Here is a 72,089-nt window from a genome sequence, read left to right on the forward strand (position 1 = left end):
GAAGTGTGCCAGAGGAGGCAATGAACTATGGTTTCCAGGGACAGTGGTAACAGTTTGATGATAAATCAAATGCAAAACATTTTAAATTAAATTAAAATCTGAACAGTTATGTGAAAAATATCAACACAGGGCATGAGAATTTAACGTTTTTCAATTATTTCTGTTGCATAATGCCTAATGGGAGTTTTTTTCCTTTTTAATTAAAACTTTTAAAGATCTTGAGGAAAGAATTAACATTTATTGCACCAATGAGCTCTAGCTATAGTTTTTTGTATAATTTTGAAATAAAATTTCTTAAAATGTTAGCAGTAAAATACAAAGACTCCCAAAGTTATTGAAGAAAAGTAATAGGAATTCTACATGTTTGCTTTGAACCAGAGTGAACTTTGAAATACTAACTAAATTAATATTTACAATATTATGAAGGAAGCAAGCAAAACATACACAGATGAATTGTTCCCCACAGCAAAGAAATAGTCTTTGATGCAAATCATGTAACTGCTTTAAAGGGAAAGTCAGCAGGTATGTGGACAAATATTAAGAAGCAATGCAAAGAGGCTCTGCTTCATAGACAAAACTCCTTGGACGTTTATAAGGCTTCATTACATCAACCCCAATACTTTTGAATGCAGGACTATCTAACAAGTGTAGGTAGAATTGTGACACCATACTCATAGGAGAGAAGTTATATTGTTAGAACTTCTCCTTTCCTGGAGGAATAGTTGTTGCATCAAATTATAATATTCTATCAATTCTTGTGTTCACATTTCTACCTCATTACACGTATTCCCAACTCATTTATTTTTCAGGACAACCATCTTGCAAGTAAACGTTTCCAAAGGGCAGAGGGAAATAAAATAACTTGAAAGCTTACAAGTGGTTAATATTTAATTACTTCTTTTTTATTTATTTACAGATTGTTGGTATTGATGTCAATGACAGCTTTTATGACCCACTTCTGTCTTTGAGAAAATGATCGCTAGTTTCCTCCTTGAGTCATTGCAGCCTGGACCTTTTGTCTCTGTACAAAAAAAAAACAGACATGAATATCATGGATTTCATTTATCATGAAAACGATCGGCATTAACGTTCACTGGAGTTATGTGTTGCACTCTCAGCAAATTGCTTCCAATTATTTTGGATCTATAAGCATCCAATATGATATCTGCATGTATATTGCAAATAAAAATCAACAATATAAATGACAGTTTTATGCTGTGCAGAGAGAACTTTGGTAAATAGAGCCATTAATCCTAATTATGTATCAAACTTGTTAAATAACTTGTAAACATAGTTAAACAACTCAATAAAAAGCTATTCCTTTTTAAATGTTATTTTCAGTCTGTAGTGCACTTGGCTTTTATAGCATTGCTTTTTTTGAAAAATATTCTAGAACACTTCATTTACTGTTTTATATATAATGAAATAACCTTTTTAAACATTACTGCAAGTATGTAATATCTCTAAAGAGTACCTAATTCTGTGGATAGGAAGGCAATTCTTCAATTTGAGCTCTTGAAAAACTACATTTACATGCATGGGATAAGTCAAGGTTACTTCGAGATTGAAATATTTTTTATGTTCACAGTCCACCTTCTGCAGCAAATTGATCATATTTTGTTAATTCAGTAGAGACAAGGTTAGATGCCTTTTTAAGTGTTTGGTGTCTGTTTTTTCCAAGACACCAAAAGAACACCATTTGAGTTTTTAAAATTGCAGGAAAAGGATAAACAAATAAGGAGAACCACAAATACAAGAACATCTGCAGATGCTGGAGATCTAAAGAAGGGTCTTGGCCCAAAATGTCGACTGTTTACTCTTTTCCATTGATGATTTCCAGAAGGAGTTCAATAAGATGCCGCATTAAAGATTTATCCATAAGATAAGGATGCATAGAGTTGGGGGTGATGTATTATCATGGATAGAGGATTGGTTAATTAATAAAAAGCAGAGAGTTAGGATACATGGTTGTTACTCTGGTTGGCAATCAGTAGTGACCGCCATGCTGCAGGGGTCGGTGCTGAGACTGCAATTGTTCACAATATACATTAACGATTTGGAAGAGGGGACCATGTGTAGTGTATCTAAGTTTGCTGATGATACTGAATTGAGTGGAAAAGCAAATTGTGCAGCAGAGTCTGCAGACAGGTATAGATAGGTTAAGTGAGTGGCAAGGGTCTGGCAGATGGAGTGCAATGTTGGTAAATGCAAGGTTATCCATTTTGGAAAGTAAAATGAAAGAGAAGATAATCATTTAATTGGCAAAAAAAATGCAGCATGCTGCTGTGCAGAGGGACTTGGGAGTGTTTGTGCATAAATCACAAAAGATTGGTCTGTAGGGGCAGCAGGCTATCAAGAAGGATTGTTGGTCTTCATTGCTAAGGGGATTGAATTTAAGAGCAGGGAGGTTATGTTGTAACTGTAAAGGGTACTGCTGAGGACACATCTGGAGTACTGCATTTCTGCTCTCCTTACTTGAGGAAGATTATACTGCCTTTGGAGATAGTGCAGAGGTGATTCACCAGATTGATTCCAGAGATGACGGGTTTAGACTATGAGGCGAGACTGAGTCACCTGGGACTGTACTCACTGGAGTTCAGCAGAATGAGAGGAGATCTTTTAAAAAATCATATAAAATTATGAAAAGGATAGATAAGGCAGGAAAGTTGTTTTCACTGGTAGGTGAGACTAGAACAAGGGGACATAGCCTCAAGATTCAAGAGAGTATTTTAGGAAGGAGATGAGGAGGAACTGCTTTTCCCAGAGAGTGGTGAATCCGTAGAATTCTCCGCTCAATGAAGTGGTGGAGGCTACCTTAGTAAATATATTTAAGACAAGGTTGGATAGATTTTTGCATAGTAGGGAAATTAAGGGTTATGGGGAAAAGGCAGGTTGATGGAGATGAGCCCTTGGCCAGGTCAGCCTTGATCTTATTGAATGGTGGAGCAGGCTTGATGAGCCAGATGGCCTACTCCTGCTCCTATTTCTTATGTTCTTATATTCTTTATTCTCCCCACAGAATTTTGTGTGTGTTGCAAATAAGAAGAACAACATTTCTGCAAACATTGCCATGGAAAGCTCTTTAAAGTAGCTCTCCAATGTTTTAAATACATACAATGTGGATAGTAATGAAAGAAGTGACCATATTCACTTAAACAGAGTCATGCAGCATGAAATTATGCCATTTGTCCATTGTGCCTGCACCATCCAACAGTCACCTTACACAAGATAACACCTATTCCTTTCTTTTCTTGTTTAGATTTTTTCCTGTAAATCTCTTTCGACTTACAACTGTTGACAGACATGGTCACGAGGATCATCTGGAGAAGATGTTGACATCTAGCCAGGACTGTAGTATCTGTCTTGATCCAGGTCATAATAATCCCATTACCTAGGACTTCTTCACCCAGCCTTCCAGCTAATGACATTACTACCATTTAAGGATAGAAATTTTAGGGGAATTGCATTTCCTTTCATATATTCCTTCAGTTTAATATTGTCATTGTTGCACTCATTGGAAGTGTTCAGATTATTCGGCAGAAAGAATTGAAAAGAACAGATGGTCATGTACTAAAGTTGTTATCACAAGCACATTTGCTGTGATGACCTGCAGATTCATAAAGCAAACCTGGATCAAGACAGATAATACTGTCCGACCTAGATGTCAACATCCTCTCTAGATGACCCTTGTGGCCATGTCTGCTGACAGTCGTAACTATTTTAAACAAGCAAAGTATGGAATAGGCATTTCTATGTTGACTTATTGTTCAATATTCAAGACTCAGATTCATTCTTCACGTGTATGTTGAAATGTACAGTGAATTACATTGTTTGTATTAACAACTAACACACCCAAATGTCACTACAAGTGTCACCACACATTCTGGTGCCAACATAACATGCTCGGCAGAACATAACAGAGCACAACAGCAAAACAAATCCCTTTCCTCCCTCCCGTCCCTGCACAAGCACAGTCAAGTCAAGTCAAGTCAACTTTTATTGTCATTTTGACCATAACTGCTGGTACAATGCATAGTAAAAATGAGACAACATTTTTCAGGACCATGGTTTACATGACACAGTACAAAAACTAGACTGAACTACGTAAATTAAAAAAAACACAGAGAAATCTATACTAGACTACAGACCTACACTGGACTGCATAAAGTGCAGAAAAACAGTACCGGCATTACAATAAATAATAAACAGGACAGTAGGGCAAGGTGTCAGTCCAGGCTTCGGGTATTGAGGAGTCTGATAGCTTGGGGGAAGAAACTGTTATATAGTCTGGTCGTAAGAGCCCGAATGCTTTGGAGCCTTTTCCCAGACGGCAGGAGGGAGAAGAGATTGTATGACGGGTGCATGGGGTCCTTCATAATGCTGTTTCCTTTGCAGATGCAGCGTGTAGTGTAAATGTCCGTGATGGCGGAAAGAGAGAGCCCGATGATCTTCTCAGCTGACCTCACTATCCGCTGCAGGGTCTTGCGATCCGAGATGGTACAATTTCCGAACCAGGTAGTGCTGCAGTTGCTCAGGATGCTCTCAATACAACCCCTGTAGAATGTGATGAGGATGGGGGGTGGGAGATGGACTTTCCTCAGCCTTCACAAAAAGTAGAAACACTGCTGGGCTTTCTTTGCTATGGAGCTGGTGTTGAGGGACCAGGTGAGATTCTCCGTCAGGTGGACACCAAGAAATTTGGTGCTCTTTACGATCTCTACCGAGGAGCTGTCGATGTTCAGCGGTGAGTGGTCGCTACGTGCCCTCCTGAAGTCAACAACCATCTCTTTTGTTTTGTTCACATTAAGAGACAGGTTGTTGGCTCTGCACCAGTCCATTAGCCGCTGCACCTCCTCTCTGTAAGCTGACTCATCATTCTTGCTGATGAGACCCACCACGGTGGTGTCATCGGTGAACTTGATGATATGGTTCAAGCTGTGTGTTGCAGCACAGGCGTGGGTCAGCAGAGTGAACAGCAGTGGACTGAGCACGCAATGCTGGGGAGTCCCCGTGCTCAGTCTGATGGTGTTGGAGATGCTGCTCCCAATCCGGACTGACTGTGATTTCCCAGTCATGAAGTCTAGGATCCAGTTGCAGAGGGAGGTGTTCAGGCCCAATAGGCTCAGCTTTCCAATCAGTTTCTGAGGCATGATTGTGTTGAATGCTGAACTAAAGTCTATGAACAGCACTCGAACGTATGTGTCTTTTTTGTCCAGGTGGAGGGTGGTGGCAATGGCGTCATCTGTTGAGCGGTTGAGACAGTATGCAAACTGCAGGGGGTCCAGTGAGGGGGGGGCAGCAGAGTCTTGATATGCCTCATGACGAGCCTCTCGAAACACTTCATGATGATGGATGTAAGTGCAACGGGACGATAGTCATTCAGGCAGGACACTGAAGACTTCTTCGGCACGGGGATGATGGTGGCGGCCTTGAAGCTCATTGGAATGGTGGCGCTGCTCAGGGAGATGTTGAAGATGTCAGTGAGAACATCTGCTAGCTGGTCTGCACATCCTCTGAGCACTCTACCAGGGATGTTGTCTGGTCCAGCAGCCTTCCGTGGGTTGACCCTGCACAGGGTTCTTCTCACATCGGCCACAGAGAGACACAGCACCTGGTCATTTGTAGGAGGGGTGGACTTCCTCACCACCACATCATTTTCCACCTCAAACTAGGCGTAGAAGTTAGTCAGCGCATTTTGGAGGGAGGCATCACCAGCACAGTCAGGTGATGTTGTCCTGTAGTTGGTGATGTCCTGGATGCCCTTCCACATGCACCGCGTGTCGCCGCTGTCCTGGAAGTAACTGTGGATTAGCTGGGCATGTGCACGCTTCACCTCCACCCTCCAGGAGACTCAGACTCAAACTCAGGCTTGCATACATTGGGTTTTGACTTTCCCAGTGGACTCTAGGATATTTTCAGACTTGACTACAGCCAATGGGTTCAACTTCCGAACTACCTATTAGACCCTCAGGCCTAGATCCTCAGATCCCAGGAGACATTGATTACCAAACACTAGGCCTTGAACTACAGGCTCCCTGACAATGGGACCCCAAACACTAGGCTTTGAACTCTGATCTCACTGATTCCTGAACCCGGGGGATGGGTGGGGGAGGGTGGTCATTGAAACTCGTGCCTCTTGCCCAGATGGAACTCCGACTCTGGCGGGGGTGATCTTGCCCACTTTCTGCCGGCCCAACATCCAGCATCCAACCACAGATGTCCCACATTCGGGTCCCTGGAATTGTTCTGAACACAGTGATTGCAGACTACCGCTAGATCTGCCAGCAGTGCGGTGCAGAATGAGTAGTTGGTTTTGACTCACTGGCCATAACGTGTCAGTCACAGCATTACTTTTATTTTGTTGGTGCAGTTGAGTGGTTTGGAAATAACTTTGCAAAATGTCAGGATTATAAATTATATATGAATTACAAGTATTCAGTCTAAATCTTTGATCAAATTTTCCACCACTTGGATGAATGGATTATCATTCAGCATTTATTGTCCTGGAAATAAGGTTTGAGAAGCTTCATCAATAATCTCACTCCTATAAGCGACTAAAGATAATTTGCCTGAAAGGGGAAAATGAAAACTTGTTCTAACAGAGATGAGAATAATGTATTGATTTTTGATTTATAGAGTCATAATGCAGAAACAGATTCAGTCCAACTGAAACAGGTCCATGCCAAGCAACGACACATCTAAGCTAGTCCCAATTGCTCATGTTTTGCCCATATCTCTCTAAGCCTTTTCTATTTTTGTACCTGCACAAAAGCCTTTTAAATGTTGTTAACCCTTCAACCATTTACTGTTGCAGTTCATTCCAAAAATGTACCACCATCTATATTAAGAAGTTGCCGCTAGTGAATCTCGTCTGCACCTTCTCCAGTGCAATGACATCAATATATCATAGCAGACTATGCAATAAAATCAGTCACATCTACAAAAATTTGAGAAATCATAAGATGAGAATGACAAGCAGTATTATAAACAGTAGAAAATGACATCTTCTTCAAGCTAGTTCAATAAATTTAAACACCATTGAGTGATTGGTTTATGGACTTTTTGAGTATGACAATAATTGAGAAGGAGAATGGCACTAAATATTCTGTCAAAAACAGTGAGGCTAATGGTGTTTTCTATTATTTATGCGTAAATGCCACCACAAACTCAGACAAGACCAGATGTACGATTGCGCAGAAAATGAAACAATATTGTTGGAGGCAACCCGCTCAGAAACAGCATGTCACATCTGGGTTCACTGTTCAGATTCTTTGCCTGGTGTGAAGTCCCATCCATACATGGAAATTAGGAAAGAAACATGGTGGGAAAGGTTAAATTGGTTAGTTCTAGTCTCAGTATGTGTTTAATCATGTGATAACATTGGTAAATTGGTTCATTAATGTCACATGAATTGAGGTACAGTGACAAAACGTGTTGTACACATTGTCTATTACAATAGTGCATTGAGGTAGTACAAGGTAAAACTATAACACTGTGCAGAATAAGGTATTACAGTTACAGAGGAAGTGCAGTATAGGTAGACAGTAAGAGTCAAGGTCATAATGCATTGATATCAACATAATATCAACAGTCTATCTTAGACTAGGGAAACATTCATCAGTGGAATGCAAGCTGTCATTGAGCTTGGGGGATGTACTTTCATGTATTTTCACTTGGGCGAGGGGAAAAGAGAGAAAGTCTAGGGTGAGTTGGGTCTTTGATTATCCTGCTGCTTTATGTTAAGTACAGAGTCAATGAAGGGGAGGCTATGGTTCGTGATGTATTGAGCTGTGTCCACACTCCCTGCTGTTTCCTAAGGAATTAGGGGCACAAACGTGCTTTTTTTTTGGGGTGTGGCAACAATGTGTTTGGACCAGGACAAATTATTGATGATGTTTATTCCTAGAAATTTGAAACTATCAACCCTCGTAATTTCAGTGCTGTTGATGTAAAGTGGAGCATATATATCATTCCCTCCCACCGCAACACCACTCGCTGAGGTCAATAAGCAGTTCTTATTGAGAGAAGTATGTTGTCATGACACCATGTCACTAAGCTTTCTACATCTTCCTGTACTACGACCCAATGTTATTTGAAATATGGCCTGCTATAGTGGCATCATCTGCAAACTTGGAGACATTGTGACAGCAGAACCTGGCTATGCAATCATGAGTGTCCAAGGAGTAGAGATGGGAGCTGAGGACAAAAGCTGTGTGGGCTGCTGGTGTAGAGGATAATAATGGCAGAAGTTTTGCTGCTATCCTTACTGATCGTGCTCTGTTGGTCAAGAAGTCAAGGATGCAGTTGCAGAAAGAGGACTTGAGTTCCAGGTTTCGGAGTTTGATCAAGAGTTTGCTTAGAATTATGGTTTTGAAGGTGGTGCTGTAATCAGTGAACTTAATAAGCTGGTAAGGAAGGCGGGCTCTGTCGTGGGCAAAGTACTGGAGAGTTTAACATCGGTAGCTGAGCGAAGGGCGCTGAGTAGGCTACAGTCAATTATGGAAAACTCTGAACATCCTCTACATAGCACCATCCAGAGACAGAGAAGCAGTTTCAGCGACAGGTTACTATCAATGCAATGCTCCTCAGACAGGATGAAGAGGTCAATACTCCCCAATGCCATTAGGCTTTACAATTCAACCGCCAGGGCTTAAGAACTTTTTAAAAGCTATTATTAATGCTTTTTGAGATAGTGATTTAGATGCATATCATATTTTTTTACTGAGTTAAGTATTGTATGTTATTAGTTTTGCTACAACAAGTGTATGGGACATTGGAAAAAAAGTTGAATTTCCCCATGGGGATGAATAAAGTATCTATCTATCTATCTATCTATCTATCTATCTATCTATCTATCTATCTATCTATCTATCTATCTATCTATCTATCTATCTATCTATCTATCTATCTAGTCTACGTAGGTGCATTTACTGGCTAGATGCTCCAAAGGTGAGTGTAGGGCCAGGGAGATGGCATTTCTAACTGTTAACCTATTTCACCAGTAGATGAACTGCAGTGGGTTGAGGTTGTCTGGGAGCTGGAATTAATGTGCGCCATGACCAGTCTTTCGAAGCACGTCATGATCACATCTCAAAGCATATCAGAGCCACTGGGCATTAGTCATTAAGTCACCTTACATCTCTTTTCCAGGATGATAGTGGTCTTCTCAAAGCAGGTGAGAACGGCAGTCACAGTAGTGAGAGGTTAAACATGTCTGCCAATTTCCCTTCCAGCTGATCTGCGCAGGATGTAAGAGCAGAGCCAGGGTTACCATCCAGACCCGTTGCTTTCCTGGGATTCACTCTCCAGAGGATTGTTCTTATGTCTGCAGTGCTAACTGTAGGTTCAGTTGCATTGAAGGTTGTAGGGGTGGGTGATGACCTACCAATCACTTTCTGCTCACAACATGCTGAGAATGGGTTAAGTTCATCAGGAAGGACTGCCATTTATCTCTCTGGAAGTAAATTGTTACCCATGTAGTTTCTAATTCCTTCATATTTTAATTGTTGGAAGTTTCTTTTAAAGACACTAAAATTTATATTTTTCTTCCTTCCCTTGTTTCTATTTTAATCAAACCTTTCTTTGTATTTCTATACACCACTGGAATTGATTTGACATTGAATTCATTCATTTTACCTTACACTTTCTTGTTCAGGCCTTGAAGCATTAATTTCTGAAGCAATAGCTTCAGTATTGATTCATTAAGAAGATACACAATTAGCTGCTTTTTCATTCATATTGCAGATGACCTGCACACATCCCACACTCCGAGCAACTTGCATTGCAAAATATCATCACTACTATACTGCACATTAAAAGGCAAACCCAGGTCATTGTGATGACCTGCCACAGGGATATTTGGAAGGAGAGAAAGTGATATGGGACAAAGAAGAGGAGAGTTTAAGTGTGCACTTACAATACAAGAAAGAATAAGTGAGCAACACACACAAAATGCTGGAGGAACTCTTCAGGTCAGGCAGTATGTATGGAGAGGAATCAACAGTCGAGAAGCCGAGCCGAGACCATCTAATCAGGGCAGGAAAGGAAGGGTGATAAAGCCAGAAAAAGTAATAATACACACAAAGCGGTGTGATAACTTAGTGGTTAGCACAGTACTTTAGAGTACCAGCAACCCGGGTTCAATTACCACTGCTGCCTGTAAGGAGTTTGCTTGCTCTCCTTGTGACCGTATGGGTTTCCTTTGGGTGCTCCAGTTTCCTCTCACAGTCCAAAGCTGTACCGATCTGTAGGTTAATTGGTCATTGTAAATCATCCTCTGATTAGGCTAGGGTTAGATCGGGGGTTTGCTGGGCAGCACAGCTCGAAGGGTCCGCGGTGTATCTTGATAAGTAAATCAACTTTAAAAATGCTGGAGGAACTCAGCAAATCAGGCAGCATCTATGGAGATGAATAAAGAGTCAATGTTTCAGGCCAAAACCCTCTATCAGAACTAGAAAGAAAGGGGGAATAAGCCAGAATAAGAAGATGGGTGAGGGGAAACAGTACCAAGCTGAAAGGTGATGGATAAAGCCAGGAGAAGGGAAGCATACGTGGGTGGGGAGGGAGGTGAAGTGTAAAGGTGGGAGGTGTTAGGTAGAAAAGATAAAGGGCTGAAAAGGAAGGAACCTGACAGGAGAGGAGAGTGGATCATGGCAGAAAGGGAAGGAGGATGGGCATATGAGGAGAAGAGAAGTGGTAAAAGGGAATAGGGAATGGGGGAATGAAATGAGAGAAAGAGGAGGGAGAACATGTAACCAGAAGCTAGAGAAATCAATTTTTATGACATCTCTTTGGAGGATACCCAGACAGAATATGAGGCATTTCTTGTCCAACCTGAATGTGATCTCATCGTAGCAGTAGAGGATGTCATGAACTGACATTTTGGAGTGGGAATGAGAAGACAAACTGTAATGGGTGGCCACCGGGAAATCACACCTATTTTGGCAGATGGACCAAAGGTGCTTGATGAAGTGGTCCTCCAACCTACTGTATTCCAAGTCACCCAATAGAAAGGAGGCCACAAGAATGATCCCAAGCAGACTCGTATGTGAAGTGTCACCTCACCTGAAGGACTGTCTGAGGCCCTGAATGGTGGTGCGTGAGGAGATGTAGGGTTAGGTGTAGCTTTAGTCCTGCTTGTGGAGAATGGGGAGGAGAGAAACATGTGTTTAGTGGAGGGAACCCATTGTAGATGGTGGAAGTTATGGAGAATAATGTGCTGGTTACAGAAGTTTATGGGATGGTAGATAAGAACATGGGAAATGCTGTTCCTGTAATACTGTGGGAGGATGGGATGAAGGAGAAATAGAAGAGAGGCAGGTGAGAGTAGCATTAATGGTATTGGAAGAGAAACCCCACTCTTTGCAAAAGACAGACATCTCAGAGTTTCTAGAAAGGAAAGCTCATCCTGAGAAAAGATATGGTGGAGACAAGGGAACAGAGAAAAATAACTGTGAGAGTCAGTAAGTTTGTAAAAGAGATCAGTAGATAGTATATCTCCAAAGATAGAGACAGAGAGATCGGGAAAGGGGAGAGAGACATCAGAGATGGACTAAGTAAGTCTGATATTAGTGTGGAAGTTGGAGGCAAGCTCATCATGGATGCTGGAAGCAGCACCAATGCATTGCAGTGTAGAAAGAGGTGGTAAGTGTTGCCGGTGTAGTCTTGGAACTTGGACTCTTCCACATAGCTAATGAAAAGGCAAGCATAGCTGGTACCCATGAGGATTCCATTGCTACACTTTGCAGTTGGAAGAAGTAGGAGCAGCCAAATAAGCAAATGCTGAGGATAAGCGAATCAGGATTATTTCATATTAACAATGACAGTGGTATGAATGGAGCCCAAGTCCCTGGAAAGATGCACATTCAGAAAGAGACAGTGACCTTTGCAGTATTCAGAGCAGGTAGATGAAGGCTAAGTTTGTGTTGGGGTTTTATTTTTGAAAAAAGATATTTCTTTGCTTCTTCACTAACAAAGATGAGCTTCCCAATTTGTTAGATCTATAAATTCTCCATCTGAGCAGTTAAATTTTCCTTGAATTTATTTTATTCTGCTGTAAAACTACACAAAAACTACATGTAGAACCTCTGTGTAATAACATCTCATCTTATTAGTACTTGCCCTTTTCTGCAGTTTCAACCCCTGTGAATACCATTTGGTCTGCACCCATTCATCTAACTAGTTATTGAAAGTGTTAGAGTATCACATTTCTAATACATTTTTCATGAACTCTCAGCCATTATCACATAAATGAACCAAAATAGTAATTTTGTACAGGATTGCTCATCCCTGTAATACATTGAAAATATTTAAATATTCCAGAAGCAAATGAGACTGAGAAATACTTGCCGCAGTTCAAATATGGCCTGAGTTTAAAAATGCAGTTGCAATATTTCTTAATTATCGGAAAACACAAAAATCAGCACAATCTGCTGCTGATTTAAATGCTGACTGGGTGAACACAAGCTCAAGCAAGGAGGTAAATGGCAAAGAAGAGGACAATAATCTGCTTTGGTTAGGTACTTGCAGTTATTGCTAAATAAATGTCCACACAATAATCCAATTTCTAAATAACAATCTGTTTAACATTAATGCAAGTTATTTTCTTCAGGTACAAGTGGTACGATAAATCCTATTTTGTGTGTAATCAATACCAATTTCGACAATGGAAATAGAATGAAGATGAAAACATTTTAATTGATCCAGAATGCAATGTTAAAAGTTCAAAGCTTCTCAATGCTTATTAAATCTAGAACAGAAAACATCCTTCATTAAAGCAGAATACTGGCCAAGTTAATATCAAAATATTCCTATTTCAACTTTTCTCTTTCATGTCTTCATAAGCAATGAACCACGAAAGAGAATTTTCTCTTATTTTAGTAATTTTAGCATTTTTGCTGATGCATTTGTTATCGTTTCAGGTTCATAAATGACTCCTTACTATGGATTACATAAGAACATGATGAATATAATTTCCCCTTCTCCATTGGCTGCACTGGTAAGAGAGATGCCCAGTGACAGAGGCAGTTGCATTTTATGGAAACCAGATGGCATTATGGTCCATGAGACTGGAAGTCTTTGCCTCTGATTTTAAATGTTCCAATAATCTATAAATGTTATTCACACTTAAGAACAAAAGAAACAGAATCAGGAAAAGCTATTCAGGCCTGTGGGCTTGCTCTGCCATTCTAGAAGATCATGGTTGGCATATCACCTTAATGCCAATTACCTGTACTGCCCCAATATTCCATGATTCTGTTAATATTTAAGAATGTACCAATCCGCAACCTACATACGTTCAGTGACTTAGAGTCTCCACCGTCAACTTTGTTACAAATTTCAACTGCCCTCTGGATGAAGAAATTTCTTCTCATTTCAGACCTGTGTGGCTCATGCCTTATTTTCCAGTTTAGTTATTTTTGCGCAAAACAGAGAGAATTGGTATCATAACAACAAGCCTGTACTCAGCGTCAACAAAGCCAAGGAACTTTAGGATGGGGAAGTCAGGCAAACAAACACCAGCCCTCATTAAATGGTCTCTGGTGGAAATGGTGAACAGTTTCATGTTCCTGAATGTCCACATCTCGGAGATCTGACCCTGGGTCCAGCACATAGATGCAACTATGAAGGTGATGCAGAGAGTCTCTACATCCTCAAAAGATAAAGGTAATTCAGCATGTTATCAAAGACTCTACCAAACTTATAGAGATGAAGAGTATGCAAGTCATTCTGACATCACAGACTGGCATGGAAACTCCAATGCACAGGAACACAAAAGGCTACGGACCACAATTGACTCAGCCTCTTCCAAAATGGGCACAACTCTCCCCACCTACAAAGACATGTACAAAGTTTGATGTCTTAGGAAGACTATCTAAAACCAGGGATCTCCAACATCTGCCCACTTCTTGATGCTGCCGTTAGATTGAATACCTAGGAGCTTGAAGACTTACAGCATAAACTTTGACAACAACTTTCCTAAACGCCATCATGTTCTTGAACGCACCTGTAGAACTTCAACATAACCTTGGACTATATTCCTTTTTTTTTTCTCTCACCTTCCACTGATATTGTTATTTTTATTTTGTTGTGTGGTTTATGTATAATTTGTGTTAATTTAAATTTATGCTAATTTATGTTTCCCTTATTTGTAATGCGCTCTGCTACTGCTGCAAGAAGCTAATTTTCATGGCATTTATACCCTGTGTATGTACTGTATGCCTATACAATAAACTTGAACCATTAACTGTGGAGGTAAAGAGGGAATAATTTAATTCAGCAAGCATTCATGGGTAAAAACGTTTCCTCTTTTCTCTTACTTCTCCGGAGTGTGATTTCAAAGATTTTTGCCCCTTGTTATCAGCTTCCCATTCAGCGGAAGTGATTTCTCTGTCTTTTCCTTTGATTCCCAATGCAATTTCTTGAAACTTCACCTTAAAAAGGAACAATTTGTGTTCCTATAGCATGCAAATAAATCTGTACTGTGTCCGTTGTAAGGCGAACTAACATATCCTGAGGTGCAATGCCAAGAACTGAAAACATTCTGTAGAATTAAGGGTCAGAACTGCATACTAATTGCCCTTTAATGAGGGTCATAACATTATTGTTCTATTCCTGGCCTGGTCTCACAAAATATGGATCCAAAATTCAGAAACTTAAGTTTATATCCTATTATAGCAGCTGGGAAAGAAAATTTTAAATATTTAAATTATAAATGTTTGTATAAGTAATGATTACTATTAAGAAATCAGAATGAAAATAGAATACCTGGCTAACTGATGTCCCACAGAATGAAGCTCAGCTTTACTTTGGTCAATAAGTGACTCCAGCTTCACTAATGTGACTATGTCTTTAGCACCCTCCGAAATTACCAGGTTTCTCAGTTCAGAGATAGTTTTGAAAGGGCAACAAATGCTTGACTTGGCAGTAATGATCGTATCCTATTATTTAAAAAAATCTCTCTGATCACCATCCTTCATGTAAACTGGGACCTTCTTAGTGGATGGGGTTTAGAAGGGGCAGAATTAGAAGCAGAATTGTGTTTACTTCTTATATCCTTCACATACATGAGGAATAAAAATCTTTATGTTACGTCTCTGTCTCAATGTGCAATTTGCAATCATAGTTATTTATAATTATTTATAATAAATAGAACAGTCTATGTAACATAGAAATACACTCAGATCAGCGTGAGTTAATCAGTCTGATGGCCTGGTGGAAGAAGCTGTCCTGGAGACTGCTGGTCCAGCTTTTATGCAGCAGTACCATTTCCTGGATGTAGCAGCTGATATAGATTGTGGTCCCCAGTGATCCTACGGGCTCTTTTTGCACATCTGCCTTTCTAAATGCCCTGAATCATGGGAAGTTCACAACTACAGATACACTGGGCTGTCCGCAGAATCCTGTGATTAAGGGAGGTACAGTTCCCATGACAGGCAGTGATGCAGCCAGTCAGGATGTTCTCAATTGTGCCCCTGTAGAAAGTTCTTAGGATATGAGGGCCCATACCCAACTTTCAAAACCGTCTGAGGTGAAAGAGGCACTGTTGTGCCTTTCTCACCACACAGCTGGTGTGTACAGACCATGTGAGGTCCTCAGTGATGTAGATGCTGAGGAACTTAAAGCTGTTAAGTGTTAAATTTGCTGTTAAATTAAACTGTTAAATTTGTTAAGTGTAACCAGGAAAGTTTCTTAAATTAATTTGTGGGACAGTCCAATGAGGGGAGGGGCTATACTGGACCTAGAGTTGAGTAATGAGCCTGTCCTGGTGACTAACCTTTCAGTGGGTGAAGATTTAGGGAACAATGATCACAACTCCTTAACTTTCAGCATAGCTATTGGTGAGGATAGATATGGTCCTTCTGGAAGAGTTTTATATTGGAGTAGGACAAATTACGAGGGTATTAGGCAGGAACTAGGAACAGTTAATTGGGAACACCTTTATCTGGCAAGTCCACATCAGACATATAGAGGGTGTTTAAAGATCAGTTGCACAGAGTACAAGAAAGATATGGTTCCTGTTGGAAGAAAGATCATGGAAGGAAAGATAAAAGAACCTTGGATGTTCAGAGACGTGATGAATTTAGTCAAGAAGAAAAAGGAAAAGTATGTAAAGCTTCAGAAGTTTGGATCAAACAAGACACATGTGGAGCATAAAGAAGTCAGAAAACAACTAAAAAAGGGAATTAAGAAAGCCAGGAAGGGCCATGAAAAGTCCTTGGCAAGTAGGATTAAGCTGAATCCCAAGGCATTTTATACATACATCAAGTGCAAAACTAGGGAGATGACTAAGGAGAGGATATGGGGGGTATGCTTGGATGCAGAGAGTGTAAGTGAGGCACTTAATGAACACTTTGCTTCAGTGTTTACAAAGTAATAGGATATGGAAGACCAGGAAATCAGTGCTGAGTGTGTAAACACGTTAGGGCATTCAGAGGTCAAGGAGGAGGAAGTGTTGAATCCTCTAGGGAGTATTAAGGTGGCTAAGTCCCTAGGGCTTGATGGTATTTACCCCAGGCTATTGAAGGAGGCAAGAGATGAAATTTCTGGGGCCTTGACTAGTATATTTTTGTTCTCTCTAGCCACAGGCAAGATCCTGGAGAAATAGTGAGTGGCTAATGTTGTACCTCTATTTAAGAAGGAAACAAGGGAAAATCTTGGGAAGTATAGACTGATGAGTCTCAAATCAATTGTAGGGAAATTGCTGGAGAAAATATAGGATATATGAGTATTTGGAAACCCATGGCCTATTTAGGGAGAGCCAGCATGGCTTTGTCCTTGGCAGTGGATGTTGTCTACATGGATTTTCGTAAGGCGTTTGACAAAATTCCTCAAGGGAAGCTCTTCCAGATAAAGATGCATGGAGTTAGTGGCAAATTGGCTGTTTGGATTCAGAACTGGATTGCGCGTAGAAAACACAAGGTAGTGGTTGAAGAGATTTATTCGAGCTGAAGGTCTGTAGTTAATGATATTCCACAGGGATCTGTGCTGGGATCTCTACTACTTGTGACCTATATAAATGACCTGGATGAAAATGTAGATGGGTAGGTTAGTAAGTTTGCGGATGTTACCAAGATTGGTGGAATTAAGGATAGTGTCGAAGACTGGCAAAGAATACAGCATGATATAGATCAGTTGCAGGTATGGGTGGAGAAATAGCAGATGGCATTTAATCCAGATAAATGTGAGATGTTGAACCTTGGTAGGGAAATGCAAGGAGACAGTGGTAGGATCTTTAACAGTTCTGCTGAGCAGAGAGAACTTGTAATCCAAGTTTATAGATCCAAGTTCACAGATCCTTGAAAGTGGCTACACAGATCAATAAGGTGGTTAAACAGGCTTATGGAATGCTTGCTTCTATTAGTCAAGGCACTGAGTTCAAAAGTCAAGAGTTTATGTTGCAACTTTATTACTCTGTTAACCAGAGTTACTTTATAACTCTGGTTAGGCCACATTTGGAGTGTTACGTAAGTTCTGGTCTCTTCACTTTTGGAAGGATGTTGAGGCTTTGGAGAGGAAGCAGAAGAGGTTTACCAGAATGCTACCTGGTTTAGGGAGCAAGTTCTATCATGAAAGGCTGGATAAACTTGGGTAGTTTTCTCTGGAGCGCCAGAGGCTGAGAGGAGACCTGATAGAAGTTTACAAAATTTTAGGAGGCATAGATGGAGTGGCAAAGAGTATCTGTTACCCAGGGTTCAACTGTCTAATACCATTAAAGATGAGAGGCGGTAGGTTCAAGGGGGATGTGAGGGGTAGGTGTGTTTACTCAGAGAGCCATGGATGCCTAGAATGCACTGCCTGGTATGGCGGTAGTGACAAATACATTAGAGGCTTTTAACAGGTGTTTGGATGGGCTCACGGATATGAGGAATACTGTCGGAGGGAGATATTAGGGTTTTGTTGTTTTACATTTGCTTTTTAGCTGATTCAGCATGACATCGTGGGCTGAATTGCCTGTTCCTGTGCTGTACTGTTACATGTTCTATGTTCTATCACCCTTTTCATCAGAAGCTTTCATAAACTTTCAGTGGCATTTCAGCCTTTTAAGATCTCCACAGCCCCTCATCTTTCGTCATTGAGGAAGTGCTTGTTTAGATTTCCTGGGATTTAGTTTTCCTTCACAGCCGCTAGTTAATTATGATTCAGACTAGAGTTCAGGATGTCAGAGGTGGCTGTGTGGGAAGAGGGGTGCAAGATTCATTTAAAGGAAAGTGTAAATATGCATTAATATTTTTCTCATGCTAATATTATGTACAATTCCCAATTGTAGAGAAAGATAATGGGGAAGTCAGCTTTGTCTTTCCACTTTGTGTCCTTTTCACCAATACTACACAATAACCTACACAAAATGCTGGTGGAACACAGCAGGCCAGGCAGCATCTATAGGAGAAGCACTGTCGACGTTTCAGGCCGAGACCCTTAGTCAGGACTAAGTGAAAGGAGAGATACTAAGAGATTTGAAAGTAGTGGGGGGGAGGGGGAAATGCGAAATGATAGGAGAAGACCGGAGGGGGTGGGATGAAGCTAAGAGCTGGAAAGGTGATTGGCGAAAGTGATACAAAGCTGGAGAAGGGAAAGGATCATGGGACGGGAGGCCTCGGGAGAAAGAAAGGGGGAGGGGGGAGCACCAGAGCGAGATGGAGAACAGGCAGGGTGATGGGCAGAGAGAGAGAAAAAAAAACAAACAACTAAATATGTCAGGAATGGGGTAAGAAGGGGAGGAGGGGCATTAACGGAAGTTAGAGAAGTCAATGTTCATGCCATCAGGTTGGAGGCTACCCAGCAGGTATATAAGGTGTTGTTCCTCCAACCTGAGTGTGGATTCATCTTGACAGTAGAGGAGGACATGGATAGACATATCAGAATGGGAATGGGACATGGAATTAAAATGTGTGGCCACTGGGAGATCCTGCTTTCTCTGGCGGACAGAGCGTAGGTGTTCAGAGAAACGGTTTCCCAGTCTGCATCGGGTCTCACCAATATATAAAAGGCCACACCGGGAGCACCGGACACAGTATACCACACCAGCCGACTCACAGGTGAAGTGTCACCTCACCTGGAAGGACTGTCCGGGGCCCTGAATGGTGGTGAGGGAGGAAGTGTAAGGGCAGGTGTAGCATTTGTTCCATTTACAAGGATAAGTGCCAGGAGGTAGATCGGTGGGAAGGAATGGGGGGGACGAGTGGACAAGGGAGTCGCGTAGGGAGCGATCCCTGTGGAAAGCAGAAAGGGGGGGAGGGAAAGATGTGCTTCGTAGTGGGATCCTGTTGGAGGTGGCGGAAGTTACGGAGAATTATACGTTGGACCTGGAGGCTGGTGGGGTGGTAGGTGAGGACAAGGGAAACCCTATCCCGAGTGGGGTGGTGGGCAGATGGGGTGAGGGCAGATGTGCGGGAAATGGGAGAGATGCATTTGAGAGCAGAGTTGATGGTAGAAGAAGGGAAGCCCCTTTGTTTAAAAAAGGAAGACATCTCCTTCATCCTGGAATGAAAAGCTTAATCCTGAGAGCAGATGCAGTGGAGACAGAGGAATTGTGAGAAGGGGATAGCATTTTTGCAAGAGACAGGGTGGGAAGAGGAATAGTCCAGGTAGCTGTGAGAGTCTGTAGGCTTATAGTAGATATCAGTAGATAAGCCATCTCCGGAGATGGAGACAGAAAGATCAAGAAAGGGGAGGGAGGTGTCGGAAATGGACCAGGTAAATTTGAGGGCAGAGTGAAAGTTGGAGGCAAAGTTAATGAAGTCAACGAGCTCAGCATGCGTGCAGGAGACGGCCCCAATTCAGTCGTCGATGTAGCGAAGGAAAAGAGGGGGACGGATACCCGCATAGAGTTGGAATATGGACTGTTCCACAAAGCCAGCAAAAAAGGGAGGCATAACTGGAACCCATATGGGTGCCCATGGCTACACCCTTGGTTTGGAGGAAGTGGGAGGAACCAAAGGAGAAATTATTGAGAGTAAGAACTAATTCCACTAGACGGAGGAGAGTGGTGGTTGCGGGGAATTGGTTAGGTCTGGAATCCAAAAAGAAGCGAAGAGCTTTGAGACCGTCCGGGTGGGGGATGGAGATAGATGGAGACATACTGGATGTCCATGGTGAAAATAAGGCGGTGGGGGCCAGGGAACTTAAAATCGTTGAAAAAATTCAAAGCGTGAGAAGTGTCACAAAAATAGGTGGGAAGAGATTGAACAAGGGGGGATAGGACAGTGTCAAGGTATGCAGAAATTAGTTCAGTGGTGCAGGAGCAAGCTGAGACAATAGGTCTCACAAACCTGCCTGTCCAGGTAGACCTATTGTCTCAGCTTGCTCCTGCCCCACCAAACTCATTTCTCTCTGCCCATCACCCTGCCTGTTCTCCATCTCCCTCTGGTGCTCACCCCCCCTTCTTTCTCCCGAGACCTCCCGTCCCATGATCCTTTCCGTTCTCCAGCTCTGTATCACTTTCACCAATCACCTTTCCAGCTCTTAGCTTCATCCCACCCCCTCCAGTCTTCTCCTATCATTTCACATTTCCCCCTCCCCCCATTACTTTCAAATCTCTTAGTATCTCTCCTTTCAGTTAGTCCTGACAAAGGGTCTCGGCCCGAAACGTCAACAGTGCTTCTCCTATAGATGCTGCCTGGTCTGCTGTGTTCCACCAGCATTTTGTGTGTGTTGTTTGAATTTCCAGCATCTGCAGATTTCCTCATGTTTGCTCTACACAATATCCTGCTGAGTTCCTCCAGTGTGTTGTGTGTGTTGTTAGTCCATTGAGTTGATAATACTGTACATGTTCAGAGTAGAGGTAGGATCTTCAGCCCCAAGTGTCTCTTCTGCTATTCAATTTGATTCATAGATTATGAGCCCATGGTGTTACAGGAAAGATTCCAGCATGGATAAAGCAGTGGCTAATTGGCAGGAGGCAAAGAGTGGGAATAAAGAGTGCCTTTTCTGTCTGGCTGCCAGTGACTAGTGGTGTTCCACAGGGGTCTGTGTTGGGACTGATTCTTTTCATGTTATATGTCAATGATTTGGATGTTGGAACTGTGTTGCAAAGTTTGCAGATGATATAATGATATCTAGAGAGGCAGGTAGTTTTGAGGAATTAGAGAAGCTACAGAATGATTCAGACAGATTAGGAGAGTGGGCAAAGAAATAGCAGATGGAATACAGTGTCAGGAAATGCACGGCCATGCACTTTGGCAGAAGAAATGAAAGGGTTGACTATTTTCTAAATGGAGAGAAAATACAAAAAACTGAGGTGCTGAGGGATTTGGGAGTCCTTGTGCAGGATTCCCTAAAGGTTAATTTGCAGGTTGAGTCTATGGTGAGGAAGGTAAATGCAATGTTAGCATTCATTTCAAGAGAACTAGAATAAAAACAAATATGTAATGTTGAAACTTGATAAGGCACTGGTGAGGCCTCACTTGGAGTATTGTGAGCAGTTTAGGGCCCCGTAACGTAGAAAGGATGTGCTGCCATTGGAGAGAGTTCCAAGGAGGTTCACCAAAATGATTCCAGGATTGAATGGCTTATCAAATGAAGAGCGTTTGATGGCTCTGGGCCTGTATTCACTAGAATTCAGAAGAATGAGGGATGACCTCTTTAAAACCTATCGAATGGTGAAAGGCTTTGATAGAATGGATGTGGAGAGGATGTTTATGAAGGTGGGAGAGTCTAAGACCAAAGGACATAGCCTCAGAATAGAGGGACGTTCTTTTAGAATGGAGACAAGGAAGAATTTCTTTTGCCAGAGGATGGTGAATCTATGGAATTCTTTGCCACAGGCAGCTGTGGTTTCCAGGTTTTTATGTCTATTTAAACTAGAGATTCTTAGAATCGTGATTGGTTAGGTCATGAAGGGATACTGGGAGAAGGCAGGAGATTGGGGCTGAGAGGGAAATTGGATCATTATAAATTTCCCCTTTGTGTATAAGTGAGTGTCAGAATTTGCAGGGAGTTAATAGGGGAAAGTGGACAGGATAAAATAACATCCATGTGAAATTGGTGTAAATGAGTGCTTGATGTAGGTTAGAGTTGGTCAGCTGAAGAACCTGTTCATGTGCTATATGACTCCATGAAAAAAGTTGAATTTCCCCATGGGGATGAATAAAGTATCTATCTATCTATCTATCTATCTATCTATCTATGATGTCTGGAGAGAAAATAAACTTCCCTCCTATCCAGCAATTTCCCCTGGGTGCAAGAGCACTGAAGCAATGGCATATTTCTAATACAAATCAAAACCTTTCTGTCACTCTAGTAGCTGGCCAAGTTTGAGCTTTCTGACCCAGTTATGACATTGGTCACATTGTGCTGGAGTAATAATGTGTTGTGATAAAGTTCCACAGGTAAATTGTTCAGGGCTTAGAAGAATTAACTGCTTTATTCTTTTTAAAATTCTTATACTAAACCCAGCAACACTACAGTATTTCTGCTATCATTCATTCGTGGATGGTTCACAGAAGTAACATTATACTTGTGAAATAACGCTCATCAATAAAAAAGAATGGAGGCTTTTAAGATTGTAATAGAAGCGCTGGCTGCAGCAAATCTCTGAAGAGGGTATTTTAGTCTGATACTTAATATTCATACCAAATTGCATGTTCCACTCAAAGGATAAACCACAGTAATAACATGAGATCATTGCTGGACAGCTACTGAATATAAAATTAGACAAGTGTTGATTTTCTACTATTCAGCACCATAGGAATAAGGCTTTGTTTTATTCAATTTTTTTTCTCTACCCTGTGGCAGAAACTGAATACCGAAGAGATTGCAGTAACTCTCGAAACTTAATCCCCTCATTCTGCATTAGTATAGCATTGTAAGCTTTGGTTATTGCTATTTGTCAGCATGGCTGCTCATGCCTCAACCACCTCAGTACCTATCTTGTTTCCACCAATTTTCTCAACTTATTGTTTAGCTTCAGAACTAAGGTCATGGAGAACAAAGTCGATTTTGAGATCAGTGGATGTATATACAGCGTACAGATACAGATGTTGACAGCTTATATATACGGTGCATATATACTGTAGTAGTAGATCTTAGAAGGCTGCAGGAAGGTAGGGAATTCTACAGCCCTGGAAGATCATGAATTTAGGTCTGAGATCTTGCTCTTCAAAAATACTTTTCCGCTATTAACCAAAGTCTCTCCCAGTCTATTGAAAGCATTGGTAAAATTAATTTAAGTGCCATCAATACAGAACCCTCCAACTTCACCTGGAGGATGAACAAACCAATGTTTGTGTCCTCTCCCAAACAAATATCCCCAACATTAGGGCCCTAATTATACTCAGGAACTTTGACCTGGCCACATCATTGGAATGTCTTCACCAAACCCCTGAAGCAGACACTCTGCTCTGTGTTTGGAATTATCAGATGGCCAGAGACAAGACACATAGATGTTTTCAATGCTTCCTAGGAGGACAGGAACATCTCCACTGACTACTGAAAATCACTAACCCATAACTAGGAGCACTGAGATGGTATGGACAACCTTGGGTATATGTATAGGGATGGCACAGATACCCTACATAGATGGCAAAAGCAACAAAATACCTTGTAAACTATTTACCCACCCATCTTATTAGCCACTTCCTTCCTCATCTGTGGAAGAGTCCATGAATTCATCAACTGCCTCAGAACCGACAAATACAGAACGAATGTAAATTATCCTTGATCCTGAGAGACTTGCTAAGAAGAAGTACAGCTGGAGCTGTTTTAATCTCACTGGTGAAGTGTTGTTTCCAAACAATGTAATTACACAGCCAGCACTTGGCCCCAGTGGCTGCAGTCTATTAAGGAATTTAAACCTGTACTGACATACAATGCAAGGACAAGGCAAAAAATGAAAATGCAACAAGAAATGAAATATCAGCACTGGGGGCTTAGTTGCTGGAGAATAGTACATTGTACCTTTTAGTAATAAAGTTCATGTTGTCTGCTCAATTCTATGACTTTACAATTCGCTCTACCAATAGAACCTTCTTTTAATTATCTTTGTGTATGATTATTTTCATCTATGCCTCTCAATGGTTCAAGCTAGTTTGCGATGATTAATGCCAACATGCATTCCTTAAATGGAGGAGCACTGTGGCTGGAATTTGAGATTGGAAGTTGTTCCAAAGCTCTCAGCAGCTGGCTGGGAGCATTGGGTATGACAGATTTACTACTGTGGTACCTGAGAAATTTAAATATGGTGTGGAAAGACCCTAGAAACCCTCCAGGAAGCACCAATTTGTGGAAAAGTCAATTGAAGTTAAAACCAGGAGTTCAGTAACATTTCTAGATTTTTAGAGGCAAGAAATTCACTAAACTCATCTGAATGGAACTTCAATGAGGACTACGACAGAAAAAAGGCAAATAAATATTTGATGCATAGCAGAGATACTGGAGTTGCTGCTAACAATGTTGAGTATCTTTAGGAGGTTCAGTTCCACAGTTAAATTGTGTATTAGTCCTTGGAGCTAATCCTTTAAGCAGGTAAGTTCTGGTGAGAGTTATTTCAATGCATGTAGGTCCATCTTGGGAGTGACTCATGTCTGTGCCTCAGCTTCTAACACTGCCATGTGACATCTGCAAGCTGCAATTTCTGCTTTGCAGGTTGAGACTCTGTTAATGCTTAGTCATCTTGGGTTTTGCTAGCTGAGACTGCTGCCATCATGGTACTGGATACCAAACAAGCCTCCTGATATTCACATGATAAGGTGAGTTTCAATGCTGGCTCTTGTAGACCCAGAGCTACTCAACCTCATCATCCTGGGCCACTTGCCCACTGTAAATGAGCAAGCCAAACTGAGACTCTGGGGCAGCGCCACTCAGAGGCGCAAGGATTCATGAAGACATACACAAGACATGGATTGCATTGTCAATCTGCACAAAGGAGGTTAGTAATGCTTATATGTTCCTTAAATGTGTTAATTTGTCTTCCATTTTGCCAGTGTGGTCAAAGTGGCACTATGATGATCCACAACAGAGGGATGATTCAATAATAATTGTGGTGTAATAGACCACAGATTTGTGGCCATTGAAACTGGAATCTGATCAGTTGGTCACAGATAGCCCCATCAGAAGAAAGTTCCTGATATTGCCTCCTCCCTTGTCCTTCCTTCCTCATCAGAGATGAGGCAAGGTTAGAGCCTCATCGTTGCCAGATATTAGGGACATATTGGACAATGCTTTAAATTTGGAGGGCCATTCTGTGGTGTATACAGGACTGGTCTGTGCTGCAGGAGGGTTGCTTGATTACTCTGGTGGCGCACTCTGTGGGGTTTTGATTAGCAGAGTGGTTGCCACATGACAACTTATTCAGTTCAGCACTTCTACAATCAGTCATTAATAATCTACATGAAATGGATGATTCTTTTAATATGTAGAGGCAGTAGAATCTTTCTTGATGTTGAATACTGGGAATTCCAAGAACCCCAAGAATGTTGACATCTGATCTCTCAATGCATTAGCACTGGACATCATGTACTCTGTACTATTCAAACACACAAACATCACTCTTGCAATTGTAAACCATATTATAATGTGTGCTCAAGTATCACCTGGAAACCCAGCATAATAGCAGCATCAGGCAGTAAACTAAATTCCACAATTCCACAACCAGCCTTTTTTTTTAAAAAGAATGTAATCCAGGCTCAACCAGATTGACTGGTTTACAACAGTACAGCAGTAAATACCAATTCTGAACAGACATTTAAAGACATAGACCCTGAAAGTCAATGGTCTGGCAGAAACCCCAGAAAAATATGAAATAAACAGTTGGAAACAGCAGCAGACCATTAAAACTCCCCACTGAATTTAAAAGTCATTATGTCAACATCATTCTGAATTAATTACTCTCAAATAACATTTGTAGCAATTAATGTACTGGAATTATTTGCCATACATAAAAAAGTCCCTGCAACCAGCCTTCACAATTTAACACTTTAGACTCTGGTCTCTAGTGGTTGCAGGTCTGTGAATCTGCAGCAGACTCACTCCACAGCTAACTTCCGGCATCTGCAGAATCTCTTATGTCCATGGAATGCATGACTTCTTTAAGATCTGGTGCCCAGTAATAAACACATCCCCGGTTCAGTCACAGACTCATAGATCTGTGTCCTTGTTGTATTATCTTATTTGGAAATACAGTGCAGAATAGGCCCTCCAGCCCTCTAAGCCAGACCACCCAACAATCCCAGGCAACCTTGACTTAACCTTAATCTAATCACAGGACACTTTACAACAGCAAGTTAACCTACCTGGTGTGTCTGTGGACTATGGGAGAAAACCAGATGATCTGAATAAAACCCACTGAATTTTTCAAGATGCATTTGAATCCTACTTGAGACAGGTATAATTTTCATTGATCTTTCCAATTACTGTTTTCAGCAAAAGGTGTGTGTGGATGGTGAAGCACTTATGCTTCTCTACATCAGAAATACCTTGAATCATAAATCACAAATCCCTACACTGAATTCAATAGCTATAGTTTCATATGTTGATTATATATGTAACTAATGTCTGTGTGTGTTTGTTTATCGGCTTTGGTTGGGTGATTGTGCAAAATGGAGAGGGATTAATAGGAAAGGGATTCTTGGATTCATTTTATATGGTGTAAATAATCCACAGCCAGAACAGAAATACGTTTGTAAAATTTCTAGAGTGTTTTAATTTACTTTATTTATTCTTTGGCTCAATTAAACTGGTGAGCAAGAAGAGCATAGTGACCTAACTCGATGACTATTGATCTATAGCGCTATATTCATAGCGATGAAGTGTTTTGAGAGGTTGGTGATGAAACATATCAACTCCTCTCGAGAAGTTTCTTGGATCCACTCCAGTTTTCCTAACGGAGCATCAGATCCACAGCAGATGCCATCTCATTGGCTCTTCACTCAACCATGGAACATTTAGACAGCAAAGATGCATTAACCAGGATGCTCTTTATTGATTACAGCATGGCATTCAATACCATTATCCATTCAAAACTAATCAATAAACTTCAAGAACTTGGCCTCAGTACCACCTTGCGCAATAGGATCTTTGATTTTCTCACTTGCAGACCCCAGTCAGTTCATATTGGTAACAGCCCCTCCTCCACAATCTCCATCAGCACAGGTACACCACAAGGCTGTGTACTTAGCCCCCGGCACTACTTGCTTTACGCTTATGACTGTGTGACTAAGCACAGGTCAAGTTTGCTGACAACACCACTGGGCTGAATCAAAGGTTGTGATGAATCAGCATATTGGAGGGAGATTGAAAATCTGGCTGAGCCATGTCATAACAGCAACCTCTTACTCAATGTTAGCAAGACCAAGGAACTGATTGTAGGCTTCGGGAGAAGGAACCCAGAGATCCATGAACCAGTCTTCATTGGAGGATCAGAGATGGAGAGGGTTGGTAATGGTACATTGCTAGGTGTTATTACTTCGGAGGACCTGTCCTGAGCCCAGTATGTAAGTGCAATTACAAAGAAAGCATGGCAGTGCCTCTACTGAGGACTTTGCAGAGATTTGGCATGACATCTAAAACTTCGACAAATTTCTATTGATGTGTATATTGACTGGCTGCATCGTGGTCTGGTATGGAAACACCAATACCCTCGAATAGAAAATCCTACAGAAAAGTAATGGATGTGGCACAGAGCATCATGAGTAAAGCTCTCTCAACTACACATCTCCATGAATAACTATCACCCAAAAACAACATCCATCATCAGGTGCCCCCTCTAACCAGGACATGCTCTCTTCTCATTGCTGCCCTCAGGAAGAAGGTATAAGAGCCTCAGGACTCACACCACCAGGTTCAGGAATATTTACTACCCTTCAACCCTCAGGCTCTTGAACAAAAGGGGATAACTACGCGCAACTTCACTTTTCCTATAATTAAGATAGTCCCACAACAGATGAACTCACTTTCAAGGACTATTCATCTCATGTTCTCGATAATTATTGCTTATTTATTTATTATTATTTCTTATTTTTGTATTTGCAGTTTGTTGTCTTTTGCACTCTGCTTGAACACCCTAGTTGGGCATACTTACATTGATCTTGTTAAGGTTATTTTTCTATAGGTCTATTGAGTATGCCAAAGAAAATGAATCTCAGGGTTGTATATGGTGACACGTATGTACATTGATACTTTGAACATTGAGTATTGAACTTTGAGAAGACAGATCCATAGTCAGAATAAGATGCATCTACTTCAGTTTAGTCTACCACGAGGTGACCTATTTGACATGTTTAAGATTCTGATAAAACATTGACAGGGGAAATGCAGAAAGACACTTTCCCCTGCCTTAGATTCCCGAAATAGTTTTCTCTAATTGAGAGAATGCCAAGAGAAAAAGAAACAAAACATCCAGTGAGCAGTCGATTTGTGGGCGAAAACGCCTCGTTCATGAGAGAGGTCAGAGGAAAATGGCCAGACAAGTTTAAGCTGATAGAACGGTGGCAGTAACTTAATTAACCATATGTTACAACAGAGGTGTGCCGGAGCATCTCTGGATGCACAACACATTGAACGTTGATGTGGATGGGCGACAGCAGCAGAAGACCATGAACACTCAGTGGCACATTTATTAGGTACATGAGGCACAAAATAAAGTGGCCATATTGACAAAATTTCAAATGAGGAGGAAAGGGAATAGGATTTTGGTGGAAAGGGAACTTGAAATAGAGAATGATGGAAATGGGATGGTGGGATTGTGGAGTGTTAGATGTGGGGAGTTTTCTGGCCCACTATTGGTTCTGGTTCTTATACTCTTAATACTTCATTACAGATTGAGTGAGCTAAAAACAGAGCAAATTAGACTGAGCAATTAATGCTAAAGTCTCCAAGTCACTTCATTTCAAAAGTAAGGTATTAATTATGTGAGGGAATTATGACATTAAGTATCATATGACACAATATAATTAAATGACTTCAGTATGTTGGTTGAATATTGCAATTGTTGACACTTAATTTGGTAATGGACTGGAAAGCATTTTTGAACTACAGTTCTTCATAGCTGAGAGAAAGAGGTGTTGATATGTAATGACAGAGACTCAGTGTTCTTCATCAACTCAGAAATCAAGGAGAGTCTGCAAAATGAGATTATGGCCTCAGTTCAGTGTCAATATACAGTATGTCAAATAGTCTACATATTCAGTTTAATGTTATAACAAGCTAGCAAGTTCTGTTGTTGATGGAAGGCCATGGACATAAACTATCACATAGAACAGAATATATATCAATGATTGGGTTGTAATTGCTGATGAAATTACTGGAGATCCTTATTCAGGTGTTTCAAAATGGAGCTGCCAAGGAAATTGAAAATATATTTCTTCACAATGAAAATATAACATCAGGTTGTGCACTTTTCTATTAGTTTAAGTTGCTGAGACCATCCACCTTTCCTGCCCTTTTTGGTAATGACAATCACATAAGTAATAAACAAAAAGTACATTTGTATTTGAATGCAGCTTATGACCAAGCACAACACAAACTTCTTCTTCAGTAGTGTCTTTGAATCAAAGATAACTTGCTTCAACTTCAGTTTTGTCACTTCTGAGGTGACTGGTGAGGTAAATTGTTAATAGATGTGGCAGAGGATGTCTGATAGACAGGCTGGTGATTAGTTTGTGATATGCTGCTCATGTTCTTGCACTCGCACATGTCCTCTGTGCTCACAAAGCATGGACATAACTTTCTCAGTACCATCCCAAATGCACCTTTCTACTCTGATTATTCATAGGTTAGAGCTTCAGCACTCGGTAGAGATATTCCATTTCTCAAGGAGGCTTTGAGAACATCTTGGACTCTTTTTCTGATTATCCAATAATTTCTGCCTATGACAAAGATCAAAATAGAATTTCTCACTTGGGATCTGGTGTCCTGCAGATGAATAATGTGGCTTTCCCAACAGAGCCAACAGATGTTGAATAGGGCCTCATGGATTGAGATAATGATTTTAGAAAGGATAAGAAGGTTGGTTCCTGGAGGATTTTCTGGAAACACAGTTTTTGATATTTTTCCAGTACTTTAGGGTGCCTGCTGTAGACAGTCCATCTCTCAGATGCATACAGCAGGACAGAGATAATGGTTTCTCTTTTGAATAACAGATGCAACATGCTGGAGAAACTCAGCAAGTTAGGCAGCATCTATAGAGAAGAATATATGGACAAAAACCCTTCATCAAGAAATGCAGCTCAACTTGCTAAGTTCCTCAAGCGGTTTATGTGTATTGTTCAAAATTCCCAGTATTTCCAGAATCTTGTGTTTCACATTAGACTGGGGTTTGTGCTATTTCTGAGTTCCTGGTCTACAACTCCCTCTTTCTTCAGTCGACCAAAGTCTATGCTGGTATAATGCTATTTGCCTTTGTTGAGGTGTATTTCCTGAAATATGAGAAGTGCTTTACATTTTCCAAGGTATTCCTGTGCAGCTTTATTGTTGGAGGGAACAGCGTGGTTCATTGAAATCAGAGGATATTTGGTCATACTTGTTTCAGTAAATGTCAGTGATGTCTTGGAGCTTGTGACCTCCAAGCATGAACAAACATAAGCCTCATTTGTAATACTGTAGCTTAATTATTAATATTCAGGTGAGCTTAATTCCTGTATAGTCGCCATAATAATTAAGTGAAGCTAATACCTGAAATCACAATGGAGCATTTGAATAATAAAAAGAGGGAGAAAATTTCTGAAGGTTAAAATTTCATTGTTATTCTGGCAAAATATACATTTTTCTCATTTTCTGTGTCTGCTTATATTGCTTCAGCTGTTGCTGCATTATATATTATTTAACACTGGTAATTCCTCCATGCTAAATTAGTAAATTAAACCATATCTTTTGTGATCATGCTTTTGGATGGATTGTAAGATTTATTAACAGAGTACATACCACATACGACCTTAAGATTAATTTTCTGCGGGCATACTTAGCAAATCTATAGAACAGTAACTGTAAATTGTAAACATCAGGAACTGTAAGCAAAGTGTGCAAATGCAGATATAAATAAATAGCAATAAATGACGAGCATGATAAAACAATATAAGAGCCCTTAAAAGAGTGTAGCTATCCCTTTTGTTCAAGAGCCTGAGGGGAAGAAACTGTTCTTGAACCTGGTGGTGCGAGTCCTGAGGCGCCTGTACCTTCTACCTGATGACAGCAGCGAGAAAAGAGCATGGCCTGGGCAGTGAGGATCTTTGATGATTGATGCTGCTGCTTTTCTGCGATGTTTCATGTAAATGAGCTCAATGGTCGGGAGGGTTTTACCCGTGATGTACTGGACTGAATCCACTGCCTTTTGTAGGATTTTCTTCTCAAAGGCATTGGTGTTCCCATACCAGGCCGTAATGCAGCCAGTCAGCACACTTTCCACCACACATCTATCAAAGTTTGCCAAGGTTTTCAATGACATGCCAAATCTTTGCAGACTCCTGAGTAAGTAGAGGGACTGCTGTGCTTTCTTCACAATGATATTTATATAATGGGTCCAGGACAGGTCTTTTGAGATAGTGACACCCAGGAATTTACAGTTACTGACACTCTCCACCTCTGATCCTCTAATGATTACTGACTCATGAACCTCTGGTTTCCCTGCCCTAAAATCTACAAACAGTTCCTTTGTCTTATTGACATTATTGTTGTTATTACACCCAAATTTTCAATCTCCCTTCTGTATGCTGATTCATCACCCCCTTTGATACAGCCCACAGCACTGGTGTTGTCAGCAAAGGTGCATATGGTGCTGTAGCAGTACTTAGCCACGGAGTCATGGGTGTAAAGCAAGTGAAACTCTTGATATGTAAGTAATAAAGATAATCAATCCTTTCCATGAATAAACACGTGACAGTAAGAGAAGATTTCATGTTGAACCTGAAAAGATATTCAAATTGTTAAGCTTATGCAAAAAAATCTACCAAAAAGAAAAATGCTAATAGTTATTCCCATACAGAGGCATGATGCAAAGACAACGACTCAGAAATCACTGAAGCACTATTTGAGATGCTTTGTTCCAACAACAGTTTCACAAAAATAAACCCAGCTTGCAGATCAAATGCATTGAGTGCTATCAGATTCCTGTACTTGCAGTATAGATGTGAGAAAACACACCACACAAAGTTAAGTTCACTGACAGCAAAGAACCCTTAAGCCTTCTGATAATTATTGATTTTTGTCAGTCAATTTGCTCTGCTCTTAAAGTTCAGGATTACAATGGCATCTTATTTATTCAATTTTAATTGTTTGAAATATTTGCTTTTAAAAAAGCTCATATTTAATTTTCAAGATTTTCTTTGTATTTTCCCTCTTCTCTTACAGAGCAATGCTACATTTCCTCTCTTTACTTTTTCTCTCTGTATCACATGTCAAATACACTTACTCTAACTTATCCTTCCTGTATTGGATCTTGCCCCCTTTATTTCAGTTTGTTTGGTTAAAGATCTACACAATTGATTGCCCTTTTCACGCTGGTCCCAGAAGCACCACGCAGGATGGCATATTATTTTCATCTCACTCCAGCACCTCACAAGACAAAATATTGTTTCCATTAAACAAGTGAGGTGAAATGTAACTGACAGAGAATGCTTTTAATCAGCCTGCCACAGAATGTTTTGGACCATTGATTGACTGATATATAAAGAAGAAATTCCTTCATAGCAAGATGGTTGCTAAAATTACATTAAGCAGTTCATGATTGTCAAAAGGTGTTGGTATTACATCAGTATTGATAATAATAGAATAGCTTAAGATATAAAATTTCTTGCAATTAGCTTATTATTATGCTGGTTATTACACAGAGGAGTGATGTGCTTTTATTTTACATACTGTTGTGAGAATCTGTTCAGCTCTTGAAAGTGGTAAGTCTGTGACTTCCAGGCAAGCTAAAGGCAATTCAAATTCTAGCTCCATTCATGGAGAAAATAATTGATAGTACAGACAAAGCTGAAGGCTTCAAGTTAATCTCTAAGGTTAGGAAGATGTGTCTAGTTTCCTCCAAAACTGACCTCCACATTATTTATGCAAAAGCTTCAACGGGATTCTGAATTCTAACTAAAAATATTAATTGACAATGCTTGCTGGTATAATGCATTTCCAATTCAATGCTGCATTCAGACTTAGAAATCATGCTAGGTATTAAAGGTGTTATAAATGCAAAAAAGTCAAGTGACTTTGAAAACTGCACAAGGAAAGCTGAGTGATGTTTCAAAGCCTTCTGAACCTTGAGATGAAATACTGCCTTGACATGCACTTCCACTTGTTTTATTCTGTACAAGGGAAAGCATTTAAAAGTGTGGGAGGCAAACCACAGGCATAATAAAATATAACAGGTACTGAAGTAAAATGATGTCATTTGGCCTTTGATATTTAGCATTCAACTTCTGAGAGAGATATTTCACCAGCCTAAACTATCAAGATTATGTGCAAACACAAGAGATCCTGCAGATGCTTGAATCCAGAGCAATGTACACGTAATACTGGAGGAACTCAAGAGGTTAAGCAGCATCTATGGAAGTGAATAAACACTCGATATTTTGGGCTGAGACCCTTCACTAGGACTAGAAGGGAAGTGGGAAAGATGCCAGTATAGAAGGTATGGGGTGATGAAGGAGAACAAGAAAAAGGTAATATGTAAAGCTAGGTGGATGAGGGAGGGGGCTGAACTTATAAGCTGGGAGATGATAAATGAAAAGGGCAAAGGGATGGAGAAGAAACAATCTGATAGGAGAGGAGAGCAGATCATGGAAGAAAGGGGAGGAGAAGGAGCATCAGGGAAGGTAATACACCGGTGAGGAGAGGAGGTAAGAGGCCAGAGTAGAGAAATAAAAGAAAGGGAAGGGGGAGGGGAAAATTATCAGAATTATGTGTAATGTTTGCTGCATCCCTTCTTAAAGATGCATGTCTCTTCTATCTTGTTGATTGATTATAATGCTTTCCAGATCATCCAATGCTTTCTTAACTGTCTTTACTGTCTTTTCTCATCCTTCTTACAGCTGTTGAACAGCATTGAGTAATGTGTTCCTGTGCATTCTCTTTGAAGCAGCATTTTACACATTTATTTAATTATTTACTGGCATACTGTGCAAGGTAGGCCCTTTTGGCCCTTCAAGCTGTGCCACCCAGCAATCCTCCAATTTAATCCTCCTCTAATCACAGGACAATAATCTACCAGCCGGTACATCTTTAGACTGTGGGAGGAAACCAGATCACTGAAAGGAAACTCACATATTTCACAGGGGGGTCATACAAACTCCTTACGGGGGGGGGAGGGGTGTGTGTGTGTGTGTGTGTGTGTGTGTGTGTGTGTGTGTGTGTGTGTGTGTGTGTGTGTGTGTGTGTGTGTGTGTGTGTGTGTGTGTGTGTGTGTGTGTGTGTGTGTGTGTGTTTTTTAATTTTGACACTCTATTTGAATCTCACAATGCCTAAGTAATTACAGTTCCAATCAAACTAAACAGCACTAAGACAACAATACTATTGTTGGTGATGACTTCACTCATTATAAATTGTAATAGAAATGGCTCACCACTCAGTTGATCTAATAATACATGAAATACACAATCTTTAAATAATTAATAATATCAGCCGTAGCATGAATATCAGATCTTATTTGCTTACCACAATTGTTTCAAAACCCCAAGTGGGCAGCAGGAAAATAAGTCATAACCTAATGCAAAACTAATCCTTTAGCTATTTACACATTCAAATCACTTCTAAGATTCAAGTTATGTTTTAATATGCAGTCAACTACTCTACATAAAGAAGTAACATATCATTTTCATGTTGCATTTTTGTTGAAAAAATATTCCAAAGAAACATTGGGAATATATTAATAATGAAAAGGATTATGATGTTTTCACAATTCTATCCATATTAGCTACACTGCTCTCAATTCACTGAGTTACAGAATTTAATATTCTTATAACATTACATCAGCTCTTTCAGAATCTTGCTGGATTCTAAATGCTTTGTTTGGGAAGTGTGAGCTTTTGTCTGTGTCAGATGCGAATGACAGTGGACTTTTAGGTTTGCTGCAAATAAGCATGTAGTCTTGACATTTTATTTACAGGAGTCATGTACAGCATTGGAGAAGTTTATAGGTAGGCCCAAAAGAATTAATATTAATGAACTCTTTAACAATCCAAAGGTGGTAAAGATTTAAGCAAGCAGAAACATTTAACAGAGTATCAAGCATACTTCTATGACCATCAAGCATATTTACAGAAAGGTGCAGGAAAAAGGCCAGCAATATCATGAAGGACCTCTTCCACCCTGCTTATGGACTGTTTGTTCCAGTCCCATCAGGGAAGAAACTACTCAGCATCCACAACAGGACCATTAGACCCATAATCAGTTACTTCCCTCAAGCTGGCAGACTGATCGACATCCTTACCCATTAACCCACCCCACCACCACGACATATACATGACCTAGTGTCATTTTATATTCATTCATTCAATCCATTTATACAACAGTTAATTGTTCATTGTGTTTCATAGGATTGCTCTTATATTTACTGTATATTAATTGTGTTTTTTTTGTTTTTATTATGTTTTTTATGCTTACGTGTTTTCTATTGCTGCATCAGATCCACGGTAACAGTCATTTCATTCTCCTTTATCCTCATGTACTGACATATAACAATCTTGAATCTTGAAATCTATACTCTTAAAACTCTGTTAATTCATTAATCAAATAAGATTTGTGATTTTCCTGTTGCGAGTCCTCTCTTTCCTCTCATGGTGAAATAACATTTTCAAAGGAAGCAATGAGTTTCCATGGAAACACAAGAAATTGTAGTTGCTAGAATTTGGAGATCTCAGCAGGCTAGGCAGCATCTGTGGATGAAGGAATTGCTGATGTTTGGTGTTGAAACCCTCCAATGTGTTTCCATGATAATCTGCAGAATTTATGTAGATCTGCCTATTCTAAACATAAAATTGGAGTACCAATTCTACCCAGAATTGTTTGTAAAAGCAAACAAACTGTCAGAATAATTTATAACAAAAGTAATACACTTTTAAAATTATACCTGTACTAACTCTGTCAATAGCCAGGAAATAAAAGTGGAGAATATCTCTGAACCTAAATTGTGAAAGGTGTGGTTCATTACATCGGAAAGTCCAAGAACAGGATCTGAACTTAGATTAATTCAAACAAGGACATGTTGTGCCCATTAACTAATTTGTATATGCATCACTTTGGTTTACATGGAATTTCCTTCCAGGTCAACATCCTATTCTGGCAATGAACAATCTGTTTCCATGGAAAGTAAACCCACATTTAGTAGTAATAACAAATGTTTACTATCTCTTTAAAGATTAAACATTAGCTTTATTCCAATCATAGTTGGAGACCTCAGTCAGGTTTGTTTGGAGAAATCTCTGCCCAATTATCATCAGCATATAACCAACAGCACCAGGGGTTCCAAAACACTTCCACAAAATCTAGGCCCAAAGCACACTACTGGGCAGTGTGGTCTATGTCCAGTGTCTTTTGCAGTAGCAGTACCTGGGTCCTAATGTGAGGTACAATATGCTGTTTAGACAATATAAACTCTAGCCTAGGTTGAAGGCAGGAGCCGATTTCACTTGCTCTCTACAATGTTCTCTCCTTTCTCCTTTCTCCAGGGCACTGAAGCCTTCATTGGGCCTACTCTGGGCTGCTCCAATTTTTTGGTTCAGATTGTTGTTCACTTCAATTGTTTGCATGATCTGGGTTTTCTTCTTTCTCTTGTTTATTGTGTGATGTTCTTTTATTTTTTTAATTGGTTGCTTTCAAGTTTCTTACTTTTTGGCTACTGTGAGAAAACAAATCTCAAGGTTGTATAATTTATACATTCATTCTTTAATAATAAATGTACTTTATGTACTTTGAACTTTGAAGATTTGACATGACATCTAAAGCTTTGACAAATGTCGGAGTCCTGCCATGTGCAGAAGTTCACTGATGACACGGCCATAGTGGGGTGTGTCAGGAATGGACAGGAGGAGGAGTATAGGAAACTGATACAGGACTTTGTGATATGGTGCAACTCAAACTACCTGCGTCTCAATATCACCAAGACCAAGGAGATGGTGGTGGACTTTAGGAGATCTAGGCCTCATATGGAGCCAGTGATCATTAATGGAGAATGTGTGGAGCAGGTTAAGACCTACAAGTATCTGGGAGTACAGTTAGATGAGAAGCTAGACTGGACTGCCAACACAGATGCCTTGTGCAGGAAGGCACAGAGTCGACTGTACTTCCTTAGAAGGTTGGCGTCATTCAATGTCTGTGGTGAGATGCTGAAGATGTTCTATAGGTCAGTTGTGGAGAGCGCCCTCTTCTTTGTGGTGGCGTGTTGGGGAGGAAGCATTAAGAAGAGGGACGCCTCACGTCTTAATAAGCTGGTAAGGAAGGCGGGCTCTGTCGTGGGCAAAGTACTGGAGAGTTTAACATCGGTAGCTGAGCGAAGGGCGCTGAGTAGGCTACGATCAATTATGGAAAACTCTGAACATCCTCTACATAGCACCATCCAGAGACAGAGAAGCAGTTTCAGCGACAGGTTACTATCGATGCAATGCTCCTCAGACAGGATGAAGAGGTCAATACTCCCCAATGCCATTAGGCTTTACAATTCTACCGCCAGGACTTAAGAACTTTTTTTTTAAAAGCTATTATTAATGCTTTTTGAGATAGTGATTTAGATGCATATCATATTTTTTACTGAGTTAAGTATTGTATGTAATTAGTTTTGCTACAACAAGTGTATGGGACATTGGAAAAAAGTTGAATTTCCCCATGGGGATGAATAAAGTATCTATCTATCTATCTATCTATAGATGGTGGAGAGCATGTCGACGGGTTGCATCACAGCCTGGTATGGAAACACCAATGCCCCGAACATAAAATCCTACAAAAAGCAGTGGATGGGGCCCAGTTCATCACTGATAAAGCCCATCCCACCATTGAGCACATTTGCATGGAGTGCTGTCACAGGAATGCAGCATCCATTATCAAGGAGCCCCCATGACCTAAACCACACCATCCTCTCAATGGTACTATCAGGAAGAAGGTGCAGGAGACTCATGAATCATACCTCCAGGTTCAGGAACAGTTATAATCACACAACCATCGCATTCTTTAACTGGAGAGGATAACTTCATTCAACCTGACTTGCCCTATCACTAAACTATTCCCACAACTGAGTGATTCACTTTCAAAGACTCCTTATCTCATGTTCTCGATATGTATTGCTTATTTATTATTATTGTTGTTGTTTGTTGACTTTTGCACATTCTTTGTCCAATTGGGTGAGGTCTTTCATTGATTCTATTGTGTTTTTTTGGATTTACAGCATATACCCACAAGAAAATGAATCTCAGGTTTGTATATGATGACATATATGTACTTTGATAGTAAATTTACTTTGTAAATAGACTTATTTGTCACATGTATATTGTAATAAAATCAAATCTGCAAGAATTGTGCTGGGCAGCCCCCAAGTATTGCCATGCTTCTGATGCCAACATTGCATGTTCACAACTCATAATCCTACCCGTACGTTGTTGGAACACAGGAGGAAGTCAGAGCATACAGAGGAAACCCACGTGGTCATGGGCAGAATGTACACATGCCTTACAGACAGCCGTGGGAATTGAACCCTGATCTTACAGCTGGTGACCACTACAATACTGTGCCACTTTAGAAGGGGAAGCAGTTAGTTCACTCCCACCATTCATTTTCCAAATATTAATCTAATTTTTTTTTTAATATTTCTGTGAAATGTCTCTCTCAGACAGGGCTTTTCAAATCCTAATCCTAATTGTGTTAGGACTTCCAGGATTTAAGTAATTATAACAATGAAGGACCAGTGATATATTTCCAAGTAGCATGACATTTGACTTGGAGGAGATACTCTTGATAATGATACTGATATACCTACTGCCATGTCATTCTACCTGATGTAATTTGCTAATGTTAATTCAAGTCAAGTCAAGCCAGTTAAGTTTATTGTCTTTTAACTATATACAAGAATACTGTCAAATGAGACAATGTTACTCCAGCCCAGGATGTAGTATATAAACACATATAACATATAATAACTTATAAACGTAAGGATGAAATCTACAGATGAATTACACATCAATTAACAAACTAAAGTGCATAAATTAAATATTGTAAGGTGTGGAACAGATTAACCAGTGACACTTTGAATATGTTGCAGCAGGGAGTTCAGAAGCTTAATGGCCTGAGGGAAGAAATTGTTTCCCATCCTGACCATTCTTGTTTTTGTGCATCGGAGTCTTCCGCCTGATGATAGAAAGTCAAAGAGGATGCTGGATGGATGGGTGGGATCCTTAATAATGCTAAGTGCCCTGCATATACAGAACTCCTGATAAATGTCCCTGGTGGATGGGAGAGAGACCCCTATGATCCTTTCAGCCATTCCCACAGTCCTCTGTAGGGTCTTCCAATCTGATGATTGGCTGCACCCATACCAGATGGGGATGCAACTTGTTAGGACGCTTTCAATGGTGTTCCTATAAAATGCAGTTAAGATGGTGAGGGGAGCCTCACTGTCCTCATTCACCTTAGAAAATCCCCTTGTCCTTCTGCTTAAAATTAAGGGGGATAGTTAAATTCTTTCTTGGTATAGATGGTCACTGCCTGAAACTTGTGAGAAGGAATGTTAATTGCTACTTGTCCAAATCATCCTGCAGGCAAGTATAGGTGTTGTCATTACTTCAGGTGGGCCAAATGGAATTGAATATCGTGCAAAGATCAGCAAAACATCCTGACCTCATGATACCTGGAAAGTTATATGAAGCTACTAAAGATGGCTGGCCCAAGACCTCTACTCTGGAGTTGAGATATCAGTCAGTAACATTCACAATCATTTTATTTGTTATCTGAATGTGTTTGTTATTGATATTATGTGGATTAAATAAAATTAGCTGAGGATCAGATTCTATTGTGGAAGTGAACTCAGGAGGAGGTTATGTCCTTGAAGACTTTTCCTCCCTTTAGCTATGTAATTGTCCACCAACTTTCATGACTAGATGACATATGGCTTTAGGGTGATCCATTGGTTGTACCTAAAATTGCACTTTTTACTTAGCACATATGCTGTAGCTTTACTAGTTTGGCATCATATATTTTTTTTTACAGGAGCTGGTCCTGGCATGCTCTTCCTCAAAGCTTATTAAACCATGTCCCTATATCAACAGTGAATAATTTTCTGCCCATAAATTTACTGATTGTGATGCAGTATAATTTCACATCTGTTCATGCACTATAGATGGAGATAGATCTATTAAGTGCCCTGGAACAGGAAGGCAACTTCACAAAAACTGTGCAGCATCAATAATCAAATAACAGCCCAATTAGTGGTAGTTGATCAAGCCTCCACTTAAAGTACAATATGTTACTCCCATCACTCCTTTTAGATCTACTAATGCTTCCAAGGGCTATTCAAGATGGAGGAGTACTGATTTAAGTTGTTTAATAGTAGACAGTTTGTCTGCCTATTTGACTTTGACTTTGCATGGTCCAGGGACAATGTTGAAGAATTCAAAGTCACATCATAGCAATTTTATATCTCCATATCACCACTGTTATTTGGTGCGACAAGATGTGCGAAGGAATCCTGTTGAGTATTTTATTGGCAAGTTGCTCCATTAGTGTGTGAGATGCCTCTCCCAAGTTAGTCACAATAACCCAGAAAGCTTTGCATGCACAACTGAACTAATGTTTATTCATTAATTTAAACATCTCCTATAAATTTTACCCTATCTGTTCCCATACTAATGAGAACTGTAATTTCTTCCAGCCTCTCCATGTAACTACATTGTCTCCCTTAGAATCATTGTAGAAAATCTTATTTAAAAGAAAGCACATCCTACTAAAATTTTAGCATTCTGAAATGGACACAGTACTTCAACTGGAGTCAAATTAGTATTTTATATACATCTGATATGACTTTCTGGCTATGCTCTTTCTCTATTTTATAAATCTCATGATCCCATGAGCTTCATTAACTGCATCTTTACTTGTTACTGCCACTGTCAAAGGTTATTTGGAAACACATTAACATCTCTCTATTACAGCACTTTCAGCATGCAATGTCTTTCCTCACTTCCCTCCAAAAAATATATCGCTTTGCACTCTCACAGTCTCATGTCAGGTTATTCTACTCCCTTGGTTTTGTACCTTATGTCTATTGCTATCCTTTGTACTACTGAATCATATTTTGAAGATTCATGTCATCTGCAAATTCTGAGAGTGTGCCCTGTGACCCCCAAGTCTAAGGCACTGATGTATAACAGAAATAGCCTTAGACCTTGGACTAAACCTTGGGGAACCGTTCTGTTCCATTCCGATAAACAGACAGTCACTGCACACTGCTTTCCATCCCTTAGCCAATTTTGATGCTGCTTTAGCATATAGGATTTAGTGTATATGAAGAACTTCAAAAATGCTTTGAAAGGCCAAACACACGATATCAATGAAACTCCTTTTATCCATCCATTGTTGCATCATCAAAAAGACTATCAAATTAATCAAACATGACTTATCCTTAATAAATCAGCCACACCCGTCCAAGTGACTTCTACTTTTCAGCCCCTTTTATTATTTGTAAAAGATTCCCTATCACTGACATTGGTTAGCAGAACATTATTACGGCTCGAGGCATCGGAGTTCCGAGTTCAACCCTGGCACCTTCTGTAAGGAGTCTGCACGTCCTCCCCATGGAATGCGTGAGTTTTCCCTGGGTACTCCAGTTTTCTCCCACAGTCTGAAGACATAGTGGGTTGGTTAATTGGTCATTGTAAATTGTCCCATGATTAGGTTATGGCTAAATCAGGGTTGTCAGGTGTTACTGGGGTGGCACTGTTTGAAGGGCTGGAAGGGCCTACTCTTTATTGTATCACTAAATAAATAAATTAATCTGTCTGGTATAAACCTTTCGGGCTTATAATTCTTCCTTTTGCGAAGAAAGGTACTGCATTTGAAAGTGCAAGGTATTAGCCAGCATTACGACAATTTTTAGCCCCTTTTTGCTCAGCAAGTATAAAAGTCCATCTTACTTGCTGCAGTCATACATTGAAATTACTCCTTTCCTTATATTCTTCACCCATCTTTACATATCCTCCTCATTCACCTTAGTATACTTTTCTTTCTCTGAAGTGTACTTCCTGTCTCCTTGTGGTTCCTGTAGCAATGGTGATTGGTTTGGTAGATTCATGGAGAACTCAGCTACTTGCATAAAACACAACAGTTTAGTTAGATGATCTCTTCAGCGTTCAAAGGGTGCAGCACAATACATTCCAATGATATCACTGATGAAGTCACCGCTTGTTGGTAAATCCTCAATGTTGAAATATTGCACCCAGCACTTTCTTCTGATGAAAGAGAAAACAATGATAATATCAGGCATAACAATACCTTGAGTTCCTGTTCAGCTGCACAATGGGTTTTCCTGTTTATTGAGGTTCTTTGATGCTGGTGCTGGATCGCTGTCTCAGAGGCATCTATTTGTCAATGGACACACATCCATTGTTCCCATGATCCTGTTGCACGATTATCTTTAGATTCTCTGGACCTCCCACAGCTTGCCTCTTGTATGTGATTATTTATTCTTCGATCTGTGTGAAATATCATAGCGTGGCTCATCATTAAATTGTGGGTATGCATTATTGTGAATGTAATTGCATCACTCTAAATTCATTCACCTTAACCATATAGTCTGTGTTCAGCATTGGTTTCTGACAATGTGATTCATTCCATTGCTTTCTTTTTTGTTGTTTTTTGGATGAGCTTTGTGAAACTGAATATAATACAGTCATATGAAAGCAGAATGCCGGAAATACACAGTAGTTCAGGTGGTATCTGTGGAGGGAGAAGCAGAGTTAATAACCCTTCAGTGAAACTGGAATGATGATAAAAGAATATTCTATTAAGTTGAAGAGAGAGAGAGAGAGGGTGGAGAGAACACAGGGAATGTCTGTGATAAGGTGGTGATCAAGGTTGCCCAGGTGACACGATTGCTTTTGATGTTGTGTAGTTAGTCATAATTGATCTGTCTAGAGGAATGTAAACAGAGGAAGATGAATGAGGGCAGTTAGAAAAGAAAAAAAACCGTGACATGTTGGAAATATGGAAAGCAGAATACTGTTGTCATGAGAAATTCTACAGTGTGATATATAGCTAGGATATTTCAGTAATGAACTCCTGCTAATGTGTAGTGAAAATGTTTGAGTTACTATGTATTCATGATATATTCCTTTGATATATGACAATTCAATACAAGCTATTGAAATATTTTTGGTTACATGTACAATACTATATCTTGGTGTAAACATAAAACTTAAAAATCACCCTGAGATACCATGCCTTCAATGAGACCTGCTGTTTGGAAGGAGAGTCCATTCTGCAGCCATTTCTCATGTTTAGCTTAGCACACATGACCAACAACAAATTTTAACCGAATTTCTCAGTTCAGATGAGTTTTGTAAACCAAACAATGTTTCTGACCTGATATAAACTTGGTTTGGTTTGAGTAAATCTTTATATCTAACTGCTTGCTTATTATTCAATATAAAATTCAAGTCTTCTACACAGTTGCCCTACCACAGTTTAGGGCTAGGTCAATTTTGAGTATTTTGTGATCGTAATAATTTGCAGTGTGAAAATGCAGGAATGCATTAACCCACCAAAGCTGTGAAGAATGCTTTTAACAGACTTCTTAACTAAGTAATTCCTTGTGCATTAAATCAGGTGACAATTCTCCAGTGAATTGTTCTTGCTGAAGGAAAGTCTGATGCACTACAGAGACAGTTCCCAAGAAATGTTTGAGGATCTGCTCTCTACATTGTACAGTGCACAGTTCTAATTGCAAATTAATTGAACTTGACAAAACTCATCAATGAATATTCTACTATAATTATTAGGCATGTTAACAATGTAATCTGAGCAAATGTAACTTGACACCAGCTGTTAATTATTAGTTTTAAATGAGCTTTATCAAAAGACATTGAACTTTCAAACACAAGCAGATTGCCAAAAATAATTTTTTTCATAACATCTTACAACTGATAAATAAATCACATGCATACTAAAGGTATAAAAACCTCATATTGATAAAGATGACCTTCATTATGTTGATCCTGACTTTAAAATGGATCTCACTGGGGAGGCTGTCGGCAAAGCCGAACATAAGACCTGAGCAAATGTAAATGCCCTTCAATTGTTAATGAATGTGACTGACAAAATGGCTGAATGATTGACTCATTCCAAGCATCATGGGTTATAAAATGCAGTAGTGGTAGCTCCTCTTGCTCCTTTCTCACCTTGACCTCACCTTAAGAACTCACTTGGAATACTGTGTGTAGTTTTGGGCTCCTTATTTAAGAAAGGATGTGTTGACATTGGAGAGGGTTCAGAGAAGATTCACTAGAATGATTCTGGAATGAGAGGGTTAACATATGAGGACCGATCGACCGCTCTTGGACTGTACTCCTTGGCGTAAAGAAGAATGAGGGGGGACCTCATAGAAACATTTCGAATGTTGAAAGGATTGGACAAAGAGTGGATGTGACAAAGTCGTTTCCCATGGTGTGGGAGTCTAGTACAAGAGGACATGACTTGAGGATTGCAGGGTGCCCATTCAGAACAGAGATGCGAAAAAAAAATTTTTTAGCCAGTGGGTGGTGAATCTGTGGAATTTGTTGCCAAGGGTGGCAGTGGAGGCTGGGTCATTGGGTTTATTTAAGGCAGAGATTGATAGGTATCTGAGTAGTCAGGGCATCAAAAGTTATGGTAAGAAAGCGGGGGAATGGGACTAAAGGGGAGATTGGATCGGCTCATGATGAAATGGCGGAGCAGACTCAATGGGCCGAATGGCCGACTTCTGCTCCTTTGTCTTATGGTCTTCATAATTTTCTACATCTTTTCCCCCTCAAATTTATATATATAATTACTAGATATCTTTCATTAAATTTTCTATATCTTTAAGTCAATACATCTCTAAAAATCACTCATGCTACACCCACAAAGTTCCTCTTTATCTAACTGTTCTGTCTCCCCAGCTCTCTGAATGACCAAGAGCAGATTGAAACACCTTACTATGATGCCAGAGCTTTTGACACAATTCTCGTAAACTCTAGATACTGTTGTGCATGGAAATCCCAGGAGATCAGCAGTTACTGAGATACTCAAACCACCCTATCTGGCACCAACAATCATTTCACATTCAAAGTCACATAGATCACATTTATTCCCCATTCTGTTGTTTGCTCTGAACAAAAACTGAACCTTTTGACCATGTCAGTATGCTTTTATGCATTGAGTTGCTGCTACATGATTTGCTGATTGGCTACTGTGTGTATATATTCTCCCAATGTAATGAAAATAAGTATTATCTTGTTTGAGTTATTTTCTTTCAAGATACTGAATAAGGAAAACAGTCTGAATTTTCATTTATCCTTTGTGTCGTCTAGATTACATAGTCGGTAAAAATCTGCTGGAGGAACTCAATGGGTCAAGTAGTATCTGTAGAAGAAAAGGAATTGTTGTTATTCTGAGTTGAAACCTTGAATCAAACAGATGGTTGGGGATGACATCCATGGAAGTAACCGGACTCCTGAATTGGAATGAACTTCATTAAAATAATGATGGTGGAAATCCAGAATAAGAGCAACGTGCTGAAAAAAAACTCGGGTCAGAATCTGTTGAAAGGGAAGCAGAGTTTATATTTCAAGTTGAAGATCTTTGTCGAAATACGTTTATTTCTGAATATGAACTTAAACCAAGGGCATTGCTGTGTGAATCAAAAGGAAAGAGGAGGTCTCTGAGAAAGACCCTTTCCCCCAATCAATATCCAGTCAACTTTCAGACTACTTCCTGATCCATTTGACATTCAGATGGACAAGGGTCCACACAAAAAAGAAGCTGTAAGAGGTGTCAAACAAGCTACCCTTGAGCAAAACATTGTGGAAACAGACAGAAATGGAACAACGATCCCTGTGATTAACTCCTGGAGTCTGATGACTGATTTAGGAGAACTAACCATGATATCAAAACACTTATTATGCATAATTCATTCATAGTGAGAAAAAGGTCACATGCTGAATGTGAATGTGAATCTAAACCCAAAGGTTTGTTAGAAACCTTCACATTTGGTGTTGCTCAACTGATCTGTTTCTACCCCCGTTCTTCAACCCGAATCCCATTCACATTTCTTTTTTTCAGTTTCTAGCTGTATTTGATAAGAGGATATACTCAAACATGTCAGGTGTTAAAGGTTTGCACAGTAGCTGATCACCATCTGGTTTACAAATAAACATCATATGGGAAGTTGGATTATACTTCTGCAGAATTAAATAGTTTATTGTTTTACTATGATGAAAATTCCTTAATGGACTTTTAACTGGATTCCTTCCTGAGGTGATTCTCTGAAACAGGAATGAATTGATCCTTGTTTACACAAGATCATAAGGAAGTAGAAATGTGAGTAAACACTGGGCTCTTCAAGCCTGCCTTCCAATATGAGAGTAACTGACTGCTGCAGACTTCACCTTCACTTCTCTTCCAGTTCCTCATGAACATCAATACTCTGATCCTTCCAATATTTCTTTACTTCCCCTTTAAATACCCACAATGATCTAATCTTCACAGTCCCTAGGATAGACAATCCCAGAATTTCACCACCCACTATGAAAATACAGATTCATGCCTCTCAGTTCTAAAAAGCACCCTCTTGCCTATAATTATGTCCCCACATTCAGGAATTTCTCACAAATGGAAACATCTCAATATCTAACCTGTCATGTCCATAAAGGATCATAGATGTTTCAATAAGATCAACTCTCATTCTTTTAAATTCCAATGAGTATAGATTTAATCTTGTTTTAGCTACATATCATTGGCCAACGCTTACATTCCAGGAACAGCCTCGTGATCTTTTTGGACTGCCTCCAATACCAAAGTACTATTTCCTTAAATATAGAACAATATACCATTCACCTTCCTAATTCTTTGCTGTAGCTGCCTGCTACTTTTGTGATTCATGAACAAGATAATCTGGATCTCTCAGTAACAAGTTCATCTCAAATCTTTTTCAAATTACACAATGGAGTCCTCTTACAAGTGAATTACCTCATGTTTCCCCAGTTTCAATTCATTTTGCCAACATGTGCCCAATCATTCAATCTACCTATTCCCAGTTACCTCATTGGAACAGGTCCTCTAATTTACTTTTGCTTCATTACAGTTCTTCTGGAAGGTGCCTAGCATTATCACTTCCCCATGCTCCTCCCACGTCCTCATCACCAGGAATAACTACTTTGAATTTTTGTGAGAAATTATACCTCCCATTGTTTTTATCTGCAAGCAGTATCAATTGGAAGTCCCTGCTTACAAACAAACAAAGAATACAAAATGATGCGGACTTTGAGGATAGGGTCAATAAAGCTGTAAATCTGAAACTAGAAATCAAACCATTCCTTCATTGGCTAAGATCAAGGAACAAAAGTGTTGTAGTGTTGTATAAATAATTCTCTATATCTAATCTTTAAAGACCATAAGATATAGGAGAATTCTGCCATTAGCAATGGGCCAAAGGTATGAAGCAGTTGCACTGGGGTATTATTCATATGGTAGAACTGGATAATAAGGAGGTGGGAACAAGAATGTTGAATAATATTTGGTGCATAGCAGAGGTGGGTGATTAGGAAAATGCATTTACATATATTGTTGGCAAAGACAAATCTGTGCTTCAAAACTTGAGTAACTTAATCTGTGCAGAACAGGATATGTATCAGAATATGGAGCAAAATATTGTTGATTTCATATGCAGGAGGAGCACTCTGTATTATGAGTGAGTCAGATGTTGGGTTATTGGGAGAAACAGATGGCCACGTTAAATCTCATAGTTAGGGGCCAGAACATGTATTTACAAGGTTTGGACTGAGGGGCTGTATTTTTGAAAGAATCTATGAATCACTCCCTCACTCTTCAGGATGCATCTGGGCCACCTAGACCAACTTCTGGCTGCAGGAGCTTGGGAGGCATCTGAAGCTTTCAGCTGGCAAATACCAACAGACCAAAGTTATACAGTGCCTTGCCATAGACCTAGGAGCAGAATTAGACCATTTGCCCCATCGAGTGCTCCACCATTCCATTATACCTGATTTATTATTTCTCTCAAACATGTTCCCTTGTCTTCTCCCAGTAACATTTTATACCCTTGCTAATCGAGAACCTATTAATCTCTGCTTTAAATATACCTAATGACTTGACCTCTATGACCATCTGTGCAATGAATTCCACAGATTCACCACCCTCTGGCTAAAGAAATCCTTCTGCATCTTTGTTCTAATGGGACATCCTTCTATTCTGAAGCTGTTCCCTCTGGTCCTAGACTCCCCCACTGTAGGAAACATCCTCTCCATATCCACTCTACCTAGGCTTTTCAATATTTGATAGGTTTCAGTGAAGTCCCCATTCATTCTTCTAAATGCCAGCAAGTACAGGCCCAGAGCCATCAAATACTCCTCATTTGTTAACACTTTCATTCACAGGATCATTCTTGTGAACCCTGTCTGGACCCTCTCCAATGCCAGCACATCCTTTCTAAGGTATGGGCCCAAAGCTGTTCACCTTATTCCAAGTATAGTCAGACCAATGCCTTTTAAACTGATTGAGCTCCTCCACCATTCTGTTTGTTACTCCATAATTACACCTCTCTTTACTTAGTTAGAGGCTGTCACCAGAGCAAGCATACTAAATAACATACAACTGGTTAAAAATAAAGTTAGTATGACTCACTCTCATCAGGAAATTGAGTACACGATATGTCAAGGGACATGGGTTCTCACTCCAAAGAGGAGGAATAGATAGTTGACGATGCCGGTGAGTTTAGGCTGCATTCAACAAATGAATGTCATTTCTTTGCTCATTTCTATGAATATTATTAACCTAGAGATTAGCGTCAGAAAAATAACTCCATCAGTAAATATTCATCGCTTGAATAAGCACGTGGTGTCTGGAAGTTAACAATAACAACTGGAGCATGGACAATTGAATATGTTGATTTTATAACATCCAAAATAATTTATCAATTTACTGTAAATTGTCAAACAGTGAAATTCCACTCATTGTTACAACTGCGGACTGTTGTATTTTATATAGATGCTTCTGTAAATAAACTCTATATTTTTCACCTAAAATTTAAGATGTTCTGTTTGTGTCTTTCATGAAAAGGCAAATCAGCAGATCTTGAGTCATGTGCCGAGCTAAGAGACTGATAAAATGAAATGACTAACCCTGCATAATTCTTCCCCTAATACCTCTAAGCCACTGAAATACTCTAATACATAGAGTTTTAAATACTTAAAATGCTTTATAAATGGTTTCTGAGACAATTATGTTGTGCAGAGGTCACTGAGGTAATATCAATGTCCTTTAAAAAAATCAATCAATGGCAATATATCCTTGAGTGATTTATTCTCTCTACAGGCTAAATTAAACTCATACATTAGCCAATGAATGATTACCAACCTTAAACCTCTACAACTTTCATTTATTACCATCACACTATGAAGATTACTTAATCATTTCAGTGTTAAGTTGATATAAATTAGTTGGTTAAGTGCTTAAAATCTAATCTCACTTTTTAATCATATAAGCCTCCTCATTCGTTCTTCCCTCTGTGTATTATCCAACATTTTCACTGAAGAAATGAATTAGACTGATGCATATGGAATGTTCAGGGGTTAGGCAGTGGAGTTATCCCCAGTTCCTGGCCAATATTCATCTTCTTATAAATGTACAGATATTCTGCTCCTCAGTGTGCTTAAATTGATTGACATATTACTAAAGTCATAACAGTGGCTACACATCAAATATACTTAACTGGCATCACAGTGCTTTGGCAAGCTAGCAGTTGTGAAAGACACTACACAAAGGGACACCTTTCTTTTTCTTTCTTTTTAAATTCATTAATCACAAAATGGATGTGAAGATTCTGATGAACAATTAACCCTCACCTGTTTAGTATAGTTCAGTCAAGCAATGAATTTACTGGACAGCTGAATTAGGCAGCATTGCCATTGCCTTTCATTGACAGAAATACATCAGCAATGTATCTATTGATGTGAGTGGCCAGTGCTACTAAATGACAGCTTGCAGCAGATAAAAAATAGGCTCAAGAAAATTAATGGGAGCCCTCTAGAAACTTAATACGTGTTCTAATATAGAATGAAAGGGTTAACATATGAGGAGCATTTGATGACTCTGTGCCTATACTGGCTGTCGTTTAGAAGGAGAATGAGGGGGTGATCTCATTGAAGTATATTGAATATCGAAAGGCCTGGGTAGAGTGAACGTGGACAGGATGTTTCCAGTACTGGGTGAGTCGAGGACCAGAGGGCACAGATTCAGAATACAAGGGCGTGGTGGATCTGTGGAATTCATTTCCATAGATGGCTGTGGAGGCCAAGTCACTTGGTATATTTAAAGTGGAGGTTCATGGGTTTGTGATTAGAAAGGACATCAAAGGTTTTTTGAGAGGATTTAAAAAAAATCAGCCATGATGGAATGACGGGGCAGACTCAATCGGTCTAATTCTGGGTTAGTCATTTTTTGCACAATATGTGAGAAAGCGTCCTCTAAGGTTTTCTACTAATACACCAGAGTAATTCAGAAGAGGATGGAAAGATGGATTGATGTCAGAGACCTTCAACATGAATGATATGAAGGAAGTGGGAGTATATGGCTGACAAGGCCAATACTAAAATTACAGATCCACAAACATGACTGGAATAAGTTGTCAGATGCTCTGTCACAAGTGTTCAAGGTAAAAATATCAATAAGTATTTGATATATCCTTACATCTGTGCCATTCATGTCCTCAATTTTTTCAATCATTACATCTCTGCTTTCAGTTTCTATCAGTTATCAACACTTCAGTTCAAAATCCTTACCTCACTACAGGACACTGAGCACTGTTGCAAGCCATACACAAAAAGTTTGAATTCCATTCAATTCTACAATTTCAGTCATATTACTCAAGTAGTTACTTAACACATTCATAAATATACTTTCCCCTTCATTCCTGAGGAAAATAGTGCACTGCAGACAGCAAACAGCTTGAGGTGGAAAAGCACCTTCTGCAGCGTAAATGATATAAAAAAGACAGAATGGACCAGACAGTGTTAGTACTCATAGTGATAGAAGGTACACAAGCAGAACAGTTGGCCCACTATGCCAATACCGACCACCAGGTGCCAATGTCAATTAATTCCACTTTCCAGCAATTCAACACATTGTCAAGATACTTCTTAAATGTTTTGAAAGTACTTGCCCTCATTGTCCTTCCTGGTTGTGTGTTCCAGATTCCAACTGTCCTCTTTGTGAACAAATTTCACCTCAGATCTGCTCTAAAGTTTTTAGCCCTTAACCTGAGCCTATGGTTGAGATAACTCCACTGTGGTGAAAAGTTTCTTATTAGCTACCCTATTTCTTGTTCTTCATATTTTGTATACCAAAGTTAGATCCCCACCCACGATCCATTTAGCCTAGACAAACCCAGCATATCCAACCTCTTCACATTACTGGAAAGTTCCATCCCAGGAAGTATCCTGGTGATTCTCTTTAGCACCCTCTCTATTTCCTGTTAACACGCACACAATGCTGGAGGAACTCAGCAGATCAGGCAGCATCTATAGACTGACGAAGGGTCTTGTCCGGAAACATCAACTGTTTATTCCTCTCCATAGGTGCTACCTGACCTGCTGAGTTCCTCCAGCATTTTGTGTGTGTTACTCAGGATTTCCAGCATCTGAAGAATTTCTTGTGTTTATTCCTTAGCAACCAGAACTGCACACAGTATTGTAGCTAATGTTTAACCAATGCTTTATGAAGTTGAACTCTTATGTTTAATACAGTGGCCAATGCAAGTGTTTATCCCACTAAATGACATTATCTACCAGTGCTGTCATCATTTGGAATCCTTGGAATAGCTCATCAATGTCCCTCCATTCTTCAATATTCCCAATGGCCCAACTATTCATCATCTTTTAAGCTGTAGCTTCAGCCTACACCCTTTGGTCTGTTTTGAAGAATATCTATGTTTTTTGTTGTAATTTTGTCCTATGAAATCATCGTTATGAAATCGTTGTTGTAAATGATGCTTTTTGTTATGTTTGTACTGACCAAAATAAATTAATTTCATTCATTCATTCATTTTTTTTATTCTTGTTGGCCTTCCTTAAATGCATTACCTAACACTCATTGTGTCAAGATGTAAATGCTCAGTTATATGAAGATCTTATGTTGGAATAGGGTTATCATTGTTCTCCAATCATGCACAGGTGGACATGTTTCAAGATTCAAGATTCAAAAACTTTATTGTCATTCCAACCATACATCAAGTCTGCAGAGCAGAATGAGACAGCGTTTCCCAGGGGCAAATGCAGTCATAACATAACAAACGCAACAATAAATAGTAAGCACAACAATAAATAGTAAAACACAACAGCCACATGTCAGTTAAAATCAAGTTATAAGTGTCCAGTGCAAGTTAAAAGTGTCCAAAGCAGAGTCAGGTAGAGCAGCTATTTAGCAGTCTGACTGCCTGTGGGAGGAAGGTGTTTAGTAGCCTTGTGGTTTTTGTTTTGATGCTCCTGTAACGTTTACCTGATGGCAGAAGAACAAACAGTTCATGGAGAGGGTCTGAGGGGTCTTTAATGGTGTACCATGTCTTCTGGAGGCATCGACTCTGAAAGAGGTCTTGGACAGAAGGTAGGGAGACCCCAATAACCTTCTCTGCTCCCCTAACCACCCTCTGCAAGGCTTTTTTGTTGGCAGCACTGCAGTGGAGTACCAGGTTGTGATGCAAAAGGTCAGCACACTCTCAACCAGCCTCTGTAGAATGTAGTTAAGACGTTAATGGGGAGTGATGCTTGTTTAAGTTTCCTCAGAAAGTGCAATCTCTGCTGGGCCCATTTCACAATCCCAGTGGTGTTCCTGGACCAGGTGAGATTGTCCGAGATCTGCACCCCAAGGAGCTTGATGTTTTCCACTCTCTCCACTGTGGAGCCGCTGATGCTGAGGGGTGTGTGCTCAGGCTGAGACCGTCTGAAATCGATGATCATCTCCTTGGTTTTGGTGACATTAAGCATCAAGTTGTTGTCACTGCACCAGCTCTCTAGGAATTTAACCTCCTCCCTGTACATTGTTTCATCTTTTTTGCTGATGAGCCCCACCACTGTGGTATCATCAGCAAATTTAATGATCAGGTTCCCCTTGAATCTGGCTGCACAGTCATGTGTTAGCAGTGTAAACAGCAGTGGGCTGAGCTGTGGATCCTGTGTGGATGCGCTGGATCCAATGGATCCAGTGCTCAGTGTGATGGAGTCAGAGATGTTCCTGCCAACACGGACTGACTGTGGTCTCTCTGTCAAGAAATCCAGAATGTTCTGACTAGAGTCAAGCCATTCCAATTTTTGGAGTTGGACATATTGTCGCAGAATGAAGGTGCTGAGATTACTGCCAGGATTGTTCATGTGCTCTTGCTTGTTGCATTGCCATTGTTGGAAATCAGCTGAATATCAATGGAGTGGGATGACTTTTAATGCTTATTTTGCTATAGTTTATTTGAAATTGTTGCAAAATTCTCTATCAGAGGAAGCTGAAGTATACGGTCAGTGGCCACCTTATTAAATATCTCCTGTACCTATTAAAGTGGCCACTGAGTGTTTGTCCATGATCTGTTGATGCAGCCCACCCACATCAAACTTCAACATGTTGTGCATGCAGAGATGCTCTTCTGCACACCATTGTTGTAACACTGGGTTATTTCAGTTGCTATTGCCTTCATGTCAGCTTTAAAGAAACTCTTAGACTGGCACATGCATGATAGAAAAAAATGGATGACCATTTAGGAAGGAAGGATTAAATTGATCTTAGAATAGGTTAAAAGGTTGGCACAACATTGTGGGCCGATGGGGCTGTACTGTGCTAGAATGTTCTATGTAACAACTATGAGGAAAGATTACTGAATTGTAGCTCTGTTTTAGCCACTCCTAATCTATATTATCTTAGGAACTATGGAACACAATACTGTATACTCTTTTGATGGTCCAGAATAGAAAATTCCTGTCAACGCAGAACAGCTATTGTGTTAGATGGGTCACCTCTATGATAGTCTGAACAGTAAATCTTTTGCTGTCAAACATGGGAAATGGAAACATGACACTCCTATATTATTTATCCAATCTTTGCATTGTGATAGTCAAAATCATGTGACAACAGAGACTAAAAAGAAACAGATCTTTTAGGAAACAAGATCTGCATCTGATTTTAAGGAAGTAAGTTAAATATACACAATGGTCCAATTTTCTTGATCCTGAATTAAAAGTAACTTCAATTTTGAACCCCAAGGTGCTGCTAAAAAAGTTTTGCAACTAAGTAAATTTCTTGGATCTTTTTCTAAAAATTAAATGTTTCCAATGCACAGTTGTAATTCCCTACAACATTTATGGTAATTTTCAATGCAAAGATGACTCTTGATTCATATTTCAAATGATTGTTATTTCAAGGTTAAAATATTTTGTATTACATGTTTTACATTCTTGGTCAATTTAACTCAGTTAGCACTCTAAGTATTGAACATTGTTCTGTGTTTTCATTTTATACACAAAAGAATTCTCAAGGACAACCATATTGCCGCAAATGTGGACATGGAACTGATTCAGAATTGCTTCTTTTTTGTAAACTCTATAATTTTTTTTAGGTCTTAAAGTAAAAGCATTGGTATTTAATGGTACAAATACCGTAGTGCAATCACTCACACAGTATTATCTCCAAGAGATCCAGGATAGTGAGGAAGCAAAAGGCAGTGATCAACTTGTAGGACTTTATATTTGAAGACAAAGGTTGGGAGGCATTGTCAGAATATAGGGAATAAGTGACTTATGATCACTCCTATTATGCTGAATTTCACAGTTATAAAGATTCTGTTTCATAAGCTGTTTCATAAAATTCTCCTGAGAGGCAATGAGATTACATACAGCTGTAGATTCATTATTGCTGGCTGTAGATTGAGAAAGATGTTGAGCTGATGTCATAGATTTGTTTGACTCTAGTCTGCGTTGCGATTGAGAGCCTGCTGGCCTAAGATAATTGTTTGTATGCATGTATCATGAAGCAGACATAAGAACTTTAACAAGACTGTAAGGAAAGTTGAATTTCCCCATGGGGATGAATAAAGTATCTATCAATCTATCTAACACTTCAATGCATTTCTCCTCAAAAAGACATTGTAAAATTTATGTACATTTTGCTCCAAATCAGGTAGGGTCTACAGTGTGATTTAAAGTGTAAATTAAAGATTTACAGTGTGATTCTTTAGTTATGAGGAAGTAATGGTTGAGGAAGAAATTGGTGATGACTTTCCCTGTAACAGACAGAAGGACGATCCCTCTATAATTATGAAGGTTAGATTTCTTTTCATTCCTGATCGTGACTGCAACATCTCTGGTATTCCCTGGCAGGTTTGCCCCAAAGCTACACTTCATCTTGAACTGAAGTAGAACTAACCAAAAGAATACATGGAAAAACATTCAATGTTCAACACCCAGAACAAAGGTCACCAAATTTCACTCTTCCATTGTTAATATCTGTTACTGAGGAACATAAAAAGGGACTTATGTTGACATCTGAGAAACAGAACTCCTCTACTAATCTGCTTCCACTGTAAAATATTTTCTGACAATATGGTCCACTATGGAACATCGGAGAACATAGATTGCTTCCCACTTGTTGGGAGACATATCTGAGTGAATTCTGGCATGAAAAAGGAAATTCAACACTACTTCAACGTACCAGAACACCTTAACTCTGTGAAGAAAAGAGTGTTTGAATGTCAAAGTTGTCAAACCCCACCCACACAAGATATGCAATTTACCAGACATTGGTAATCCTTGCCATCCTACCTTCTGACACATGGTCTACATATACCAGGTAGGTCAAAGCATCATGTCAGTGCCACCAATAGTGTCGCCACAAAATCTTCCAAATTGATTTGAAGGATAAAAAAACTCTATCATCCCCAACAATGTCACTAAATCAGCTCTAATGAGTAGACCACAAAATCCACATGTCTGCCACTAGATTTATGAAGCAGATACTATATCTTAAATCTAACTGTTAAATACAGATACTGTATTCTGAGCTCTATCAAAGTAACAGATTATCGAGAAGACAGAATGATACAGCACAGAGACAGACCTTTCAGTTGACTGTATTGTGCCAACCATGGTGCCAAATTAACTAATTCCAACTGCTTGCAAGACCTCCTTGCCTTGAAGGGGTTAATTAAGAAGAACAGACTGGATATGGCATTATTGTTGTACAATAAAGGACATTAAAGCAATATATGCTGGATGAAGGCTTAATGAGTAAAGGAAGAATGTTGTATATCTACAGATCAAGGTTAACCAGTTGCAGAAAAATGTGATTTTGAGAGATATTCGGATATTCTTACAAACTTTACGATTGTTTTAAACACAATCATGCTTAAATGTTACTTCAGTTTTGATATTTGAAACTTAAAGGCTACAATTAATCATTTTAATCTGGACTCAGTTAAGGAATAAGCAAGATTTCCAATGTTGATGGGTAATTACAAATATAGTTGATACGGTATGAAAAAATTTAGAAATCCATCACTTAGTGTTTTCAAAACAATAGATGTACTTGAAATTATAATCTATATTAGATTGTTGAAACATACTAACATTCTATTGGACGATGGATTGTTAAAGGAGTGCATGAGCTTCAAAATCACTCCTTGAAAATGTCACATTTAGATGCATGAACTTGTAACAGTTTGACCATTTTGATCTGAAACAAAAAAGTATATTTCCATTAGTTCAAATCCAAAAGGTTTTTCACATTTTAAAAACTGTGCTTTTAGTAAAAGCCCTCTTCTAACTTTGATCAATAAAACCAGTCCCTTCAGAATACCCATACTTTCACAGAAGACAAACACAGAGACAAGATTTGGAAATCAATGGGAACCAGCAGACTGGAACGGACGGGATTTGATGTCAGGAGGATTAAAGGAATGCAATTAATTTTAAGAAGGGTGAATATTGCAGAGAACCAGCAAAATAACTTTGTGTTAGAACAGATTAATTACATTACTATCTGCCTCTTACTTCCATTGAAGACATTCTAACAATGAATTCAGGTTTTCTTTTTTAGTTTTTTATATTGTCTGAGTGGCTATACCTTCGTCATTTCTCAAACAATTGTAGATGATTTTAAATATTAACATATGTGTAAGTAATGTAATATGGAATTGTGCAAATGAAAATTGGGAAACATTTAAGTTAGATAACTGATCTTAAGAGAAATCATGTGCATTCTTCTACATGGCTGCATCAAAGACTATGACTAAATATTGATATCCAATAGAATTACCATCACTAATACACAATTTTCAAAATTCTAGGCATCATCTTTGACCAGTAGTTCAACTGATTTAGCCGCATAATCTCTGTGGCAAGGTGAACGGTTCAATAGTTGTGTGTCCAGCAGAGAGTGCCTTATGTCCTGTTTTCCAAACCTCACCCTCACCAACAAAACACAAGCCAAAATCATGATGGAATACTTCTCACTGGGCAAGTCAACAGATCACAAGAACATCACAGTCTACATGTTTCCCTCAAAATTACATAAAATCCAGACCTCTTTCACTGGTTCTGAATTCTGGAAATCCCTGCTCAGCAGCACTGTGTGAGTACCTTCAGCAAATGGATTCCTATACTTCACCATCTTCTCAAGAGCGATTAGGGATGGGCAATAAACACTGATCTTGCATCCAGAAAAATAAATAAGTTGTTCACGTAGTTTCATTCCTTGCTCAAACAAATTTGCTTCTAACAAAGTTCACAAGAACTTTGGGATCACATGTACAAGTTCTGTCCAGAATTTGGTTTACACTGCAAACAGAATTATAGTCCCACTGTAGCTCAACTATAGTCTGTTAACCTAGCAGACGGCAAGATTTAAACCAACAACCTAATCATTTCTTTAGGGATTAAACATTGTGCTGGCTTGCATTGCATGCAACGTTGGTTTCAGATACTGCCTGATTTTACTCTGATTATTGGACAAGGTATAAAATGACATGCCACTTCATCCCACGGTACATTGGATTAAACTTACTCATATGCTTCATATTTCAGAGGATACATTTTCTTTGAGGTGCTTCTGGAGTTAAAAAAAATGATGAATTTTCCAGCTGTAAGATTTTTACTATAGCTCCATGCAAGAAAACTGAATCTACTGAGTATGGTCTTTTCTAATTCCATCATTTCTCTTGACTATTACGTGCAGCAGAGTGTCCCAGGAGCTCAACCATCTGTTCACAGAGTGTAAAACACTTGTAAAATTAAAATATTATGTAATTTACTAAAGACGGTATTTTATCCATTTACGGTATCATAGAATTTTAATATTAAAACTCCAATCAGATGATCTTGCTGAGATGCTGTCAATCAAATTTCTAACCCGTCAAGTGTAAAGAAACAGAATGAGGAAAACTACGGATGACTGGTCATCTTTCTTAGTACAATATTAGCATACAAAATTATTCCCTGTATAACTCAGGCAGACTTTGTACTACTGATCACCAAATAGTAGGAAAATACAATGGAGGAACTTTGTCAACAATTTGTGATTGCAGGTAATTTCAACTACCCTATCAAAACCAGGGGAAGGAATATGGGGTTCAAATATTTTCTACTGTTCCATTTTCCCTTATGACATTAAAAGAGATCATTTGGCCCATTGAGTATATGCCAGGTCCCATTCTCCTACTCCTTTCCCCTATAATGTATTGTCCCTAATTCTCATCAACTTTCTCCTAGATTCAGCCACTTACCAACATATACAGATCAATTTACAGCAGCCAATTAATGTACAGTACCAAACTGCTCGCATTAGCAGCATCCAAGGAAAACCCATATGGTCACAGAGGGAGTGTTTACTTCCCCAATAGACAGCACTAGAGGTCAAGATTGAAGTTGGGCTGATGGATTTGTGAAGTGATAGCTCTACAGGCTGGACCATGTTGTGTTGCCCACTATTAGGAGTGGAGGTTAGTCAGAAATAATTCCTGTCAAAGATATATTTCTTGGTAAATGTTTACCCAGCCCAGAGGAGGAGGATGCGGAACAGTGCTTAGGACTGTGAATGAAAAGGGATCTGTGAAACATGTTTCACAGTCATAATATCACTTGCCTTAGTGAAATAATGGAAATAAGTCATAAAACAAACAAAGCTGAGAATACTTAATAGAAGGAGGTTAATTTCAAAGGACAGAAAGGGCATTTCATTAGTAAATGGAAAATGAGAAGCTTTCAACTTGGAAATGGGTCAGAAATTTAAGTGTCAGTTTCCTAGGTGAGGAGGTGGAAAAAAATCTGAAGCACAAGCTCTCTGGATGACAGAAAGTTCAACAGAACTGACGTTGAGGAGAACAGTGAAGCAAACATGTCTCTGTGAGGTCAACTATTTCAGACTTTGAAAGATTATGAAAGAGTATTCCCTTAATAGTGAAAATCTACTAGAGATCAAAGAGACATACATCCTGTAGTTAGGCAACTCAAAGATCAAGGCTTAAAAATAAAGGAGTAGCTGCAGATAAGGGCATTTTTTTGGAGGATGGAATATGCAATAATTAAGTGAGAGTTTCACTCTTACTTCTCAAAACCATAAATTTAATCTCTACTACCTTCCAATTAGTTCAGTGCCTCTCGCTGAACAGCGCTGTCTCGAGTCATTTCTCTCAAGAGCCACCTGCTTGTCTGATGTGTTGATATTGAAAATGCAGACATGGTGGACTGCTTCAATATAAAAGAATCATGCGAGTTCCCTGGTGTACTGAAATGACTCTCAAGATTTTCTCTGCATGTCACAAACTAAGTGAGTTAAGTCTTTCTTGTCTATATATAGACTGAAGTTATGATGGAAAACTCTTTTTTAGCGCATGTATGGAGCCAATTGCCTCCTGAAACACAAGGGAATCCATGAAACTATTATGTCATTCTACATGATGTTCCCAATCCAAACAAAAGGAGATAATTCCAAAGATAACTCCTTTTTTTCAGTAAATACTTTCTATGACCTTTGTTATGCCATCATATTGTCTATCGTTCCAAGTTAGGAGTCATAGCTGTTGTTAGCTGCTGCTGCTGCCTGGAATAAGGCAAATGCAGTCTAAGAACTTTGGGCAAATCAAGCACCATTCTGCATTGGCAACTCTGCTTGAAGCAGATGGTAGATCCCTGCAACAAACGCCTTGGGGAAGTGTGGCCTTCTTTAACCTCTGAAAGATGAATGAAGTATCAGTGCATCTCGAAGGATAGGCCCCTTCTCGCCAGAGCCCTTCTGCTAACTTGGCAGCTCCAACCTTCCCCTGGCAACAAAAAGCTCTTACCCTCTGCAAGACAGTCACTCAGCACAGTTCGTAACATCCAGGTCTGCTTCTGCTCTGTACCTTACAACCAGCAAGTTATCACAATCCCTTTAATGAATCATGGTGTTCAAGAAGCTGCGGGGTTTTGAGTTGCACAGTGATAAATTCTTCCTTCAGTTAAATGCGTGAATCACACATGGTGCATTGGCACAGCTCAGTTTGGCACAGCTGGCATCAAAGAAATATAATACCAACCTCCATTTGCAGTGGCTTTAGCAAAGCAAACACCAGCACAAGGCACTCTGCAAGAATATTCCCAAAGGATTAAAAAGAAGGCCACTGTACAAGGATGGATGTCAATGACTGTCACCTTTGCATGTATCAAGCATGGATGAGGACACTCTATGGCACCTCGCCAAGCAATTTGCTGAGTGACGCTTAAACAATAAATTTGAGGAGAGTGATCAAATCTGGTGGCAAATCAAATGAAACAATGCAGCCTAACTTCATGGCCCTAAGTATCTGGGGGTAAACCAAAGCAAATAGCAGATGTACTGAAAATTCTCCTGGAGTGATATCTGGTTTAGTTGCACCTCAAGAGTAGAGGTAAGAAATAGTGTCATTAAGTAGCTCTTCAGGACATCAGGAAAGAGATGACTATAGGTAGGCCTGAGCAGGAAGGCTCTTCAAAAGAAATCAAATGTTGATTACCAAATGATTTGAATAGAACAGAAAATATTGGAAAACTAACCAGAGAGTTAAATAAGCTGACCAACAAGTTTAGGTGGCATATTTTTATTATTCGTCTTGTTCCTGTTCCTGTGAAGAGCCCTGTAGTTGACTGAATCAAGCTGAGATTTGATTGCATCTATTGTTCTGTAGAATTCATTGTTGTCGTTTAAATAAAGCACTTAAAGATTCATGCTTGGCTTTAATTGCGTTGTGTTTTTCATTGTATCTCAGAAAAGATCAAAATTCAAAGTTCAAAATTTCTAATTAAATGTATAATCAAAGTACATTTGTGCATCTATGTTTTACCTTGAGATTTATTTTCAAAAGGTTTCAATAGGTGCATTTAATATCAGAGAAACGTATGCAAAGTATATCCTGAAATTCTTTCTCTTTGCAGACATCCTCGAAAACAGAGTGTCCCAAAGAATGAATGACAGTTAAAGCATTAGAACCCCAAAGCCCCCCCCCCCACAACTACCCCTCCTCTGGACAAGAAGCAGCAAATCAATGACCTTACCCCATCACCTTCACCAGCAAAAAAGCATCAGCAGCCTCCACCAAGCACTCAAACATCAATAAAAACACAAGCTTTGCAGTATCCTAAAAACTACACATTCACCAGATAATTCAACATACCACAGGTGCTCTCAGAGCATTCTGACAGGTTGCATCTCTGTCTGGTATGGTGGTGGGTGGGATCTACTGCACAGGACTGGAAGAAGCTGCAGAGGGTTGTAAATCTGGTCAGCTCCATCTTGGGTACTAGCCTATAAAGTACACAGGACATCTTCAGGGAGCAGTGTCTAAGAAAGGCAGCGACCATTATTAAGGACCTAACCCTAACCCTAAGACACACACTCAGTGATTCAGGAATAGCTTCTTCCCCTCTGCCATCTGATTCCTAAGCAGACAATAAACCCTTGGACACTAGCTCACTTTAAAAAAAAATACAGTATTTCTGATTTGTGCACATTTTTAAAATCTATTCAATATATATATACTGTAATTGATCCATGCTAGTATCTTTCCTGTAATACTATGGCCTCTTATCTTATTTGGCAGCCTCATGTGCATCACCTTGTTAAAGACCCTCAGAAAACCCAAGCAAACAATATCCACTGACAGTTTGTCTATGCTACCTGTTATTTACTCAAAGAATTCCAAAATACTTGTCAGGCAAGATTTCTCCTTGCGGAAACCATGCTGACTCTGACCTATTTTATTATATGCCTCCAAGTACCCTGAAACCTCATCCTTCTTCCAACATCTTACCAACCACTGAAGTCAGGCTTACTGGAATATAATTTTCTGTCTTTTGCCTCCCTCCCTTCTTAAAGAATAGAGTGATATTTGCAATTTTCCAGTCCTCTAGAACTATTTCAAAATCTAGTGATTATGAAAGGTCACTGCTAATGCCTCCACAATCACCTCAAATACCTCTTTTATAACCATAGGGTATAGTCCATCTGGTCCAGGTGATGTATCTACCATCAGATGTTTCAGCTTCCCAAGCACCTTCTCCTTAGTAATAGCAACTACAGTTTTTTCTGCCTCGATGCTCTCCATTTTCTGGCATTTTCTCCATTTGATGTCTTCCACAGCAAAGACTGATGCAAAATAATCATGGAGCTCATCTGCCATTCTTTGTCCCCCATTACTACCCCTCAAGCATCATTTTCCAGTGGTCCGATATCCACTCTCACTTCTCCTTGACTGTTTATATTTCTGGAAATACTTTTGTACTATTGGCTATATTAACTTCACATTTCATCTATTCTCTCCTTATTGCTTTTTAGTTGTCTTCTATTGTTCTATTAAAAGCTTCCTAATCCTCTACCTTCACTCTAATTTTTGCTATATTATATGCCAATATGCCATCTCTTTTCTTTTTATTAAACACTAAGTACACTGCAGATGCTGTGGTCAAAACAACACGGACAACACACTGGAGGAACTCAGCAGGTCGGGCAGCATCTGTGAAAACGAGCAGTCAATGTTTCGGGCCGAGACCCTTTGTTAGAACTGCCCTGACGAAGGGTCTCGGCACGAAACGTTGACTGCTTGTTTCCACGGATGCTGCCCGAACTGCTGAGTTCCTCCAGCGTGTTGTCCGTGTTGCTTTTCTTTTTATGTTGTCTTTGATTTCCCTTGTTAGCCAGTCTGGTTTATTACACAGTACCCAATCCAGCATTGCCTTTTTGCCAAGTTGGCTCAACCGCAAGCTGCTCTAAAAAGCCATTTCATAGGCATTCTACAATCTCTCTCTCATGGGATCCAGCACCAACCGGATTTTCCCAATCCACCTGCACTTTGAAGTCTGCCTCTTCCCCCAACCCCCGCGAATATTGTAACATTGTCCATTTCACACGCCATTTCTATCTCTCATTGTAATTTATACCCCACACCCTGGCTACTGTTCAGAGGCCGGTATATAGCTCTCATCATGATATTTTTACCCTTGCACTTTCTTCACTCTACCCACAAAGATTCTACATCTTCTGATCTTAAGTCACCTCTTTCAAAGGATTTTATATTCTTTTATTTTACCAACAGGACCACTTCAACCCCTTGGTCTACTTGCCTGTCCTTTTGATCCAATTTGTATCGATCTAGGCTTCCAAGTCTCTTCAGTGTTTTTCATTAATTTCTTGGTTAGCAATGACACTCTTCTGAAATTTTTCAGAACATTACTTTTTCTGTTTCAGAGTAGCTTTTATTTACTTCATTAAATGCATTTGAATTGGATACTTTTCCTTTATCCTTCAAAGATGTATGCTTAATTTATACGTGAATTGCCTTTACCCTGAATGCTTTCTGTTCTATTATTGCATTCTGTTGTAGATTGGAAATATAGCTGCCTATACTAGATCACTTAATATTTGAAATTTGCACTTTCCAGTTTTTTACTGTTGATATTTTCTGGTATTTTTGCATTATGTTGTAGTTCATGTTAATGGAATGCTCCTCAACTACAACAATTCCCTTTGCCCTGCTGAATTTATCTGTTTCAACACTTCTTTCTTATTACGCTGGAGACCTTGAAGGTTCTCCTATACATATATCTAACAAAACACTGTTTTCCCTAGTCTATAAAGGAATAATTAAAGTCTACCAATATTTATTGCTCTATTTTTCCTGCATGTGCAACTAGCATCAACTGAAAGACTTTTTTTCATCAATCACTGAAGTCTATGAAAACAAAAACAATCCCAATAGTGCAAGAGCACTTTCTTAACTTATATCAGATAGACTTGATCCTTAAAAAAATCTGTCTTTACTTAGACATTCAGCACTGATCCTTAATCAATACAAATTTATCTTTTTATCCTTCTACAGTAACCCCCAATCCCATAATTCCCATATCACGAATGTTAAGAAAATTTCTCGGACTGCGTCTGAATCATGTTTCTATTAATGCTTCCATGTCATAAGCTTTCATTTTACTAATCTTATTATTTTTCACTGCTGGGCAACTGATTTGTGAATTTCTTCCTAATAGTTGCTACTTCCTATGATCTGATTCCAGCAATTACTTCTAATTTAACAATTATTTATAACTCTCCATCCTCTGATCTCAATGCTTCCCCATCTGTTTACTTCTGATGCCCTTCATCTGCCAAATCAGTTTGAATACTATTCCACACAACTCAGTATAATTATTGGACCTGGTTCTGTTTGACAGCATTGTATAAGCACTGTTCCCTCAAACTGTAAATCAAAAAAACTGCAGATGCTGGAAATCTGAAACAAAAAGAAACAAAAATGAAGGATACACTCAGCAGGACAGGCAGCATCCGTGAATAGGAAAATAGAAATTTCCTCAGAATAGCTTCCTCCGAAGGGACGGAATCTCTTCCTCCTACTACATTTCTATAACATTGGTTTTACCCAAATTGTTTTGTCTGATCCTCTTTCTCTTATACGCCCTCTTAGTGACAGACTTCAGACTGAGGGGTTGGAGAGGGTGTCTGTGAATTATGCCACTAACAAGTAAATTCTTACAATAACTGGATTTCTATTTCTCCTGTATTCAATCACTCATGGTTTCAAGAAATATATACGTTGTTTCCAGAAAATTTGTCCTCCTCAGTACTAAAAAATGATAACTGGTTGGCACATCACATTGACTTGTGATATGTGTGCCACTTCTGTACCTTGAGTCATAGATTCAGTCACATAGTATATAAACAGGCCCTACAGCACAGCACATCTTTGGCAACCATCAATAATCCATCTGCACTATTTCTATTTACTACTATTTCACCAGTAGACTATCATGCCTTGGCAATTCCAAAGACTTAACCATTCAGATAAACATTAAGTGTTGTTAGAGTACCCACTCCCGTTCCAAGCCCAGTCACCCTCTGGATGAAACAGAAAATCTTTTACAGATCCTCTCTAACCCTCTAACTTTAACCTATGCCCATTTATCCTATTTCTAGACTCAATAGCAAATGGCATGGGTGGCAATCCTAAGGTCACAAACCTGAATATTTGGTCCTCTAAGGAAGCATAAATTGGAAACAGATATCCTCAGGGAAACATACAGAAGAAATGTGGCAAACGTTCAGGGGATATTTGCGTGGGGTTCTGCATAGGTACGTTCCAATGAGACAGGGAAAGTATGGTAGGGTACTGGAACATTGGTGTACCAAAGCTGTTCTAAATCTAGTCAAGAAGAAAAGAAGAGCTTATGAAAGGTTCAAAAAACTAGGTGATGATATAGATCTAGAAGATTATAAGGCTAGCAAGAAGGAGCTTAAGAATAAAAAAAATTGAAATCGGGATGGCAGGACCGTCATATGTTGAAAGATTGGAGCAACTGGGCTTGTATACAGGGAGTTAGAAGGATGAGAGGGGATCTGATTGAAACATATAAGATTATTAAGGGATTGGACACGCTAGAGGCAGGAAACATGTTTCCGATGATGGGGGAGTCTAGAAGCAGAGGCCACAGTTTAAGAATAAGGGGTAGGCCATTTAGAATGGAGTTCAGGAAAAACTTTTTCATCCAGAGAGTTGTGGATCTATGGAATACTCTACCTCAGAACGCAGTGGAGGCCGATTCTCTTGATGCTTTCAAGAAAGAGTTAGATAGAGCTCTTAAAGAGAGTGGAGTCAAGGGATATGGGGAGAAGGCAGGAACAGGGTACTGATTGTGGATAATCAGCCATGATCACATTGAATGGCGGTGCTGACTTGAAGGGCCGAATGGCCTACTCCTGCACCTATTGTCTATTAGGAGAGCCAGAAGGGGCCATGAGAAGGCCTTGGCGGACAGAATTAAGGAAAATCCCAAGGCATTCTACAAGTATGTGAAGAGCAAGAGGATAAGACATGAGAGAATAGGACCAATCAAATGTGACAGTGGAAAAGTATATATGGAGCGGATAGCAGAGGTACTTAATGAATACTTTGCTTCAGTATCCACTGTGGAAAAGGATCTTGGTGATTGTAGGGATGACTGGCAGTGGACTGAAAAGCTTGAGCATGTAGATATTAAGGAAGAGGATGCACTGGAGATTTTGGAAAGCATCAAGTTGGATAAGTCACCAGGACTGGACGGGATGTACCCTAGGCTATTGTGGGAAGCAAGGGAGGAGATTGCTGAGCCTCTGGCGATGATCTTTGCATCATCAATGAGGACAGAAGATGTTCCGGGGGATTAGAAGGTTGTGGATGTTGTTCCCTTATTTAAGAAAGGGAGTAGAGATAGCCTAGGTATTTATAGGCCAATGAGTCTTGTTTCAGTGGTTGGTATGTTGATGGAGAAGATCCTGAGAGGCAGGATTTATGATCATTTGGAGAGGCATATTATGATTAGGAATAGTCAGCAAGGCTTTGTCAAAGGCAGATCATGCCTTACAAGCCTGATTGAATTTTTTGAGGGTGAGACTAAACACATTGATGAAGGTAGAGCCGTAGATGTAGTGTATATGGATTTCAGTAAGGCATTTGATAAGGTACCCCATGCAAGGCTTATTGAGAAAGTAAGGAGGAATGGGATCCAAGATATTGCTTTGTGGTTCCATAACTGGCTTGCCCACAGAAGGCAAAGAGTGGTTGTAGATGGGTCATATTTTGCATGGAGGTCGATGACCAGTGGTGTGCCTCAGGGATCTGTTCTGGGACCCCTATTCTTTGTGATTTTTATAAGTGACCTGGATGAGGAAATGGAGGGATGTGTTAGTAAATTTGCTGATGACACAAAGGTTGGAGATGTTGTGGACATTGTGGAGGGCTGTCAGAGGTTACAGCAGGACATTGATAAGATGCAAAACTGGGATGAGAAATGGCAGATGGAGTTCAACCCAGATAAGTGTGAGATGGTTCATTTTGGTTGGTCAAATATGATGGCAGAATATAGCATTAATGGTAAGACTCTTGGCAGTGTGGAGGATCAGAGGGATCTTGGGGTCTGAGTCCATAGGACGCTCAAAGCAGCTGCACAGGTTGACTCTGTGGTTAAGAAGGCATACAGTGCATTGGTCTTCCTCAACTGTGGGGTTGAGTTTAAGAGCTGAGAGGTAATGTTGCAGCTATATAGGACCCTGGTCAGACCCTACTTGGAGTACTGTGCTCAATTCTGGTCGCCTCACTACAGGAAGGACATGGAAACAATGGAAAGGGTGCAGAGGAGTGTTACAAGGATATTGGCCGGATTGGGGAGCATGCCTCATGAGAATAGGTTGAGTGAACTCAGCCTTTTCTCCTTGGAGCAACAGAGGATGAGAGGTGACCTGGTAGAGGTGTACAAGATAATGAGAGGCATTGATCGTGTGGACTGTCAGAGGCTTTTTCCCAGGGCTGAAATGGTGAGCACAGGAGGACATAGTTTTAAGCTACTTGGAAGTAGGTACAGAGGATACGTCAGGGGTAAGTTTTTTATGCAGAGAGTGGTGAGTACATGGAATGGGCTGCTGGCTCAATGGTGGAGGCAGAAACGATAGGATCTTTTAAGAGACTCCTAGATGGGTGCATGGAGCTTAGAAAAATAGAGGGCTATGGGTAAAGCCTAGGTAGTTCTAAGGTAAGGACATGTTCAGCACAGCTTTGTGGGCTGAAGGGCCTGTATTGTGCTGTAGGTTTTCTATGTTTCCAATTTAGGTGCTAACTCCCTGTACTCAATTTGCAGGGCCTCATCACTCAGCCTACCCATGTCCCTGACACCAGTGTGGACAATCTCTGGCTGTTCACCCTGTCACTTAGAAATGCTGTGGACTTGATCTGAGATGTCCCTAACTCTGGCACCAGGAAGGTAATAAACCTTTAGGGAATGATGTTATTATCCACAGAATTTCATTTCTTACCCCCTAATGTATCCCCTAATCACTACAGCTTGCCTCTTCTCCCCGCTTTCCCTTCTGAGCCATAGAGTCAGACTCAGTGCCAGAGACCTGACCCCTCCAGCTTTCCTCTTCTAGGTCATATCCCCAACAATATTCAAAGTGATATACCACATGGTTGAGGGGAATGGCCTCATGGATACTCTGCACTGGCTGTCTATCCCCTTTCCCCATGTTGACAGTCACCCAGTTACTTGTGTCCTGCACCTTGGGTATATCGCGATATATCCTGTCTATTAATCCATCAAACTCATGAATAACCTGAAACTCATCCAAATCCAGCTCCAGCTCCCTAACCTGGATTGTTAGAAGCTGCAGCTGGATGTACTTCTCGCAGATATAGTGTCTGGGACACTGGAGATCTCCCTGCCTTTTCACATCCCACAGGAGGAGTATTCCATTACCCTATCTGGTATCCCCACTGCTCGAAATGTGCAATAAGAAAAAAGGAAAGAATAAATAATGAAAAAGGTCTACCTGCAGCCTACACCTCTCCTTGCTAAAGCCTCAAGGAACTAAAGCCTCAACTTCCCACTCTAACATTGTCCCACTCACACAATGGCTGCTCCCACAATGGCGACTCCCACAATGGCGGCTCTACTTAAACCTAATTTATTGTTATTGGACCTTGCCAAGTGCCTAATTATGCACAATCCAAAGTCTCCTTGGGGACTGTGGTGCACTAAATGTGCCAACTGTCCCCACTCGCTTCTTTTAAACTCTCTCTCCCTGTGTGCAACCCGGTGACTTGTTGGGACAATGGTGCACTGAGGATGTACTCTGTGGGGATGTAGCTAGTAAAGTGGCCACTGTGAGTACAATGTATGTGAAGTCCTCTGCTTATTAATTTGAGATGGCTTCAGATTAACTTAGCTTGCTACAGTTGTCTTCATTAAGTGTCTTTAATGAACACAATACCTTCAGAAGCCATAGAATAGAAATCCTTGGGTATTTATAGAGACAAGAGTACCAAGCTTGAAGTACACATACAGAGATGGAAGTTCCCACTTTTACTGAACTAATGAATTAAATGAAGTGGCATTCTGCCAGCATTGCTCCGACCGTTGGATAGCAGCCATCCTTATGTGAAGCCGTCACTCTGTCAGTTCCTTGATTTAAAGTCTGCCAATACTTCTTTGGCTTTGGTACAGTTGGCTGTGTGCGTTATCAGAGAGGACGCTTATAAGTGACAAGATGCAAGAGATTTTGGTTGAAGGGAAGAATCTTCAAATGGTAATGAATTTTTAAGCAAGATCCAATGCATGAGTAGGTGCAGATGATGTCAATGTAAGCAGCCTTGTTAAACCAGCATGTGTGTGCAGACGAGCCTCATTCCCCAGCACCCATGATTCCATTCTCAACTTGGCAGCATCACAGAAGGAAACTCGAGGAACTCAGAAAGGCACCTCAGGTAAAATTCCTTTCTCATATCTCTCAGTACTTAGTAATTAGTTTTACACTTGCATCCCCTTACCAGACTATGTTTAGTCACTGCATGGCTAGGCACAGCTCAAATACCATCTGTACACTTGCTGATGATACAGCCATTGTTGGCAGAATTTCAGATGGTGACGAAAGGGCATACGGGAGCAAGATATACCAGTTAATTAAATGGTGTCACAGCAACAACCTTTCTCTCTACATTACCAAGGCCAATGAGCTGATTGGAGACTTCAGGAAGGGTAGGACAAGGGAGCACAACCCAGTCCTCATAGAGGGATCAGAATTGGAAAGGGTGAGCAATTTCCTGTTCTTGGGTGTCAATAGTCTGGGGACCTAAACTGGACGCTACATATTGATGCAGCTATAAAGAAGGCAAGACAGAGGCTATATTTCATTAGGAGTTTGAGCAGATTTGGTTTGCCAACTAAAACGCTCGAAAACATCTACAAATGTACCATGGAGAGCATTCTGACTGGCAGCATCACTCCCTGGTATGGAGGGGGGCTACTGCACAAGATCGAAGGAAATTGAAGAAAATTATAAAATTAGTCAGCTCCATCATGGGTACTAGCCTCCGTAGTATCCAAGACATCTTCAAGGAGCAGTACTTTAGGAAAGCAGTGTCCATTATTAAAGACCCACACCACCTAGACATGCCTTCTTCTCATTGTTACTGTAAGGAAGGAGGTACAGAAGCCTGGCATGTGGCCAAGTGGTTAAGGCGTCCGTCTAATGATCTGAAGGTCGCTAGTTCAAGCCTTGACTGAGGCTGCGTGTGTGTCCTTGAGCAAGGCACGACGACACCGGTGCCAAGCTGTATGAGTCCTAATGCCCTTCCCTTGGACAACATCGGTGGTGTGGAGAGGGGAGACTTGCAGCTTGGGCAACTGCCAGTCTTCCATAAAAAATACCCTGCCCAGGCTTACGCCCTGGAAACTTTCCAAGACGCAAATCCACTAATGGAGGCTTACTACAGAAGCCTAAAGCCTAAACACTCGGTGATTCAGGAACAGCTCCTTCCACTCATTACCTCACTACATTTACTATTTTTTATTTCTGTTTGTTTGCACTACTTATTTTAACTTTTAATAGCTATATTTAATAATATATATATATATATATATACACACACACACACTTTTATATATTTAATGGCTATATATATATACTTACTGTAATTCAGTTTTTTCTTTATATTTATTTATCACGTATTTTGCTGTATTGCTATCTAAAAGTTATTGAATTTCATGACACATGCCAGTGATATTAAACCTGATTCTGATTCTGATTCTGAAGTTATTGATGGCCAGTATGCTACACCATATTCCACCTTTCAGTGCTATTCTCTGTACTCTACAGTGCTATTCAATTAATATCACTTATTTTCCTTTCTCAGTTCCCTGTCAACTTGCATGCTTCAACTGTACTTACTTAGCTTTGGAAAATGTTTCCTCTACTCACGTCTTTTATGCTATTACACCAACCAAGAGCCTCAAGACACGCGCCACTCTTCACTAATGTAGACAAATCATGGTCATTGTGGTTATGCATACATAACAGAAATGGAACACCTGCAAAGGCTCATGATGTGTCCGGATCTGCCTTCTGGGCAATTCCTACAGCTCCAACTTGCATTTCACTGCCTTTATCAGTTCATATCCTTTTATTTGTTTTACACCCCCTCACTCTCTCCTACTTAACCCATCAACCAGATGATTTCATCAACAACCTATAACCATACTAATCCTAATCTTGTTATTTTCTTTTTCCTATCCACCCCTCCATAGCCATCTGTACAGTTTAAAACAGTCTTGTTTTCTTTTTTTCTCAGTTCCAATAAAGTCTTCAAGCTGAAATTTTGATGCTATTTGCCTTTCCAAAGATTCTGCCATCCCTGATGAGTTTTTCCTGCATTTTCAGTTTTCTTTCAGACTTCCAATATTTGCAGAATATTTTCTTGATTTTCATTGGAACACTCCAATAGCCAATGAAAACAGAAATTCTGCAGAGTAGGAGATCTCAAAGAAAACTGGAGACATTTCTTTGTGAACTTTACATGCCAGTTTTAAAAACAGAGTGGGAGATTGCTTGAGTTATTAATTACTTTGCAAGAGCCAATAAGAAGTGAGGTGTAGTTGGAG

The 72,089-nt window shown here is 39.8% G+C and overlaps 1 long non-coding RNA gene across 1 annotated transcript; it reads right to left on the bottom strand.

Annotated features, from left to right (window-relative positions):
• Positions 1–894: 894 nt before the first annotated feature.
• Positions 895–42,819, bottom strand: LOC140735086 (uncharacterized). The gene is made up of 3 exons (XR_012100682.1): positions 42,672–42,819; positions 42,385–42,584; positions 895–1,021 (listed from the first exon to the last, which is right to left on the bottom strand). It is a non-coding gene; the product is annotated as an uncharacterized lncRNA (long non-coding RNA).
• Between the last annotated feature and the right edge of the window lie 29,270 nt (positions 42,820–72,089).

Source organism: Hemitrygon akajei, chromosome 11 (genome assembly GCF_048418815.1).
Source record: "Hemitrygon akajei chromosome 11, sHemAka1.3, whole genome shotgun sequence".
Taxonomy (NCBI): Eukaryota; Metazoa; Chordata; class Chondrichthyes; order Myliobatiformes; family Dasyatidae; genus Hemitrygon; species Hemitrygon akajei.